Below are 72089 nucleotides of genomic sequence, written 5' to 3'. Positions count from 1 at the left end.
CGCAGTTGCATTTGAGCTATTCCGTTTGGTTTACTGGTTTTGATGCGGGTATCAGTATTTACTATACATGTATATATTTGCCACTTAATCACAAACATTTAGCTGCATAGATTTATTAATAAATGTTGCCGGCACACCCACTCCCGCCCTTCAATTGGTGGCACAATTAATGCTTGGTTAGTTGGCTAATGTGGCACACACAGTATGTGCTGCACGCTCAGCGCTGCTTGTGCCCATGGGGTGCGGCAAAATAGCATTTTAGATATTTCACACCAACTGTGACAGTGGCAATTAACAGTTCATGCAACACTGAGTGGCGTTGAGTTTTGGAGTGGAATGGGTATGGGTATAAAAATTATTGCTGCGAAATAATTTTGTTCAATAAATTAATGTCTCGCTTGACATTCACATAATGTTTTTTTTTTATGATAAAATCAGCTGAAATTTATCCTTTGAATGCATAAATACCTTTGTGCGTGTATGTGTGTGTAAGTATGTGATTTTTGGCAAACAAAGTGGCATGATATTTAAACATAAATCAGTGTAATCTCGTGTTAACAATCTATAAATACAAATATAAATGTCATAGACATGAATTCATTAAAAAGGCTGCGATAAAATCAAAGCGTGGAGTTTTGTTTAAAAAAATAGTTATTTCTCTCCTTATTGATTTCAATAAAAAAAAACTTACAATTTGTTCAGATTTATTGTAGCAATAAATATGATATATCTGGGAACACCTTTCAGTTGGGGGTTGGGACAGCTGCAATAATTGCTATTTAATTAAAATAAGTTTGAAAATTAAAAACGGATTAAGTTAATTAAATTCTTATCATTCTATAAATAATTTTTTTAAATAGCAAATATAAAGTAACACAGAAAGAGCTACTCTATATTAAAAATTATTATTTCTATTTTTAATTCATTGGCAAATTTATCTCGCAGATACTTGTGTTCTAAGGAGAGTCGTCTACCTTCGCGCTCCTGGAGGCTAATTTTCGTCAATAAATTGCAAAAAAAAATTCACGATAGTAGCATTTTTTTATATTCCATTAATTAGTTTATAAACTTGAATATGAAGAAACTCTTACCTTGAAACATCCTTGAATATAACACTGCCGACATTTTTGCAATAGACTTAAGCCTGTGCATCAGTAAGAACTTCAAGTTTTCGAATATTTTTCATAATTTTATGAGAAGGCATTATAACTGCCGGTGGACCCATGCCCCTTTCGGAGTTTGACTAGCAAACAATTCAGCAAACATCGGAATGGAGGGGAAGTAACGAACCGGAACCAAAAACCAGGCCAAGCCGCTCAAAAATCAAGGTGATGCTCATGGTTTTTTCGATGTTCATGGTTTGGTGTATCATGAATTTGTTCTGGAGGGACAGACGGTCAAGGTGTTCAATTTTATCGAAAACCGTCGGAATAGTGGAATAACAATTCATAGATTTTACACGTTGACGGAATTTGAAGCCAAAAATGCAAAGTATACCATTGATCAAGCAAAGTATTCACCAGATTTGGCTCCATGGAACTCGTTTTCAGGCGATCGAAGACATGAGATAAAATTCTCTTAAGGAGATGAAAGTCCTCTCAGAAAGTACTTAAGAAATGAGTTTCGAGGGCAGGAAACGTTGTCGTAAGTGCATTATATTTGGTGGGGATTACTTCGAAGGGACAAAATAAATATTGATGAATATTTAAATATTTAGACGACCCCCTTAAACTTTTGTTTCTGATAATGTTGATTGGTCCTCTAACAATGTATCAAGTGTAGGTGCAAATAATTACATTAGCGCAAATATATCTTTTATACAGATATCGGTTTTATGAACTTTTCCAGGGCGAATATTAAGGGGATGATTGGAACTGAATCTTCTATCAGGGACTTTGAAACAACTCTTGTTTCAGACTGTCAGACCACTGTACTACTTTCACGGATGCATCGATGCTTAAGGGAAAGCTTGAAGGGTGAGTCTTCTGTCGGCGGATCTCAATTAACTCTTGTCTTCAGACTTTCAGAATACTGTAGTATCTGCTGTTAAGGTAACAGCAGATGTACTTCCACGAAGTTGTTCTTCTTATTTTCGGGAGGTATTCATTCACTCCAATAGCTGCTATACAGGTCTCGAGCTCACTAACTATTTAAGGAGTACAATTACTAACCTATCCATAGCAACAGGCTACTGCCAAAAAAAATTTGTGTAGATTCCTCCCCACATTGTATTTATTTTCAAAATTGGAACTCACTATACCACTTGTACATTTTTTTTAGACATAGCCTCATCACCAAAGGCTTTCGTATCCGCAGCAGAACCGTAAACAAAATTTAATGCAAGTTCTTTGCTCAACAAATTTCGACATCGCAAAAAGCGAAAAACTCACTTTTAGCACCTCACAAAACGACACGTATCTCAACCACTAATGAATATTTTACCATGAAATTTGACATATGTAAATGTGACTAACAGTACTACCAACCTAACCTAAAAAAAATAATTCTCCAAATTTTTCGACGCGCACAGTTTAAATTCAAATGTCACCTTATTTTTTAGGCACAGTTTGATAATTTATATTAAATCCCAACTGTATTCACATAAGTGGCTGTTAAGCGCACATAAAACTTTGCTCTCATCCATATTTCACTTAAATATTAAATTCCGCAACATATTCCACCACTTCCACTTTGCATGCACACCTCTCTATAAAAAGCAATTTCCAGAGCGTGGCAAAATTTCACCACAAATAGCCTAAACCACAAAGGTGAGTGAGTAAGTGCAACAAAGCAAAAAACAAAACGCAAAAACAGGCAAATCCATATCTGTAAAATAATAAAAAATTCAATTTTTCACTAACAATAGTGTTGCCAAGATTTTTACCTTTTTTTTATATAAAAAATGGATGTGCAACAACAAACTGCGCTTGAGCTGGATTGTTTGAAAACCATTTGTGGCGCTAGTTGTGTGGCAGCAAGCCAAAAACTACGCACGCACGTACAAACACGCAAACAGCGTTGAAAATGCAAACGCCAAATGAAAAATTCAGCTGCAAAAAAGGCAGAGGCGACCAAGTTTGTCAAAAAGGTTTGCAAAGTTCACAGCGAGCCAACATCACTCATTACCAGCCACAATAAGAGCCAACATGGGAGCAGCGACTAAAGTGACAGCAGTAACAACACTAACAAAATAGCCGTTACTAAAGGCTAAACTAAAAACAAAAAAAGTTATTGTAACAAATAGCTGTGCATATATTTTACACAGAGAGGGAAAAATATCACAATATTTTTGGTTTCATATATTTACAGTGGTGGGCGCAAATATTGGTTATTATGTTTTAAATTGGTGGAAAAAAAGGCGGAGGTAGAAAAGCTATAATTTTCCAATAATCACGATTCTAAAACGAAAGATTCAAAGAAATAATGTGTCGAATTTACTCGTGACTAAAAATTTTCAATTTCAGCCGGGATAACCCTACTGGGAAAGTTGCCCTCAAATAAAATCTAGACGTAACGTTCGCATCTTTGTTGTTGGCGATTTGCTGCCAATAGTTGGCTAAAAGTACAGTTTTCCCGGCATTAGATTACTTCAAAGTTTTCATACCTTGATCAGGGTTAAAGAGTTTGCTACGAAGCCGAGTCGATTTTGTCATGTCCGACCTTCATTTTTTGAGCTATCGACCTGAAATATTGCATACGTCGTTTTCTCTCCGACAAAATGCTCACTTAGCAGAATCGCTAATATTGGACCACTATAACATAATACTATCATACAATTTGACTGAAAACAATCTGGATACAGATATTTTATAAATTTTATGAAGATATTATTGTTTTGGTGCAACCAAAGTTAACTTTTTTCTTCTTTTTTCACAACACAGTCGCTTAGAGACAATTAAAGGATTTCAATAATATTTCCCAAACAATATTTTTAATCGTTGCGATTTTTTGCTACGTACGGTACTTTTTTTTGTTTGCGACTATTAATTTTTTCCTATGCATGTCAATTTTCTCTGCTAAACGCTTGTTCATCAACATTTGGCACCGGCAGAAATACTTCTCAGATCCCAAGCGTGTACGAACAATTGCGCAATATTTTTTCAGGACATACTTGTATTTATGTATATATGATGGTGCATATGAGCGCTGAATGTGGCAGACACTTCAATTGAGCAAGTCGCAAATAAAAGAGCGAAAAAAGCAAAGAAATTCTAATATAAACTGGGTGCATTGCGGGTATTGTTCCTTTGGAGGTGTTGTCTTTGCCCACAAAGTTCGATTTTTTCCTGAAACCATCTGCATGTGTATGTATAGTCTATGTTGTTGCTGCTGTACTTTCTGTTTTTGATAGCGTTGTGATGCTCCTCTGAGCTTGTGTGTTTGGATGTGTTCATTTGGCAGCCTCTCATACAGTGAGTGAGGCACGAGACAATCAACTTCGGACATGATCGTTTGTATTTTTTATTTTTTTTTTTCGTGAAATTGAAGCAAATAAGGTTGCATGTTGGTGCCGTGATGCACGTAGTGATGGCAGCAAACGGCTTGTGTGGCAGTGAAAAAATGTAATATACCGCATGTCGCCAGCAAAAACACTGCAGCGTAACAGTAACAAACAAGTGTTATGAACAAAAACAACAACAACAACAAATCGAAGAACTAGTTCCTTAGTTCTGGAGAAATCGCTCGAAATCTTGCACCCATCCTTTTCTCCATAAGGAGCTTTTGATTTGTGGGAACCGCCGATATTAGAATACTACAGCGTATAGCTACCATACAAACTGACCGATCGGAATTAAGTGCTTGAAAGGAAACTTTTTCATTTGACTAGGTATCTTCAAGCGCTTTTGCAGAGATAATTACTTGAAACATATCTGATTACTGTGGTTTATAACTGTCATAAAAACCGACCGAATCGAATCTAGTTCTTGTTTGGAAGACTTTTTTATCTTCACGAAATTTGACATGAATTATTATCCAAGGCAAAGCTATAATTTCCAAATATTCCATCAGTGTTAAAATTTTTGGTTTATCTTCGAAAAACTGCGAATAGTAATTTTCACAGGCTTCTCTTGAATCCAACTTTACTCCATTAAGGTAGTTCTGCGTTGGCTGAAGCAAATAATATCCGATGGCTAAAGGTCAAGGCTATATGGTGGATATATCAAAACTTCCCAGCCAAGCTCTCCCAAATATGTGCGGTCTAGCAATGTCTTGATGAAAGACGAAGCCCTTTCTGTTGATCAGTTCTTTGCTTGCTTCAATCTTAGCAGTTGTTGATAATAAAATGTAGAATTAATCCATCGAGCAGGAGGGAGCAACTCATAGTGGATGATTCCTGTCCAATCCTATTAAATACTAAGCATAACTTTTCGAGGCGTCAATCCTGGCTTTGCAACCAATTTGTTGCACTTCACCATTCTTGAGCCATGATTTTTTGTCGCATATTATTGTCATATTTGATTCACTTTTCGTCTCCTGTTACCATTCGCTTTAGAAATGGTTCGATTTCATTTCGTTTCAGTAAAGAATCGCAGATGTTTTTTCGAGCCATTAAATTTTTCATATGGTACCCAAACATCGAGCTTCTTTTTATAGGCAGCGATTTTTAAATGGTTCGAAACCGTTTGAAGATAAATTTTATGTTCCTTAGCGATGGTCAATCTTTTTCATAATTTCATCGACTTTTTCAACGATAGATCGATCAGAGCGAGGTGCATCTTTCACATCGAAATTTTCAGAACGGAATCGAGCGAACCATTGTTGTGCTACACGAACTGATACAGCATCGTCTTCGTAAACTTCACAAATTTCATTGGTGGCTTGAGTGACATTCTTTCCTTTTTTATACAAAAATTTCAAAATATAGCGAATTCCTTCATTATTTTCACTCATTTTTGAACAGCTGCAACTTTGTTTTCAACTTCCCCGAATTTAATTTTTTTTTTTTTTTTTTGGTTAAATGAAGGTTAAAATCTCACCTTTCCAACGCACAAGGTTACACAATGTGTTTGGTATCACTGGAAATATACGACGAAAGACAAAAAGACTTTTTCGACTACCCAATACATGCATCCAAAATTAAAATTTTTCTTGTTTTTATTTAGAAGTTATTTGTAGCCCAATGTATCCGCCAACAACAATTTTATCACTGCAGAATTCAAATAAACCATTCCTACAGAAATCAAGGCTATATTGCACCAGAAGCTCAAAAAGTAATGGTGTCACCCTGTACTTGCTAATATATGTTTACACAAACAACTGGAGCTAATAGACAGTTTTGCGTTTCACAACGCTATCAGTCGATTTGGGATTTCTTTCATTCTTTTCCACTACCTTTCATCAACGGCAACTTTATTGCCACTGCTTGCTTTATACTTCACTATTGGCGATTGAAATAATGACAACAAATATCGATTGCACTTCACTGCGCGTTTTCTGGCGCTGTTGTAGTTGTTATTGTTGTTGTTCAGAAATGGTTGTTTGGTTATTGCCGTAACTGCCGCTAAAAAATGCATATTTGCGTGCTTGCTGTGCTGTGTTCTTATAAAGTTTCTTTGCAACCAAAGCTAGTTGCACGCAGGCAGTAATCACAGCAGCAGATGCGTTCTGTTGCTATTGTTGCCATGTTGTCTTTTTTTTTTTAATAAACGTTCGTCTGTCTTTGTGTCTGTCTGCTTTGTTTGACATTTGATATGCCACACAATTGTAATGTTGCATCAATTTAAGTTCGTTTTTTGCACAGCCACGACCACATGACTTTGCAGCTTTACTTGTGTCGCTGCTTGTAAGCGCACACACACACACACACATACTATCTAACTACCGCGAGGAGATGGTTTCTGCAACATTTTATGTGCAGTACTTCTTATCATTTGTCGCCGTCCGTTTTCATATGTGGCATAAGCACACACACACATGCACACAAATGCTGTTGACTGCGCTCAGCTCCATAAGCAACGCCGACAGTTAGCTGGAAATCCTCGTATAAATGTGTTAGGAAGTCAACAACGTCTGTGGCAGCTGCAGTGGCGTTGTGGCAGCAATAAGTGGTTGTTTACGTTGCCAAATGCCAACACACAAATCGCAAATTCAATTCATTTTTTATATTTCACAGATATTTATACACAAGCATATCCAAACACATAACACCGCATTATCCAACATATACATATGCATGAGTGTCCAACTTTTTCACTATTTTTTTATTTTTATTTTATGTTTTTTTTTTTTTTGTTATATATGTATATGTTTTTCAATATTTCTCGCTCGTTTTTTGTTTTTTTTTTTTCATATGTTTACCACTCTTGTGTCACGATTATTTTTCACAACAGTGTGTGTCAGTTCATATTTGTACACCCATCAGTCTGCTGGTGCTTGTGTGTGTGCGAGTGGACAGCAGCATGTCTTCGTATTTGTATTGTGGCAAGGTTTCAAATTATTTCGCTAAGTAGCAGGAAATATGAGCAATTCTTTTGTATGAATGAATGCCAGCGCAACCGGAAAACGCTGCAGCAGATCCACATACTCACTATAATATATATGTATGTGCGTTGGTATGTACTTTTATCAATGGTCAAGAAATGAAGTGATTCCTGTGTGCCATGTGAGGTTTCAATTTGTGCTTAAAGGAGTGTTCAACATTTCTGGCTATTCACATTCGTGGGTCAAATTGTCCTTTGCTCGATTTTAGAAGCTTGAAGCATTTAACGAATTTTTGGTGTAATTATGAAAGTATTATTAGTAGGTTTACATTCTCTTTTAATATGAAATTTTAAGTATATTGTTTATGCGGTTCAACAATTTTTTCTCATATAAAAAATTAAATATTTTATTAAAATTTGACTGAATAATAAAAAAATATGTTCGGAGATTTTTTGCAGAATAATCCATGCAGATTTCTTGAAGACAACTCGTCAAATGAAAAAATTGTCTATGCAAGAACTAGATTATAGTTCAGTATGTATGGTTGCTATATGTTATAGTGATTCGAAAACCTTAGGCAATAATACCTACATACCAAATTTCTTGAATATATCTCGTCAAGTCAAAAAACTTTCCACATAAGCACTCGATTCCTATCAATTAGTTGGTATAGCAGCTATGTGCTATAGTGGTTGAATATCGGCAAACACAACAAATTATCAACTTCTTGCGAAAAATATAGCGTGTACAACTTTCAGATCGATATCTAAAGAATTTTGTTTTATCTCTTCGATCGACTGAAAACGGTCTCCACGGAGTGGAAATTTCAGTTCAGGGAACAAAAAAAATCACATGGAGAAAAATCTGGGGTATACAGTGCTTGATTGATGGTATTCATTGCATTTGTGGCTTTAAATTTGAACTCCGTTGTAATCTTTTTGAAAAAAAAAAAATTCAGCTTTATCTGGACGAGTCGAGCAAGAGCGCGTTTCATACACAAAATATCCACCAAAATCATTCGAGCGGACTCGCGAGAGATATCTAATCCATTTGCGATCTCCATAGCACTTCCCTGATGAATTTCAAATACTATATCTTCACTTTTCACAGTTTTATCAGTTGAAGAGGTCGAAGTTAGTCCAGAATAAGTCATGTCTTTAATGATCTCTCGACCGTCTTTGTAGGCTTTGTACCACTCGTAGGCTTGTATTTTTGAAAAAAAAAAACTGAATCACGGTAACATCTTTGCAACATTCTAAATGGTTCCGCGCATGAAATTTGGTTAGAAATACAAAATTTTAGACAAATTCTTTGTACGATATTTTTATCCGTTGAAAAAATCGCAACGCACTACTGAGGTGCAGCGATTTAAGCAGCTGCTGTAAACAAACTGGTTGACAGATCGCGTTATATATTTGGCACAACATTAAAGACAGTCCTATGAACTTAGCAAAATGCATTTTTTTGTCTTTCATATAATGAACAATTAAATATTTGAACTATATTTTATTAAAGACGAAAATATAAAAATAAAAAAAATATAAAATCATTCAAAATATGAACTTTTCACATTTCAGGCTGTCCTCAAGAAAACACGCATCACTTGCAAGTGTCATGGTGTCTCTGGTTCATGCAGTTTGATCACTTGTTGGCAGCAGCTCTCATCAATCAGAGAAATCGGTATGTTTTTTAGGTGTAACTAGTTTAAGTCACATTGAGATAAATATGGCGTATATTTATGTATTTAAAATATTTTAGAAAAACGCTGTTGAATGGCAAATTAATATTACCTAAACTTAACTAAATGTTAGGAATCTTCAAAAGCTATTAGCGAAAATAAAAATCATTCTGTAATTGTATACTAGCTCCGATATCAAATTTCTTACCTGATGCCCCCACAAATTGACACGAAGCAGAGAGTACTGATAATTATTTACTTAAATAATCTCTCAACGTCTTTCCCCTTTTAATTAACATTCTCTAACATTATGTTGTTCATGCTGTACAGTTATGTTAATAACATAAACGCACTGCACTTCTTATTAATTCTCCCTGGTTCAGAACTTTGCTGTAAAAACCGCTTTATCGACTGATTTAGCAGATGACTAGATGGCGCACAGCATCGCTGGCAGAAGTGAAGTTCATATCCAAATAACATATACAGTAAACACTTGATATATCTATATATATACAAATAAACTTGTCAAAACTTACCAAAAAAAAAAAAAAATAATAATATGAAATATCTACTTCTTTTTTATAAATAATAAATATTTTTACTTATACTATACATATCACTCGGCAATTTTACTATTACCACGTTTACCACTTTCTTTTTTCTACAGGCGACTATTTGCGTGAAAAATACGAAGAGGCTACGGTAGTGAAATTGAATAAACGTGGTCGTTTACAAGTCAAAGACACGCAGTATAAAATGCCAACGTCGCACGATTTGGTGTATCTGGATGAGAGCCCAGATTGGTGTCGCAATAGTCGGCAGTTGCAGTGGCCAGGTGAGTGGAATGGAAATTAAATCAGCTTGCAGATATGTAGATAACTTAAAATTTAGTTGAAAAAACTGATTTAAATTAGGATTCGAATTTAAGTCACTACGTGAATCCCGATTCACAATTGAAGAAAACCAATTTCGAGATCCCGAAAATTTTCAAATAAAAAGATATGATTGCCCTATAAATTAATAAGTTTTATTTTGTTGCGCTGCTAAATTCAATTCGAATCATATTCTTACATTTAGGAAATTACGGCATTTTTTGAGTGCTTTTGGGATTTGGGGATTGGCAAAAAAAAACATTTCATACGGAGAATAGATTAATAAAAAGTAACTCGAATCGCATTGTTATATTAGGTTGTCAAAAAGTCTTGCGGCATTTTCGCTAGTTGGCGCATAGTTCTAGTTTTATTCGGGTCATGCTATACCTTTTTGGAAAGCTCATTTCACGCTAACACGTATTTGATTGATTGTCGTTTCTTTTAAGTCGTTCGTGAATTATAGCGTCGCAAACATGGAGCAATAAAGAAAAAATACGACATATTTTACAGTACTACTATGATGAAGGCAAAAATGCATCTCAAGCCGCCAATAAAATTTGTGCAGTTTATGGACCCGATACAGTTTCCATTTCCACCGCACAACGATGGTTTCAACGTTTTCGTTCTGGTGTAGAGGTGGTCGCGGATGCGCCACGCTCCGTAAGGCCTGTCGTCGAAAATTGCGATAAAATCGCTGAATTGGTCGAAAGAGACCGACATAGTAGCAGCCGTAGCATCGGCATGAGTCATCAAAAAAAAAAGTATGAACAATTGAAAATTCACTAAAAATACCGCAAGACTTTTTTGACAAACTAATATTTAAATGCTTTCAAGGATTTCGGGATTTATGAGCAACCAATTCGGGATTCCGAAAAATTTGAAACTTTGAAATATGATTACCAATTTGTTGCACTTATAAAAAATATCGAATCAAATTCTGTTAAGCAGAAATTACTTGTTTACCTTTAAGCGTATGATTTTTCTATAGTGTTTTCTTTCTTCCGCCTCCACAAAATTATTGGTGAATTTACTATAACAATTTTCCACTTACAGGCACACATGGTCGCGTATGCAATAAAACATCCTCCGGCTTGGATGGTTGCGGCATCTTATGTTGCGGTCGAGGCTACAACACCAAAAACATTGTGGTGCGAGAACGCTGCAATTGCAAATTCCACTGGTGCTGCCAGGTCAAATGTGATGTCTGTGTGAAAGTGCTCGAAGAACACACCTGTAAATAAGTAAATAATTATAAAAAAAACAAACATACAAAAATAAATAACTAAAAAAGAAATGATAAAATGACACTACTCAACAACACATGACGGCGCAAGGAGGCGATAAACACGATAAAAAATAGTAAATAAAACTAAAAATATACGAAATTATAACACAGAATAAAAAGCGAACATCCTCCAAAACAGTTGCTTTGCCCCCGCTCCGATAATCCCTTCGTTTGACTGCTGCATTACAGATATGCGTGTTAGACTGCGCAGACGGACATACATATGAGTATAGAAAGTTAAGCAGTATGTATGTATGTATGCAACTGCTATACATAAAATATGCGCCTAACGGCATGTGAAACAATTAACTGTAAATTAAAACAGCTAAGTAACTGCACAAATGAAATGATATGAGACTCAAAATAAAAACGCTGAGTTGTCAAGCACACACATACATATACTAATACAAAGAATTGTATATGCAAATGCAATTAGTTCTTAAGTCTGATTAAATGTATGTAATTCAATGTTATGTGCGATGATGTGCTGAAATTTGATACCCTCCGTGTAATTGTATGTGTGTATATTTAGTAGTAGGCGCGCAGACAGCTCCCCTCAAGCAACACATTTGTATGTAGAAAGCAAATTCCATAAATATAAGCAGCATTTATTTGATTTAACTGAAAAAAAATCAATTAATTACTATATAAGCAGTTGAAGTTACTGTAATGAATTTTCAATTACCATCCGCTAAATTTAGAGTTATAAAATGTATGTAGTTCCACATTGTAATCTATAAGGTAAGTGCGTGCGTGTGTGTATGTAAAATATATGTAGCTAAGTGAAGTGTGCGTTTAGTTTTCCACCGCGGTACTAACACTTTCCTTACGCACTGTATTTCTGTAGTCGGCTTAATTAATTCGTAGATTTACACATTAAAATATTTATAAACAAATAAATAAGCCTAACTGCGCATAACCTGCAACTCTAGTTTAGTATGAAGCCTACTTTAACTAACGTAATTTTAGTTGTAAACATCACTTATTTAAAGTAAAGTTGTATGAAGCAGATCTGAGCATATGTTGGAAGCTTCTGATATGAGAATAATAATATGAGGAATGCCAGATATCTTTTTTATACATACATATGTATGCGAAAACTTTCTTTTTTGGGACTTATGAGATTTTTGCAGACGACATTTTGACATAAAGTGAAAACCGCGTTTGATCATATTATATATTTGTAACTGTATTGTCTTTTGAAAACAGAGAAACTGTGTCAAAAAGTTGTAAAATTTGCAATGAAGTCTAATGAAAAGGTAGGGGGTTTTGACCTTAAAAATTTATGTCGAACCTAAAAACATTTGAGGCGATTATTTATACATTAAAAAATTGGCAACTATATAAAGTTAGCAACATAATTTCCTGTACCTCCCATTGAATCTTAAGACTTCTTTCGATAATTATTTTGATATTTTTTATTTTTTCTGCTAAAAAAACCGTGTTAGCATTACATGAATTTTCCATTCCCAAATTCAGTCCGAAGCAGTGGCATTTCTCGATATATGGTTACCTCTTATAGACCTTCCAATCTTGACTTAATCCATGTTGAAATTGACGCTTATTGGAGTTGAAAGACCTTCCGCGATACGTTTAAACAAACGGTTTCGCAGCTTAAACTGTATTAGTAGCAGACTCCATCGAAGTCTCTGGACATTACTGTTGGTTCACCTCTTCTGATCCTGATAACATAAGCTTACCGACTCAAGTGAGCTTACCTTTGACTTATGTGAGAGTTGATTGTATTGAATGGCGACAAAATGGTACTGCTTAGTGCTTATTGGCGGCTAAATGACTTGCACTATCCGCAACTCGTCCGATTGCCTACAGTTCGGCACTCTTAGATCCGCGACCAGATTATTTTCACAACCATACCAAGATAAAGTTATGAACTACAATAAAACTGTAGGCAATAGAAATAATTTTAAAATCATATTTGCTGTTTTGATTTTACATTCTAAAAGATGGACAACTCCGTCCTGCTTTTTCACCCAAGTGGGTCAATATATGAATAAAATTTCGAAAGCTGTTGCCTACATCTAGCCGTTCAAAGTGTTTGTAACATTTACCAAGAGAAGTAGACTCTGTCAAGAACTCTGTGGCTCTGACAAATCTAACTCAAGTCTATGGCTTTATTTTTTGAAAATGTCTAAGTTTGACCGAAATGCTGTTTCCAGCAGCGTTTTCGCAAAAAAATGGTTCAATACCTGGCCCCCCACGATTTGCTTTAAACTTTCCAATCTTTTCTCATGCTGTAGCTTAGATTTTCTACATGGCCGTTGCTTCATCGGTAAAGGTAATATTTTGAGATACCCTACCATAATCAAGTGAATAGCAATATCTTTCACTTCCCAGAGATATCACACTTAGTTGTCTCTTAAATGTTTATGAGAGTAAAGCTTTACTTGAACCACCCTGTAGATTAAACACATATATGATTTCTTATTCAAATAATTATTAATTTAATAATTTTAAACTTTGTCAACCATTTTATTTGAGCGCTGTACGCATTCACAATTACGAGTAAATTATAATATTTGTACATATGTCTGTGTGAGGTAAAAACAAAATAGTTATCGCATTAAATAAAAAAATATATATATATATAAAAATATTTGCGAGTAGCAAATTCTAAAATTATTAGAGAAGGTGTGCTTAAAATTAGTAGTTACATAGAAACTTAGAGGATGCAGTGCTGAGCTCTTAGGCAGCAGAGAGCCAAACTCAAATTAAAGACTTCTGCGGATCAAAGTCACACATATGTATGTATGTAAGTATTCGTGCACAAAGAATATAAATACTTGAAAGTAAAAACTAAAATAGTGATTAAATAGTAAAAACAATATATATGTTTGTATATGACACTCATTGCATTTTGAATATGTGAAATATTTGAAATTATAAATATGAAATATTCGCCACGCAACAAAGTGAAAAGCATATTGTATGTATGTATTGTAATTTATGAAACGCATACTAAGAGTAAACGAAATACATATACAACTAAAATTAAAATGAAAATAACACAGTGTAAAAAAGTTAATATATAAGTTTTAGCGATTACAAGAAATGCGATAGTAATATATTCAACTAATATAGACGGCGCAAAACACACATGATTGAAAATGATCAGAAAGAAACAACAGATAAAACGTATTAAATGATGAAAAAACAAAATGTTGAAAAAATTGTGTGTTTGATTTCTAAAATGATTTCAATAAGGGAAGGAAAATCACGTTCGAATAAGTTTGGATTTTAGTTTGGCTTAGTGACCTATTGTCAGGCGCTGGTTTCGAAGTCAATTACGAATATTTGAATCTCGTAACTAATGTTCCATAGGGTCTGGATAATTATTGATAGACCCATCCCGAATTACTTATACCTTTTATATGTATCAGCTCATCATGAAAATGGCACTGAAGTTCAATGGGTTAATAAAGCGATATTTGACCTTAAAAAAATGATTGATACCAAAATTTATTTAATTAAGTTGAATCAAGTAACATGAAATAATACATTGAACTGCTAAAAATGGATAGAAAGATATGTTAAAAAGTTAAAAAATTTATTTCGGGGAAGTTTAAAAAAAGTTAAGCTGTTCAAACATTAGTGAATATAATGAAGAAATTCGTTATATTTTGAAATTTTTGTAAAATAAAGAGAAAAATGCCACGCAAGCAATCAATGAAATTAGTGAAGTTTACGGAGACAATGGCGTATCAGTTACTGTAGCACAACAATGGTTCGCTCGCTACCGTTCTGGAAATTTCGATGTGAAAGACGCACCTCGCTCTGATCGATCTATCGTTAAAAAGTCGATAAAACTATGGAAATGTATTGACCAGGACCATCACATAGGCAGCCATGACATCGCTAAGGAACTTAATATGCATCATCTAACGGCTTAAGCCAAAAAAAAGAAAAAAAAAACAACCCTCTGTGTTTACGTACCACATGAATTGTCTGTGAAAAATTTAATAGACCAAATTATGGTTCAAGCGTGGTGAAGCTCAACAAATGGTCGCCAAGCCAGTATTGATGCCTTGAAACTAAGTTTTTGGTGGGACTGGAAAGGAATCATCCACTATTAGCTGCCTGGCCGAACGGTTGAACAACTGACGAGACTGGACCAAGCAATCGAAAAAAACGGCCAGAATTAATCAACAGAAAAGGCTTCGTCTTCCATCAGGATACCGCTCCACACACATATCTTTGATAACTCGGCAAAATTTGGGAGAAATTGGCTGGGAAGTTTTGATGCATCTACCATATATTCCTGACCTTGCACCATCGGACTTGTTTCGGTCAATACAGAACTCCTTTAATGGAGTAAAGTTGGCTCCAGGAGAAGAGAGAGAAACTAGAAAAGTTTTAAACTGATGGACTATTGTCTTTAGCGGAAAAATGGCAAAAAGGGTGACCAAAATTATACATATTTGGGTCATTAAAGTTCATTATAAATATGCAAAAATAAGTTGAAGTTTGATTAGAAATACGAAAAGACTTTTCCGACTACCCTATACTTTCCTTTGTGGCAAGCGATCGTTTTGACTTTCGGAAAAGTCTTGCATTAAATTAGTTTAGGCGGTCTGATAACTCCGAACCTTAAGTGTATATGAATTATGATATTTTTAACATAGTTATTTCAGGGAGAGCATCAATAATCTGTTCAGCTATGCTCCAAGATAAAGCCTGAATTATCTACAGTGCTGCCTGTAATTACAATTTTACAACCGGTTACCTCAAGTAATTATTTTATACAACCGCAATAGCCTGTTTATTATACAGCACTGATATCAAGCATTATCAGTTCGATAAATAGCGCAAGGAGTGTAGCCAATTTTTTCTAGACTATAAAATGCATAGAATAGAACAAAGTGGAATTTAGAATGAATACAATTTTCTGATTCGTAAGAATGGAGTTGCTGGAGTTAGGTATCTCACATAGTCCCTTGGCAGTTATATCATGACTTTTTCAAATATAAAAAGTACCTTTTACCAAAGAAGCCTTGCCTTTGTAGACAGGTGATATTGGTTTTATAAGGTTTCATCTATTTTAAAAATGTTTGATCATAGTTAAGTTGTCAAGAATTATGGAAAAGATTAAAGGTTCTGATAGTTAAAGTTCTAGAATAAAGAATAAAAAAATTATTTAGCTGTCTGCTCTAAAATATATCACACTATTTGCTTTTCACTAAATTTAATTTCGGTACCAAAATACCTGTTACTACACTAACCCACTCACACGAGCACATACTACTAAACAAGTGTCACGTTCATTTTATTAGTTGCTGTAATCGGTAAGCTTATCAGTTGGATTTGCTCCCGAAAAGCCATACTCATTCATTGGTTATCATTTATCTTCAGTATTATAGCTTTTATTAATATTTTTTGTCAATGCACAGCTAGGCTTTTCTCACGCCGCAATGTGGATCTATTTGATGCATGTTGGGGAAAAAATTTTATAAAATAATTTATTTCAAAATGCAGATTGCAGTTGTCCAGCACTTACAAGGCAACGCTTAAAAATTTAGTGGCCTTACAGCATGAAACACTGAAGAGGTGTCGACAGTGAGAGAAACGGAGTCAACTCTTTACCCTGATCTATTGTACATATATAATATTATTTTGTTCGGGGAATTGAAAATACAAATATTGCCTACTTTTAGGGGAACAAAATGAATATTTGTTCAGCGAAGCGAAGTGAACCGGATATGATAATTCTTATATGGGTAATCATATATTAAAACAATATTGCCTTCAATTAGCCGTAATATTAAAAACGGTACTAACAAGCATTTAAGCCAAGTCACAAACCATGAATCCTTAAAACTATGCGGGTTTGTAATACGGCTGCTTAATGGCTATTATACTCACGCTAGTTGGTACACATGTGCATGAATTCGATGTAGAAGCTTGTATTTAAATTTTTCCATAGCGATCCAGACTTTCGGAAGCTTAAGCAGCTGCAGATGCTCCTGAAGGCATGCTTCGCATAACATTACGAATATGCATAGATTATGTATATAAAAATATTGCTTACTAACCATTGAAATTGTTGCACTGTGCACAGATAAACCAGTCTGTGGCATGGGATTTCAGGTCCTTATACGCTGCTCACATGTCACTCATACGCTCAGTAGTACTTTGGCGCTTGGCAGGCTGAGTTGCACGCCGCTAAGCAGAACGCGCGGAAAATACACTAAATCCGATGGTGCAAAAAACCAATAATAAACGGGTATGTTAGTTGGTATCATAAAAAAGCATACTTGCATATATATGAGTCCACCGTATCTGTGCGTGTGTAGATGAGTGCGCCGAATTGACTTTAATCCATCACTTCCTATTCTTTAGGATTACTTGTATTTGTGTCAATGGCCAACCAGCGGCAAGCCAGTGTAATTAAATTCGCTCACATACATTACCACATTGTGAAATACTGTTATCATAAACGAGTTCATAGAAAGTACGAAAAAATAATTATTAGTGATTATTTTGACACATTTTTGCAATATTCTGGCAGAGACACCTGTGTACGCTGTGACTGTGTGAAATTTTACTCTCCGTTTGAAATGTCTGCAGTTTTTGTATGCTACTTAAAAATATTAACTCTTCTTGTGCTCTTGTGTGAAAGTTGTGCAGCTGTGGATGTGAGCCGACAACGCAATGTAACGGAAGCGGCAAACAGCTGGCAGTATTTGTTTAAACAAGGAGAATCGGCATTGAAATTTTTGTGAGTATACCAATTAATGTTGCAAATGTGCGACATGGAAATTAAATATTTGTAACTTCCAGAAGGTATGTGAAGAGTAAGTGAATATTTATGCTTTCCTCTAATTATGTATTTTATGGTCATGTATCAAAGATATTTACTAACTGACATTTATTTCGATTTACTAACTATTGTGGCAGGTTACAAAGTTAATCAGATCGTAAAAAATGTGTACATTTATTACCAAGTACATTAGTTTGGCACAAAATATTTTTTTTTTTTAATCTAATTTCTCCTCAAATGGTCGCTAGCCTTGGTATAGTATCCGCTAGTAAATTGCATTAGGCATGGCTAGCGTCTACTGATTATGGCAGCTAAGTAGTCGTCTTTTTTTCGTTTGTAGAAGATTATTATGTCTTTTTTAAATAACAATACTATGAGTCTGATCGTTTCAATTTTTGATTGTCAAATATAAGATGTTTAAAAATAAAATATTTGAAAATAGAACCTAAAAAAGTGGAATTTCTGAAATCATTTGATTTTTTCCAAACATATTTTTAGAACTTCTTTAACGGCTCAGTAGGGTCATCTGGCCTTTGTTTTTTTTTTTTTTTGTTTTTGTTTTTTGTTTTTTCATAGACATTTTTATTCTACAATAGAAGGTTTTTCACAAATCACGGGGTATATCGTGGAGTGTATGAAAATATTTTTCGGAATTTTTTGATGACATGTGTTGGAGTAATGGCTGGGGAGATGAAATGCCACTGGCGGATACGATTTCTCATATTTGAATCATCTGAAACATAAGAACCCAATTCATTCTTAAGAAGTACGTTTTTGTAAGTTGCCGGTCCTACTAAAATCATGAAAAAGTGTTGATAAATAAAAAAAATAATTAATACAGAAGAACGTAAATAGAAAAAAAATTTTGTTTTTTTTTTTTTTTTGGAAAAAATATTACCATATAGACTCCTTCAATTTCAAATGAAATACTCCATTCTCACGATTCAAAAGCAAAATGGTTTTGAGTCCATTAAAGACGTAGGTTACCTTTTCTATTTTGAAATTTGGCAATTCTAATGCTGCGAGCTGGCAACCAACAACTTTATCGTAAGGTTGACAGTTTGGGCGCTATTTGTGTTGTTTACAGTAACTTCAAATATTCTTCCAGACAAAATAAAATGTAGTTAATTCGCAAATATTTTTCTGCGATTATTTTTTATAACTTTCGATGTGGAATAACTCATCAAGAGTACATGAATACAGATAATTTAATTTTTGACAATGAAGCTCCATCAAGGGAAAGTGTTTATTGTTGGTATGGTGAATTCAAACGAGATCCTAGATCACTCCTACTTTACTCCTACAAGTTGTCCAAATTAGTTTTTGTTCCTGAAACTATTGATGTTGTGTGCAAACTAATATTGCAATATCATTATATGATCCATGATGAGACTAAATCAACTATATATATATTTTTTTTTTTTTTTTTTTTTTGTTAGTTTTTTTTTTTTTTTTTTTTATTTTTTTTTGTTAGGAAAGCTGAACATGTCGCAACGTACCACTAGAATAACACAGAACACTAAATTCTGTGAGTGGTATAAAATAATCTTTTGCCAGTTGTCTTTCAAGAAATCAGCAAAACCAACTTTCGAAGACAGATCACTTATAACCAAGACAATGTGGTTTCTTACGTATCGACTGAGCCAATTACATTTTTGGGCAAAATCGAAGTTTTGGGTTTGATGAGTCATAGGATCACTTGGCACCGAAGGACGTTTTTATTTCCATTCGCAAAAGATAAACTAATAGGTCAACGTTTTTCGACACCTGAAAAGGCGATTTATACATTCAGATCGCATGTTTTCAAGATACCTCAATCAACGTGGTAAAATTCCTTCGAAAATATCTTATATAAAATATAATAGTTCTTAATCCAGAACGATTTGAAAAACAATAAATCGATTTCCGACGATTAATATTTAATTTTGTTCCGTCTGTTCGTGAAAATGCCATTACAGGATTCATCTTCAACTAAATAGTGTGTAGGATATTTTCTTCTGATTTACATTATCATTATCGCACAAATACATATTACGATTAACGTTTGTTTTTGGAAACAACAGTGGATAATGCGACGTAACATGTCTAACGATAATTTTATCTGTTACCGTAAATGATAAACTTTTCCCTTAAATTATGGTATTTGCTCTAATCAAATATAAAATTGTGTTCTGCTTTAGATTTCATGTCCGTTACATTACTAGTTTGTTGTACTTTTCCACGCGTGCAAATTAGTCGTGAAGTAAATTATTTATTAAATTATTATTCATTTAATTATAGGTCGAAAAAGTATTTTCGTATTTTGTTGGAAAGGTGAGATTTTAAGCTTCGTTTACAAAAAAAATTAAATTCGGTGAAAACAGTTATACCTGTTCAAACATGAGTGAAAATAATAAAGGAATTCGCTATATTTTGAAATATTTGTATAAAAAAGGGAAGAATGCCACGCATGTCACCAATGAAATTTGTGAGGCCCACGAAGACAATGCTGTATCAGTTCGTGTAGCACAACCATGGTTTGCTTCCATTCTGAAAATTTCGAAATTTCGATTTACACTGGTAAAATAATGTCTCTAGCGGGAAAAGGGCAAAAAGTGGTCGACCAAGATGTAACATATTTCTTTATTCATATACGAAAAAACTTTTTCGACTACCCAATATTAATATTATAGTAGGGGAGCCCAAGAGGGGATTTTTGCAGTTACTAAAGCGTGTCAGAAAATTTTATGTAGCACTACCAAATATGAGCCCTTAAGATGGAGGCGTGCGTTGGGAAGAGTTCGTCAGATTAGAGAAAAAAATCGATCCATGGGGAAACTCGAGCGCATTAGATTAAGAGATGGTAAATTACATACATAAATAGGAGTGTAGTAGAGACTTGACACTTTTGTTTATTTCTCGCTCTCTCGCACCGTCACCATACTAGCGTCTGCCGCTATAATGCCATCTGAGCTGATCACCATAGCCTGGTTGTTGTTAGCAGACGATTGACACTTTTGTTTGTTTGTGATGTTTTCTATTCCTCCCTTTCTATTTCGCGCTTGATTATTTTTATGTGACTGTTGTTCGTTTCCTTTTTTAGATTTCTGTGGAAGGCTTATAGGAAAACTATAAGTATATTTAAATCCTTAAAGCATTGAACAGCACATTCAGGGAGCGCTTCCTTGAACTGCAACAGACCAACCACATTCCTAATATTGTGCTCCTTCTTTAGGTCCTTTAAGCTAGCTAGAGAACTCATTATGCTAGACATACTATACTATATATACATACTAACTTTTACATTTTTTCGATTTATAGAAAAAACTATGTCAATGTCACCATCACCGGAAGCGTACCTGAATGCATGGAGTATCAATGTAAAGTATTTTGCGGGAATACTCGTGCGGACCAACTGAATAAAAGCATCGAAATTGCTTTGTTAGTTAATGTGCGTAGCAGTGAAATTAATTAAAACATAAATATATAGTTTAAAATTAATAAATATTAAATTTTTCAGAGCACCAATTGTTCAGCCATACAAGAGCTGCACCTTTATAATGTGGAATTTCCGCAACAAAGAATTTCATTTGGATTTCTTGGTGAATATTTCAATAAGGTGCGTATGCTCTACATTGGCTCATCCAATGTCACCGCCATTGATGCGGGCGCTTTCAAAAAAGGCATCTTCAGGAAGATTCAGTTGGAGAATTTAGAATTGGAGGAATTAAACAAGACAATTTTCAAGAATACTACTAAAATTTTCACGATACTTTCCATCATACAGCGAAATAAGCCAATAGAATTAGTTTGCGATGATTTTCTGGGTTATATCAAATACCAAATAAAAAACTTTACACTGCAAGGCAACATCAAGCACATAACTAATACGACAGCATCGAGTAGTTTGCTCAATAGCTTGAGATATCTGGATTTGAGTTATAACAACTTTACCAATACATTTACCGAAGAGACGTTCGAAAAGTTGTGGGTCGTAGAATATTTGGACTTATCACACTCGAATATACAATACCTACCCGATTATGTGTTTTCCAAAATCACCGACACACTGTTATACCTCAATTTGTCCCATAATCAGCTGACCACAATAAATCATTTGATTTTCGGCAGACATGCAATTTATGATGATTTAATTATCGATTTGAATTATAACCCCTGGAATTGTACGTGCGACTTGCGCACGGAAATGAATTCAATACTGATCTTTCAAAGCAATCCTCCGACATGTCACGAGCCCATCGAATTAGAAATGGTATCGGTATTGGATGAGCGTATATGTCACAGCGAATTGAATATAACTGCAAATTCGACAACACTAAAACCGATCACTACAATAGCAGATTACGGCAACGAGTACATTACGACCCCAACGCGAGAGACTTTATCAACGATTACAACTAAGCAAACTTCAACGATAATTACTACTGTTGGTGATGGCGATGACGACATAATATTAGTACGTTGCCTGGTACCTGGTTTTGCGACCATGGTGACCTGGCACAGCGTTATGTGGCCCGAAACACAGATTCATCTGACAGAACTGCCGAACTTGCGTGTTGAAGTGCTTTTAGAAATAACCGATTCGAAAAAATTATATGGTTTGATTTGGTTTAGTAGCGTTGTGGATGATTACTATAGCATGACAGTTAACTACAATCAATATGGGCTGGGTTGTGTTGGACCCATCAGCTATACAACAATTGTGGCCAATCTGTTACCAAATACTGCCTACACATTTTGTTTGATGCCCAACGATGATTTAAAAATTTCTCCATATCACTGTGATTCACTACACATGAATTCTAATCTTCAAGTAGTCTATAATACATGGTTGTCGCGTGACATGCGGTTCACGGGCATATCGTTGACCGTACTTGGTGTGTTACTTACTTGCCTCTTGGGCATTGCCAGCGTATACATGCTACTAAAACATAAGCCAACACTGTTGAAGGGTAGTAAACGTGTGAAAACCACAAGCGCCAACTCAATGGATATAGTCATCTTTCCAAAGCAGCACTCATTGGAGAATTTGAAGCTCAAGGAACAGACATTGGCGCAGCGCACTTCTCACAGGTGTGTATTGAAATTTTATAAGCAAACGCCTTCCTTCTGCGCAATGAAAGTATATATGTGCAGAGTTTTTCCGAAAAGTAATAGGACTGAGTCGCTTTAAAAACTGTATAAAATGAATCGATAAAAATTAAAACTTTCATAAGAGGCTCCTTCTGCGTCGATGCAACGCTGCCAAGTCAATTTTCAAACATTGAAGGCGTCAAAATTTGGGAGCCGAGGTGCATGCTCCCCTCTGTCGTCTCAAAATGCTTGCCTTTCGTCGGTCTTTTTAGGCAAGGAAACAAAAAGAAATTCGGGAGGGCCCCATCTGGCCTATAGGCCCAGCGGCTGCGGAAGCATTGGGAAGTCTTGGTTATAAAGCACTTCAAAGAAAAGGCGGTGTGAGCCGGGGTGATTTCGTGGAGCATCTTTCAATCGGTTGCAATCTCCTGGCGGACCCGACTGACCCTTCGTTTCAGTGTCTTGAGCACTTTCACATAAATCTTGGCGTCGCCGGTTTGTTCAGGAAGAACAAATTCATGATGGACGATGCCTTTGATGTCAATAAAAACAATGAAAATCGCTTTCACTTCGCTCATGTTTCCCTTTTTTTTGGGCGAGGAGACGCCTGCGTGTGCCGATCGGAAGATTGCCCCTTTTGTCTCGGAATCATACTCAAGTATTCACGTTATTCGAAAATTTGGGGTCACTTTCAAACATGTTCAAATTTTCTTATCACACTTCCACTCACCGCAACCTCTGTTTTAACGAAACACGTCTCGCAAAAATGTTTCTGCTGACTATCCAGGTGCTCAGAAGCAACCCTTTGATGTATTCCCGTATTCCCCTTAATGAGCTTTTCAAGCTCTGTTGCAGTTATTTTGAAGCGTATTCAGTCTCGATTCTATGTATACGTTTTTACTATATTTTCAAATACTCTTTACATACTCATACTTCCGAATCATTTTTCAGCGCCTACGACACTTCCAATAATAGTCCTATCTCCAACAATCACATAATACGTCGTGATTCCGTTGTTAGTGTTGAGAGTAATCAAAGTTATATGAATGCTAACTTATACGAAGTAATACCGGCTTATCTTCGTATACAAGATGCCGCTTCCGATTATGAGAAGAAGTCACTTGAATTGGAATCTATTGACAGTTACATGTCAACCTTGGCACCCAAATACGAATGCACTTCAGTCAGTTATGCAGAAGTTTTGCCCCGAAACAAACGTGCTTCAAATGATCCACTGCCAGCTTTACCAACAGCACGGACGTCTAGTACAACTACTCTTGCGCTGGTGCCTCCTGCGTCGATGCCAATATAACTGTGACGGAAGCGAATGAGAATGCAGAGAGCTGAGATAATAAAATGTAGGGAGCGTGGCGATGTTCACAAATATGAGAACTCGAACAATATCACTAAATTAAAACTGTATACGTGTAGAGTATGTAAATCTATGTATTCTGTTAACGATGTAATAAAGAAGGGAGGACTGAGAAAAGAACTGTTATCTCATTTATGAAACGTCGTTGGAACTGTAGCTCTCTCAGTTTGCAAAATCTCTAGAATAAATATTTGTCCACCACTAAAAACGTAGCCGAAGTCAGCTTCATGTCCATTTAAACTGGACGCTCAAAACCGGAAAACAAAACTTCGAAGCTCCGAGAACTTCCGAAGTTTTCGTGTCAAATTTTGTTCAGCAATTAGGCTCAATGGGTATATAAACAAGCAAAATTGCCGCAAAAAAAAAAAAAAAAAAAAACAAACACCGGTTTACTGTGGCTTCTTGGACGGTGGAATCATCGGTCCATATTTCTATAATTTCACGGTTTTGGTCGGTCGATTGGTTACCAAAATCATGTGATATCACACCGTTAGACTTGTTCCTGCGCGGATATGTAAAGCCTAAAATCTATACGGACAATTCCGCTTCAATTCAATCCTTGTAGCGACACAATACTTGTGTCATACGGCAGTTACCAGTCGAAATGCCCAAACGAGTCATCGAAAATTTAACTCAATGAATGAACAATCTGAGAAGTAGGTCAACATTTGATAAAAATAATCTTCGAAAAATAAATGCTAAAGCAGGTTTTTTCGAATGATGATAAATATTACCCAATAGATTTGAAGCTTATGTATTTTTTCTTTAAAAAATGTAACGAACCTCGAACTGGATCACTCTTACGTTCGATTCCGGAAGCACTGAGCAACAATTATTTATTTTATTATGTAATAATGCTTTGACCGTATTTATTATTGTATTTATTTCTATTTTATTCGCTATGATTTCACATAATGGTCTAATAAAATAAAATCAAATATTGATATACAATACTTATTGCCTCTGCAATGAATCAAAGTCCAGAGACCCTTTGATGTGCGGTACCAAAAACTAAAATATAATGTTCCAAAATTCCAAAAAGTAAATCTKAATCAATTCAGAAATAAAATAAAAAATGTTAAAATTAATCATTTTGGAAAGGGTTAACGGAAATCACTCGAACTACCGCTAATACACGAATATTGTGCTTACTCATTTCCACATAAAGAAGTCACCATCGTGCGTTACACGATCACATCCATCGGCAAGCAGTTGGCTTTATCAAATCAAATAATCATTAATTTATTAGTGCACCGATAAGCAAATCGAATTTAATTGTTTACTAAATAAATTAAGCATGAAAAATCGTTCATAGAGAGATATGCAAAATGCGCTTGGAAATCGTATATGGAAAATCAGTTTATTGAGAGTTGTTGAAGGCGCAAAAGTGGACAGAAAATCACGGCAATCGAGGCGAAACGGTCTTTATACCTACATAAATATAGATATAAATGAGTTTGCGCGTGTGGAAATAGTATTACTAAAATTGTTTTGATTATGATAAAATGTTTAAATCGAAATCATTTCGTATTAATCATGAAATAGACAAAAAGCCGAAAGTACATGACCATTGCTATGAGTCCAAACGAATACGGTAAGATTCTTACTGATTTTAATTTTATATAAAATTGCTTACTAGTATCCTTGTTCACTTCTCAGCTGGATGAAATTTTTGATTATACCATTAATCATCGCTTTCTCATTGCTTTTGGTGCTGAGTAATGTGAATTTCTCGGGCGAGTCATATGAGCACACTGTGACACCTTCCGGTGGAAGCCATACAAGGGAAACAGAAACGCCAACGAAGGAAGTAGTAACCGTATCTAACATCAACCAAGGTATAGCAATGGAGGAAGCTGCACTTGATAATATAAAACTTTATGACGAAGAGGAGAAAAGGAGTGGCGCAGTGGACGTAGCAGTGCAGTACATGAGTGGCGTTCAGCGGCAGCCACATAAGTAAATTAGTTATTAAAAAGAGAAACTTAATTTAAATTGATTAATTAAGGAAGCATTGCTAGAAATTTTAGGTCTATCATTAGACCAAAAATAATTGAGTCGGATGAAAGAGTGACTGCAGGGTCAAAACTCTAGAAAAAACAGAGTCTAAAAGAATATTTTTTCTAAAGAAGATAATTTTTTGTTGGTCAACGTCAAAAAATCAAAAGCTAGTTCTACACAACTTAGTTTCAAAAATGTATACCTTGTTTCTTTTATTGTTTTGCTTTAGGGGCTTCCAATGTACAGACAACAACACGTGTAAGACAGTCATTTGTGTGGGTGGACCCATATATGTTCTCCAAGTTGAACTCGAGTACATTTTGAATTGGTGCGTTAATAAATATTTTGACATCATCATAGAGAATTGCACATTCAACCAAAATACTATTAGCCGATCCACATTCTCAGGTAGTTTCAAGATGTCCACTTTAACAATACGATATTGCACACTCGATACGATCGTCGATAATGCTTTTAACTACCAAACGCTGAATAAATTGACGAGTTTAACATTTGTTGATGTGCAATTGAAATCTTTGAACGCGCAAACGTTTCTTGGATTGGAAACTGTGGAAAATTTCCAACTGTTCAATGTGCTCAAGCAGGTAACTCTGCCTTTGAACGCTAGTAATTTCTTGCAACCAATGGCTACGAGTCTCAGCAATTTAGTGTTGCAACAAACAGAGAAATCATGTTGTTCCAATGCCTGTCTCTTATACACATCTAGATGTGTATAAGAGACAGGACTTGAGCGGCACGAAGTTTAACGACACCCTTAACGGTAATACATTCGCTAAATTATTAGCTGTGCAAGAACTTCGGCTGGCCAATTGCAGTTTGAGCAGAATCGCCGAAAACGTATTCACTGGCATTATGTCCACACTTAAATCGCTCGATTTGCGATATAATCGTTTGCAGACGCTGGACGGTAAGTTCCTATGTGCTGCTATTTCCAAAGGAATCATCATGGAATTGGGGTGGAATATGTGGAGATGCGATTGTGACAATATGGAAACAATTGAGTACATGAAGCAAATAGAAAATAATTCCGCGGCCAATACCGTATGTGCAACACCAACAGATTTAGCAGGCACACAAGTTAGTTCGTCGCAAATAAGCTGTTACAGTGAGAAATTCATATATGAGATGATAATGCATAAATAACAAAATACCTTTTCAGTCACGACCGTACCTACAACAATCTTAACAACCACAGCAGCCACTACAACTACAACTACAACACCAACCACAACTATTACGGTTGAAACCACATTAGCAACAAAAGAGACTAGTGCAGACACTATACCAACATCTTCCACAATTGCAATCGACAGCACAAGTTTAATGGCTTCAGACTCTACCACAAATATTGCGCCGACAACCGTAGATGATAAAACTGAGGAAATTGCAGAATCGAGTCCAGAAACTCTACCAACAACTTATACAACTATCATCGACAACTCAACCTTAATGACGTCAGCTACAACGGAAGGAACAGATGTAAGTGAAAGCACTGGTAAGTATCTTAGAAATTTCTGAAACTATAACTATCCACATCAAAGAAATGAAATGGATTCAGAGATTCGGACAGTTTTGCTAGCGTATCACTATTTTGTGATTATTATAAGCATCTGTTACCATGCAAAGATCCGATGTGTTTTGGGAAAGTCAGAAAAAATATCTTTCTAATATTAGAATATCCTCTTGCCTAAAAGAAATGAAATCTGGGCAATACTTCTCCTATCCCCATCTTTTGTACCTAATTAATCGATTTTCAAGCATCCTTACAGCTTATATATTGTTTAGTCTGTTAGTTTTCTTAATTTGCAAATTGCATAAGAATAATTATTCGGTTATATCCGATATGAGCTCCTCCTTACTTGTTACAATTACCTTTTTCCGACAGTCTTGGCCATAATATTTTCAAGTTCGTCATCATATCAGAACACAGAGCTCTTATTTGGAGATGGTGAACTGGAATTCAGAAAATAGAACGAACTTGACATGAAATTATTAAAGAGCGAAAAAAGAGTTTGCCCGCAATATGATGCCAAATTTGGTTTAATCAGACATTTGGTTTAATTAGGCACTGCTTACGCTGTTATAGCCGAGTTTGCAACAGCGCACCAGTCGTTCTTACTTTTCACTGTTCGGCGCCAATTGGAGACTCCAAGTGTAACCAGGTTCTATTCAACATAGGTCTTCCTCTTCACCTGTTTGCTCTGGCGGGTACAACGTGGAATACTCTCAGAGCTGAAGTGTTTTCATCTATTCGGATGATATGACCTAGCCAGTGAAGCCGCTGTCTCTTATTTCGATTAACTATGGCAATGTCGTCGTATACCTCGTAGAGCACATCGTTCCATTTACTGCGGTATTCACCATTGCCAACACGCAAAAGACCATAAGTCACGCCTCATACCATACCATAGCAGTACAGGTGATTATGGGTGACTTGTAGAGTTTTGCCTACTCAGTCCGAAGAACTTAGCACGTGTTGCACCCTTATAGAAGATTGTACATTCTCTATTTAGTTCGAGATGAACTATTTTCTCCAGGAGTAGATTAAAGAAGTCGCAAACTGATAAGGCCCAATCAAATTGTTGACCGTGGGCTATAACCTTTATCATAGACAAAACGTTATAAGCTTTATTGAGCAGACTAATCCCATGGTAGTTACCGCAGATTGTGATGTTTCCCTTTTTGTGGATTGGGAAGATCACACACTGGTGGCACCAGGTCTTTTGGCCCAAATCCAAAGTGAAAACGATTCTCATTGTCTTTTTTGACATCAACAAGACTCAAACCATGGGTCACTCGGGTTCGACAAGACATCGCAGCCGATTTGGAAGTCGCATCACGATAGTGCGTCGACTTGCACCGCCTTTGTAACCTCCCTACAGCCCAGATGTGACCCCCTGGACTTTGTTTTGTTTCCTTGCCCAAAAAGGCCGATGATAGGGGATCCAGGCAGTGTGCACCTCACGGCTATACCGGAAAATGCCTTCCGTGACACCTTCAATGCTTGGAAATCGCGCTGGCAGCGTTGCATCGACGCAGAAGGAGTCTATTTCTAAAGTTTTTAAAGAATTGGTTCAATAAATTTTTTTAAATCGACTCGGTCCTATTACTATCCGGACAAACCCTGTACAACTTGGCTTTCGACGTCTACAACAGGGTACAATACAGAAACTACAAGATTTACCACAACTATCCTTCTTAGTACATTATCTTATAGCGCAGACACTTTTCACTTCATTACCCTATCTCAAGAAATAGTGTTGCGCACATTATTGAAACAACTTCTGGAGCAACCCAACAAGTCTGAAAACCGCGACTTTCTTTTGTTCAGGGGCGGTCCTAACGGTAGCTAAGACATCGCTAGAATTGTGTTGACAAAGAATAAGCAGCATTTTCAAAATATCTTTTTCGGAAAGTTCGCAAATATGGCTGAAATTGCGTTTAAGAAAGTTACTAGTGTGGTCTCTTAAACAGACTTTATTAAACCTACAAGAAAAAATTCGGACTTGATATAAATAAGTAGTAAGCTGTATTGTAGTTTATTAGAGAAGAGTATAGATTTCTTTAAAGGTTAACAATTTTTCAGATAAAACTTTGGTCTCAACAATAGTTACAACGATTTCTCCAACAAAACCCAAATATACTACTATCAGTACATCTGCAGGAACAACTAGCGAGACTGTCACACCACCTTCATCACCAATGACGTCCACGACTGAAGACAACTCATCTAAGGAAACATCCAAACCCATATCGACAACAACAACGCCACAACTAACCGACACAACAAACGACAATACAACCTTAACTTTTTTTACGGGAACAATAACAATACCAATAGCAACTGATGATACTACGGAAGGAACAACAAAGGGAACTGTTAACCCCGAAAATACAACGGAAATTGTTATCAGTAAGTACAAATCTTGGATGGTTTTAGAGACCTGTTAATTCTTATTTCGAAATGTATGTATTTCAATTAATCCATTGTATGAAAAACTCACTTCTAATCTCACGGTTTTCACACGTTTTTACCTATTTCAATCGCAAAGATACGACCCTGACCTGGAGCACCTTCGTTCCCACGACGATTATACCATCAACAAATTCTTGCTTTGGAAATAAAGCGCCAAAGTATTTACCTTGCAGCGATATCGTAGCCTTTAAGCTATGTGACTATGACGTCACTTTCAATGTGGCCCCCATATCATCGCGAAGTGTGCAATTGCAAATCGGTGGCGGTGCGAATGATTTACACATAATCTACTTTCGAGTGACGGACAACAGTATAAGTGAGGATGTGGAGATCGAGAATAATATCGAAATCGTTATAAATAACTTAGTGCCGAATGGAAGTTATACCTTCTGTCTCATACCGAAGAATAAAATGAGTACCTCACCATTTAATTGCCGTTCAGCGCACTTGCCGCAACTTGAAGCATGGTTGGAGTATAACGCTGTTGCGCTTTTTTGCACGATCGCCATACTCGTAACTGTTGTTTGCGCAGTTATGGGGGTGACAGGAGTATATTTTCTACTGCGTTGGCGGCCAACTTTCTTGTATGGCAATAAACGTTTGCATCGTATTGCTTCGACCACGCACGAAGTGCTACTACTACCGAAACCGATTCGCACATCTGTAGACTCGAAAACATACGCACTCAGTGAACTCTCCAAAATGCATTCATCGGTCAGCGATTCATTGACACCGGAGAATTACTTAAATATTAATTCGTATGATTATATGCAGTACGTCAAAGATATCGAGTTGAAGAAACAACGAAGAGTGGCACATATTTCCACGAATCAGCCTCCGATACATCGAGCCCCTGCATTGCCACCAAATGTTGTTGGCGCTGCAACGAATAGCTACACCAGTGGTTATATACCAATTCGACATCCCTCACAGCTATCGGCAGTAGTAATGAAAGACGCGCAACAGCAGCAGAGGGGTGTACGTAGGGGTGCACCGACGAATTTACCGCCAGAGCCAGTGGATGTCGTGGAGAACGAATATGAAAGCTTGGATTATTATCAGGAAATTTATTAAATGATTTAATGAAATTTTAGAAATATTTTAGTCTTCGATTGTTAATTGAGATTATATAATAATAAAGATAATACATAATATAATATAATTGTAAAGTCAAGAAGAAGCTGCGGGGCATACCTCTCTTCATTTAATCACGGTCTGGCTATTTGGTGTTCGTTTTTGCTTTCAAGCAGTTTGTAGTGCGAAATAAACAATTAATTGAGTCTCAATTTCAACTTAATTGTCATTAAATTTACCAAAAATTTCTTAAGTAGTAAAGAAAAACTATTAATATAGTATATATATAATATATATTAATGAAAACTTAAAATAAACAAGTTAAAATTGAATAATCTTTGTTTTTAATACTAAATATACCAGCATTACATTTGCTTCCTAAACTCATGAGATATGCGAATTACCATGAAATTAAACGCCTTTCGTTTCGAAAAAAAATAAAATTCCTTCTTTGCCTACGGGCTCACTGAATTCTATTTATCAGGCAATTGTCAGCTATAATTCAAACAATAGTCACTTGATTAGTACGCAGATAAGCAAATCATTATTAATTGTTCATCAAATAAATTAAATATGGAAAATTGTTGGTACTTGTGATATGGAAATTGAATATTGAAAATCAGTTTGTTAGGAGTGGTTGAAAGGATATAGTCAAGTGAAAATCTAAGCGGAACTGAAAATCGAAACCCAAAGATAAATTAAAAAGTACGACTATTTAATTTTTATAAATATTCACGGTTACTTATACCCTTTTTAGTTCATAGCTGAATGAGAGTTTTAATTATGCCACTACTAATCGCTTTCTCATTGCTTTTGCTGTTGAATAATGTGAGCCTTTCGTTTGAGTCATATGAGTTGACACCTTCAGACGAAGTCATTGCAGTTGCAGCACCAAGCCAAATAAAGAACGTAATCTCTAACGCTAGCACCGACGGCGGTATTCTGTTGCAGATGTATGGACTTAAGAGTTTGTTTCAGTAGGGCACTTGAACAAGGTTCAGCCAGTAGCAACGACAAAGTAAGGAAGCATTTGCAGACTCAGCCGATTAATCAACTCAAAATTAGTTAGTTTTTTTTTTTTTTTTTAAGAATTTTCATTACGAAAATTTCATACAATTTCCAGAATACTGTTTACACCAACTATTAAGAGTTAGTAATTTACTTTTTAACTGGCTGAGGGTAGTTTTATATCTCCACTAAATAAATGATATAACGGTAAATTTATAGAATTTACTTTTAAAAAATTTATCGTCTGTTTGGTAAAGTCATTTGGTCTTGTTTAAAACTTGAAAACTGAGCTGGTAAAAAATATCTACGATAACTAAAATTCAAGCCGGACCCACTCTACGCTTGAACGGATAATGCTAATAAAAACATTTAGAAGTGACATTAACGGACTATAGTTTCGTTTTGCATGTCCAGTTCTAATCAACCTTCACATTCATATTGCTACAAAAGTGGTTGAATTAGATCCAACATATGGATAGACTAATTAGTTTAGAGAAATTTGACGTACTAGAAACTTCATATCACAATTCTAATAAATTTCGTTAAAATACTGTTGCTTTCATAGTTATATAGTAGTTCGTTTTCCTCAATACTACTACATTATGTACATATATTTTTTAGGGTTTTTGCTTGTACAGACAATAACTCGTGTCAGAACATAAAATGCTCGGGAGGTCCGATATATACACTCCAAGTTGAATTCGAGTACATTTGGAATTGGTGCGGTAATAAATATTTTGACGTCATCATAGAGGATTGCACATTCAACCAAAATACTATTAGCCGATCCACATTCTCAGGGAGTTTCAAGTTGTCCACGTTAACAATACGAAATTGCCAGCTCGATACGATCGCCGATAATGCTTTTAACTACAAAACGCTGAATAAATTGACGAATTTAACATTTGTGGATGTGCAATTGAAATCTTTGAACGCGCAAACGTTTCTTGGTTTGGAAGCTGTGGAAAATTTCCAACTGTTCAATGCGCTCAAGCAGGTAACTCTGCCTTTGAACGCTAGTAATTTCTTGCAACCAATGGCTACGAGTCTAAGCAATTTAGTGTTGCTACAAACAGAGGAATCATGTTGTTCCAATGCCATCTATGATCCCACTGAGTGGTTGGGTGGTAACAGCGCCACCGTCTAYAGTAAACTAACGTATGTCGACTTGAGCGGCACGAAGTTTAACGACACACTTAACGGTAATACATTCGCAAAATTATCAGCAGTGCAAGAACTTCGGCTGGTCAATTGCAGTTTGAGCAGAATCGCCGAAAACGTATTCACTGGCATTTTGTCGACACTTAAATCGCTCGATTTGCGATATAATCGTTTGCAGACGCTGGACGGTGAGTTCCTAGGCGCTGCTATTTCCAAAGGAATCATCATGGAATTGGGGTGGAATATGTGGAGATGCGATTGTGACAATATGGAAACAATTGAGTACATGAAGCAAATAGAAAATAATTCCGCGGCCAATACCGTATGTGCAACACCAACACATTTAGCAGGCACACAAATCCGTTTTGCGCAGCTAAGGTGCCATGGTGAGAAATCTATACAATATACAAGAGTAAGTAAATAGCTTTTATTACAAAATATCAACTTATCACGACTTTATCGATTTTTTCAGACACAACCACGCTTACAACCATTATGACGAACTTAACTACTATAGGAGTCACTACAACTATAGCTATGGAAACGAAAACAACAATGGTCACAACCACAGATTATACCACAAGGGAACCGACAAAACCTATCAGTAAAGCAACTTCAACTTCAATTTCTTCTACAAATACAATCACTGCCTCAACTTTGCCGATATCAACCGCTGATATAACATCGACTACTGCAAGTGATAAGACTGAAGACAACACAGACTCTACTACAATTATAAGTGCCGATACTACTACTACGACTTCATCGTCTATCACAAGTATTGTGCCGACAACTTTAGATGAAAGTATTGAGGTAACCACAGAGTCTAACTCAAAAACTTCATCAACGTCTTCTACAACTGCAAACGACAACTCAACCTTTCCGACTTCAGCCTCTGGCACAAGTATATCGCCGACAACTACTGTTGATAGGACTGAGAAAACGACAGAGTCTAACTCAGAAACTCCATCATCGCCTTTTACAAATATAAGTGCCGATACAACTACTATGACTTCATCCTCTATCACAATTATTGTGCCGACAACTTTAGATGATAGCACTGAGGTAACCACAGAGTCTAACTCAAAAACTTCATCAACGTCTTCTACAACTGCAAACGACAACTCAAACTTTCCGACTTCATCCTCTGCCACAAGTATAACGTCGACAACTACTGTTGATAGGACTGAGGAAACGACAGAGTCTAACTCAGAAATTCCACCAACATCTTCTACGACTCCAAACAACGACACAACAGTATCGACTACATCTTCTGACACAAGTAAAATGCCGACCACTTCGGATTCCACTATTATAAACACAACACAGTCTAATTCAGAAAATCCATCAAAATCTTCTACAACTACAAACCACAACCCCATCTCGTCGACTTCATCCTTTGCCACAAGTATAACGCCGACAACTAATGATGATAGGACTGAGGAAACAACAGAGTCTAACGCAGAAACTTCGGAAACAACTTCTGCAATCACAATCAACCAACCAACCTTGTCGACCTCTTCGTCAACCGCAATTATGACGCTAGCAACACCACATGATAAAGTTGAGGAAACAACTGTATCTGCTTCCTCGGGTGCAGCAAGCATTCACCGATGGTAACATTATAACTCGAAGTAAAATTTGTAGTTTAAAAGTTTAAAATGTGTTCTTGTTAAACGATGTTGTCTCAATCTTTCCAAATGCATATTATTCGCATTGACTTGGTAAAAAAAAAAAAATATATATGTATATATACAATGAAACTCCATAAAATATACTGGAAATATATAAACCTATTGTTTTCTGTTAATGCAACATATTAAGGGTAAGAAAGAATTAAATTCATGTAGATGTATTAGATTTTCTGAGAAATTTCGAATTTGTTCACATGGATAGGAATGAATCGTCTCAGATGCAGAGTATACGTAGGATTGCAGAGGCAAGATTATCTCTAGATCCAGTGGATGTCATGGAAAGTAAATGCGAAAGTTTGGCTTATACAGAAAATAGCGACAAACAGTCAAAATATAGCTATCTTTAGAAGCTACAACCCAATGACTGGGGCATGTCTCTTTTCGTTTAATAACCAGTGCTATTAAGTTGTTTTCATAAAATAATGTTGTGCAATAAAATACAACTGTAGATATTATTGAACTTTGAGGAATAAACTTAAGCACGATTCCTTTTTAGGTTAGTTTATGTCAGAAACAATGAGTGTATTATATTATATTAAATTATTTAACTTGCAGATCTGCAAATTTCAGTCATTCTGGGGATGGCAACTATGTACTGGGTTTGTCCGGAAAGTAATAGGATTGAATCTATATAAAAAATTTCATTAAACCAATCCTTACAATTCTTTTTAAGTTTTCAAACTAGGCTCCATTTGCGTCGATGAAGCGTAATTTCCACCATTGAAGGAGTCGCGAAAGGCATTCTTCGGAATAGCTGAGGTGTTCTGTCGTCTCAAAATGCTTGCCTTTCATCGGCCTTTTCGTTGCGTTGGGATGCCGATCCAATCAGCTGCGATGTCTTGAGTTGGCCCTTCACTTGAGGCTCTTGACGACGTTCTGCGTAAAACTTTCCGTTGAAGGTTTGTCCATGAGGGAGAAATTCATGGTGGATGATGTCTTTGATGTCAAAAAAGACAATGAGCATCGTTCAGTTGCTAGGTTAGAAATACAAAAAATTCCTTTGTCCAACCTGTTGTAGGGTTGGACCGGCTGAGTTAATAAGCTTTAGAAACGACTAGCTGCTAATTTTTTCTTTCAAAAATCTAACCTAACTTATCTATTTAGGCTTTAGGCCAACCTAGTCCCTGAATGCCCTTATTAAAGTTTCAATTATTTGAATAATTAAGTGATCTTAATTGCTATGGTATTTATTATAGCTTTACAAGTAGAAAAAGAAAGCATTACATTGGAAGATTTCAAATAAATTTGATATGAAAACACTAAGACTCAATAGAAAGGCTAAGACTGAAATGAGGTCGAAGTAGTTAGTCTGGAATTGTAAAAAGATGAAGACACTAAACGATATCATTGACCTTCCGAAACGAACCATCAGCTGTTTGAGACGTTTCGCGGCTCCTAACGTTTCAATCGCAGTAAATTTTTCAGCAAAAGTGTAAAAATGTAAGGAATTTTTATCGAACATAGAGAAGAAGTAGCATGGGACTCACTTGATTGAATTTCGTCTCATTTGGAAACACAATAGTACTTGCATTCTTCAATTGATGCAATTTTCAATGGAATTAGTATAAATCTTGTTAGAGAAGAATGCTTGGTTGTGCGATATGTTAATTAGCCTGCATTATCATGAAATTAACGGACTTCCTGTTCGTGATTCCTGCCCTCGGTGATTTTAGAAATTATATAATTTTCTTCATTGCCTACTGGTTCACTGAGTGCCACTTATCAGCCAATTGCCGGCTTTAAATCAAGCAATAGCCATTTTGTTAGCACGCAGATAAGCAATTCATTATTAACTTTGTAACAAATAAATTAAATATGGAAAACTGTTGGTATTTGCGATTAGAAATGGAATATGAAAAATCAGTTTGTAGGGAGTGGTTAAATGAATAACTGTGAACTAAAAATTACGGCAATCAAAACAAAAGGATATATCCGAATTCAAGTTTGTATAAAGAGTGTAAAAATAATCCTTAAAACGGATCCCTTCGCATAAATAACTACATAGATAATAAAACGAAAATAAGATTTTCGTTGATTTGTAAACTGTATAAATTTCTCAACTTGCCTTTTAATCCCTTTATTCAATTCTCAGCTTGATGAAAGTTTCCATTATGCCACTACGCATTGCTTTCCCATTCCTCTTGGTGTTGAGTATTTCGAAGTATTTGGTTGAATCGTATGATTTGGTCTCGGCAGCTTCAGATGGGGGCGATGCAATTACAGCACAAGGTCCAATGAGGAACGTAATCACTATCGCTAGCATTAACTACGGCGTACCGATGAAGCAAGATTTAATTCATAGCGGTGAAAGTAGGGGCGAAGAAAAGGAAGATGTGGTGGATGTTACTACGCAGTACTGGAACGATGCTCAGGCAATGGCGGCGACCACGTAAGCAAAAACAGAATCACGCAATTTCACGGTTTTAGACCAATAGTTTCATAGGGAAAGTTATTCAGAATGAACCGTAGAATATTTCGCCAGTTCCGAGCTTTCTTCGCGTTTATTTACCAAAAAATGTGACATCCACATTACAGGATTATGTCTTCCAAACAATTAAATATTTCCTTTTATTTAGGAATTCCTATTGCACAGACAAAAACACGTGTAAGACAGTAATTTGTGTTGGTGGACTCATCTACGATCTCCAAGTTGAATTCGATTACATTTTGAATTGGTGCGGTAATAAATATTTTGACGTCATCATAGAGAATTGCACATTCAACCAAAATACTATTAGCMGATCCACATTCTCAGGGAGTTTCAAGTTGTCCACGTTAACAATACGAAATTGCCAGCTCGATACGATCGCCGATAATGCTTTTAACTACAAAACGCTGAATAAATTGACGAATTTAACATTTGTGGATGTGCAATTGAAATCTTTGAACGCGCAAACGTTTCTTGGTTTGGAAGCTGTGGAAAATTTCCAACTGTTCAATGCGCTCAAGCAGGTAACTCTGCCTTTGAACGCTAGTAATTTCTTGCAACCAATGGCTACGAGTCTCAGCAATTTAGTGTTGCAACAAACAGAGAAATCATGTTGTTCCAATGCCATCTATGATCCCACTGAGTGGTTGGGACGTAACAGCGCCACCGTCTACAATAAACTAACGTATGTCGACTTGAGCGGCACGAAGTTTAACGACACCCTTAACGGTAATACATTCGCAAAACTATCAGCAGTGCAAGAACTTCGGCTGGCCAATTGCAGTTTGAGCAGAATCGCCGAAAACGGGTTCCTGTCTCTTATACACATCTAGATGTGTATAAGAGACAGGCCAATACCGTATGTGCAACACCAACAGATTTAGCAGGCACACAAATCCGTTTTGCGCAGCTAAGGTGCCATGGTGAGAAATCTATACAATATACAAGAGTAACTAAWTAGCTTTTATTACAAAATATCAACTTATCACGACTTTATCGATTTTTTCAGACACAACCACGCTTACAACCATTATGACGAACTTAACTACTATAGGAGTCACTACAACTATAGCTATGGAAACGAAAACAACAATGGTCACAACCACAGATTACACCACAAGGGAACCGACAGGACCTATAAGTCAAGAAAATTCAATTTCTTCCACAAATACAATCGCTAACTCAACGTCTTCTACAACTATAAGCGCCGATTCAACCTTTCCGACTTCAAGCTCTATCACAAGTATATCACCGACAACTACTGTTGATAGAACTGAGGAAACCACAGAGTCTAACGCAGAAGCTCCATCAACATTTTCCATGACTACGAACAAAAACGCAATGTCGACTTCATCCTCTGGCACAAGTATAACGCCGACCACTTTAGATTCCAGTATCATTAACGCAACATGGTCTCATTCACAAACTTCGTCAACGATTTCTACAACTACAAACGATAACTCAACCCTCCCGACCTTGTCGACTTCATCGTCAACCACAATTATGATGCCAACAACTTCAGATGATAAGGCTGAGGAAACAACTGTACCGACTTCTTCGGGTGCTGCAAGTATTCATCGATGGTAAGAAGATAACTCGTAGCACTTAGCTTGAATGTTCTATTTTTAAACGAGTTTTCCCAAAACGCTATTTACCATACTTTACTCCCTCATATGAGTCGACTTGATCTATTCTAAAAAAATGTTTACATACGTTAAAAGAAATAAATATATATGCATTATTCAAGTCTGTTTTTTCTTCCTGGAATGGAAAATATTACGGAGTAAAGAGTTCAGGTGGAACTCTATATTAGATCCCTTTCCATAATTTTCTTAAGTCAATATGCAAAAAGTCGTCTTTGTACGTCTGATTTTAGAATGTGGTGACGTTGACTGTTCAAAACGATCTATTCACTCGACTAGGCCTTACCTCTACAGTGTAGTTAGCCCATGTAGTGGCCCATTAATGGTCCATTAGAGAGCTCAAAGCAAACGGAATTGTTTGTTTTGACAAATAATCGGGTGTATATTGTACTGTTCGAGCGGTAGTTGAAATAAATTGTAAAAAGCTGTAATAATAGAAATACCATTTCTGATATGCTTTAAATATAGGTAGGTCTTTCAAAAGTTGAAGTTTATATTTATTATACATTAAACATTTTAATCCATAATAAGCTAAATAGCAAGTTGTGATCGATTTAGAGCTCTAATCTGTTTATATTATATAACGAAATTGGTTTGTTCGCTATATATACATATATAGATGGTCAGGATGAAAGCATTAATTGATTCTGCGTGTGCCTGTCTGTAAATCCGTCCGTCTGTTCATGGAACCAAAAACCTTGAATACGCTCTACACACACAAAAATTTGTAGGAAGTTTTCACTTCCTGAAATAAGTCGTACTCTAGCACTTATATGGTTTTTGACTCACAGGATCCTACTTAAAGTCGGTTTTGATGCAAATTCGAGAAAAATCCTTTACTATTTTGAACAGATATAATGAGTAACTATTGTATATATCTGAGAGTACACAATATGCAAATTAAATATATTCTTTATATGGTTATCAGTTCGATATGAAGGAAAGATAACAAAGCACTGATAAAAAAAAGCACTTGATTATTAAATGCCGAAAGTAAATATTAATATATGTATGACGGGTATATCAGCTCCTGCGAGATAATCAAATAATCGTGTGTACACAATATTTAATATCACCGATTTTCTAGTGTTAGTTCAGTATTAAATAGTTACGCGACCGGGCAATGTCATCAGCCGAAAACAAAGACGCACCTGTTAAACCTAAACTTGCCACACAAGCTAGGAATGTGCATAAAGGTGGCAAAGAAGAGAAACCGAAAAAATGGTAGACATTGAGTATTGAATATATTTATGACTAACACACTCATAATTTTCTGAAATTTCTCATAACAGCTGCTGGAAAGCATACTTTCTGAGCGATATCTGCATACAGGTCACCGCCTGGTTGCTCCTCACCGCCGGCTTGTGCATTATAGCGTGCACCATTTATGTGGGTATTCTGATGGAAAATAATCGCGGTAAATGTGCGGATTTCAATCAAACTCATGAATTTGATTACGTAACGGAGCATACTGGCGCGTATGAGGAGCCAACGACAGAGAATTTGAACAAAAGCGTCAGGTAGGCTTTAAGCAAATTTCTCTTACTTATACTTATACAAAGCGAAATAAAGATTTTGTACTTTTACATTAAAAAAGTAATCAATAAACTAATAAAAAATAAATATCTCAGGTCTCTTGCTCTACCGATTTTGGATGTTGCGGAAGACAGAAACGGATGTAGAGTAATTAATTGCAAGGTCTCTTGTATGGACGCGTTTTATTTCTATGAAATGCTTTATAAGGCTACCACGGTAAGATTTAGTGATAAAATATATCTAAGTTAAAAAATAATCATAATTTTTTAAACATTAAAATGGTTAATTTTCAATGTACTCAAAGCTAAAAAGCTTGTCGCTTTGATATATAATATCCCCTATAGTTATAGCTCTGATAACATAAGAGGATGTAAAATGATATTGGTTATGTTCGTTCAGTTTACTTGGCAGCTATATGTTATAGCAGTCTGATCGGAACAATTTATTGGCAGATTACACAGTTACTTTGCGCAATAATTCATTCCAATTTTTTTTTTTTTTTTTAATATCTCATTAAGTAAAGAATTGTTCCACAAATTGAATTCTATATATATTGATCCGATATTATCTATTCCGACAAATAAGCAACTTCTTGGATAGGAAAAGAACGTGTGCAAAATTTCAGATCGATATATGGGAAACTTCTTCATGGTATAAAAAAAGTGTGATTATTATTTGTTATCGATAATACTATGTTGATTGTGGTGCCAATTCACGGTTTCGTCTAACGATCGATATAGGATGAAAGATAATCCAGCTACACTCTGTGGTCAAAGCAAACTAGGCAAAAGCTGCATAACTGATTTTGTATTAGATAAATGAAATGCTAAATTTACCAGTATTCATAGCATTTTGGAAAAAAAAAATATTCGAAAAAATTAACTAAAAATAATAAATCGCTATAGAGGAAGCGAGAATGTATTAGTACATATTAGTTTTGGTAAAATGCTTCGAAAGATCATCACATCTCTACATCATCCTTAAGAAATATTTTTCTTTAAATCAAATAATCAACTCGAGCATAGCAAATGTATAGTAAATCTTTATTTATTGTTAGCCGAACATTTTATACTCTTGCAACGTGCAGCAATTAAAGCTGACGAAAGACCATCAGGTGCATATGGTTTATAAAGATCTCCGTATTTCAATAGCATAACTGACAGATCGACCGATATTTTTGATGATTTAGTAGTTTTTAACAAAACCTACGCCCCGGCTCACACCGCCTTTCAACTACCTAACAAAAGCCGGCATCCAAATGCTGTGTGAGGCTAACTCTTAGCCATCATACTACACTGGATCATATTAGAGTGCTTAGAAATGTACATAACATAACCCAACTTTTCCCAAATTAAAAAAAAAAAAAACAAAAAAATAAAAAAATCAATTGGTTCGTTGAAGTTGCGAAGAAATATTCAAATTTCATTACCAATTATGCTTCATTATTTACACATTTGAAATAATTTTCAGTTTTTGGTATTTCAGCATTCTTTCCAAATTCGAAATATATAATCGCTTAACACAAATTACTGACCTAATGCTTTCTTTATTCGCTCAAAGGCTGCCACTTGCACCACTTTCGACGCGGTACTAATCAGAGAGCAGAGTTTTGTAAATGGTGTTTTAGACAATTTCTGGATTGATTGCAACCGGCCCATCTACGAGCTAGTAATTAGTGAGAGCAATGTTACATGTATTAAAAGTGGCGCCTTCAATTCACCGCTCTTCGTGGATACATATCTCTTGACGTTAAGTGGCCTACAATTGACTAAAGTTGGTAGTGGTACCTTGCTAGGTTTGCGTTCGCTGCGTTACCTAATCATTGACACACCACTTACCGACATAAATCGCGCTTTCTTCCAGCCAGTTCAATCGACACTGATGCACTTGCGCATGAATTGCGGTTTGACCATATTACCGAACGCCATATTCGGTGTGAGTACGTTGGAGAAATTAGAATATGCTGACCTAAGCAAAAATTTCTTTTACGGCCCACTAACACGACAAATGTTTCGAGCCACGCCCAATTTGCGCTATCTACACATGACACAATCGAGAGTCACTGCTATCGAAGCGGATGCATTTGACGATCTGAGTGGGGAGCTGGAAGTGCTTGATCTATCGGAAAATTTAATCAAAACTATTTCAAGCACTGTGCTAAAACCGTTATTGTTGGGTTCGAAGCGTACGCTGATCAGTTTGGCGCACAACAAGTGGAATTGTGTGTGTGAATTGCTGGAATTAGCTAAACTCTATCGAAAATACCGTAAGTCATTTTTAAGCAGCATCTTTTGTCAATCTCCTGAGCTTCAACATGGTAAGCCGTTGAATGAATTGATTTCCAAAGATGGTAATTGTATGTTGAAGAATATCAGCGAGACTTACGAATCGCTAGTCACCACAATTCATAATAGGGTAACTAGCACTCGCACTAAAACAACTAGACCAAGTGCAACAACTAATAGGACAATATCTACGACTACAATGCACCAAACAACACACACAACGATTAGCCCAACAACCACACAAAAACACTCTACATCTACTGTCAAATGCAACACCACAATCGCAACGTCAAACGTGAGTAACAACGCAATAGAAAGTGATGGCTCCAGCAGTCGGTCTAGTGCAGAGGATTTAAATACAATACAATTGCGTTGCTTGCACATTTTGAGAAGTGGGAACCAAAGAGAAGTGGTATCTAATACAGCGGTTTCCAAGCGCTCAAAAGCAGCTTTTGCGTCGGATTCTAAAAGCTTGTCTGAACTTAACCAAACAGAAACAAGCGAAGACATCGTCGAAAATTCCGTCGAGCTGGAGCAAAGCCTAACGGTAGCACCAACTGTCACGCAGTACTTAAGCAAAACTACTTCAGAAGTCGTCGGGATTACGAATATAACGAAGTTACGGAGCAAACGAGAATATCACAATCCATCGATGGCCTATTATAAATTTGAGGTTCCAACATATAATTTCAAGTTGACTTTGTTGGCGAATAATTCAGTGCAAGTGCTGATAAACGATTACACAGGACAACCGAAAATCAATATGATATGGTTTAGCCGCCAGAATGAAGTGGCTAGTATTGAGAATGACGATGAAGCAGCACAAAATATCGACTATCATTGTGAGATGTATCAAAGACCATATTTATTGGTTAGCAAACTTAGTGAGAACACCACTTATACATTTTGCATGTTAGAAATACCGCAAACAACGATTTCGCCATTCAATTGTCTGCCATTGTATGTGCCGAGTTCGATAATGGAACCAGATAATACCTGGATTACGCAGGAGGATAAACAATTCACTTTGGGCATGTTGTCATTGATTTTCACACTTTCGGCATTGTTTGGTGGAATCATTGCCTATTTCGGTATCAAAACATATCCGGAACTGTTGGAGGGATCGAAGAATGTTTTGGTTGTAAAGCGTTCAGAACAAGAGTCCGAATATTTGCAAAGTATGGGTTCCATTAAAAAGGAACCGCTTAGTAGACGATCAACAACAAAGTAAGTATGATATATTTGCGCAATATTGCCACTTTTGTACCCAGAAATAGAAGATGGTAGATGGAAGAGGGAACTTTAACGAATATAACCCATGAATTTAGAAAAAATAAAACAAAATTATAAACATATATCTCTTTTCATATTCCATCTATTTATATTATTTAATCGCAAATACTTTATCTGCAATATTATGGTTTGCAGGCATATACTAGCAGCTTCGGAAATGCCACCGTTGTCCTTGCCACCACCACCGCCATTCAGCGTATCGAATTACAATTTGGAGCGTTTATCGAGCATCAAATCGTCTTCTACATTATTTGAGAGTTCATTCTGTCCGCCGCCATTTTCCGTTCTGGACGATCAATATGAGTTGCCCAAGCAATATAGTCGAAATGTCGAAGAGGAGCGTTGCGTGCCCAATCCATATGCCATGAGCCCGTGTTCGCCACCACCCTTACCAAAGCGGAATCCGAGCATTACTTCGTCCATTGCGACAAATCGTTTCGCCAAAATTAAGTAATTGCAGGCATTTCAGAAAAGGGTTTTGAAATTAAACAGTAACTTAAAATGGTTATAATGTGAAAATTGGAATCAAGAAAATCAATTAAATTGTAATCTATATAAATATAATATGTGTACGTATCTCTAACAATTTCTAAAAAAATATAACAGCGACAAATATAATTCATACAATGTTTCTCTAAATATTTTATGTGAATAAATTTCGTAATTATTCCGAGCACCATCAACCAAGGGACTATCATACCATATACAGGGCTTAATAGGACTGAGTCGATTTAAAAGTAATTATTGAATCAATCGTTACAATCCTTTGAAAACATTCAAAATAGTCTCCTTCTGCGTCGATGCACGCAGCCAGCGCGATTTCCAAGCATTAAAGGTGTCACGGAAGGCATTCTCTGGTATAGCCTTGTGAGCCGAGGAACATGCTGCTTGTCATGCTCGGTCGTCTTAAAATGCTTACCTTTCATCGGCCTTTCAGGCAAGGAAACAAAAAATGTTTGATGGGGCCACATCTGGATGTAGGGTGGCTTTAATTCCAAATGCCAGTATTAACATTCTCAAGCCTAAATACATATTGTCGAATGCGTCGAACGAAAGCGGAACTGAATACTGAGTCCTACGCAAAGCCCTAGTTTCAAGATAAGATTTCATTATACAATCCATTCAACTGTCTCAATTTTTACTGGCAATGAGAAATTCTTTTCCATGAAACTTTAGTTTATAAAATATATAAAACTCATAGAAAGTGAACATTTTCAATATTTTTGAATACTTCAAACAGATTTTTACTTTCAGACACACATACATACAAAGACATATTTTTTCTACACATTTTAATTAAGAAACTAGGACGAAATGGTACGAAGCTTAACACAAAAAACTGTAATATTTACCTTACTTATAAAAACCACGAAATTATCTTTCTCAACCAGGCAACGGAGGATTCAATCGACGTATTCTCTGACAGTTGGATTCAAATCGGTGCATTAATGCCGGCGACAAGCCATACTCAGCGGAAAATGCGCATACAGCCCATGAAAAGACCTCATCTGAAACAACGTTCGGTAGCATCGAAAACCATGGTAAAAACAGCTATTAAAACACTAACGCGTAATCCACGAGTTGGCGTCTCGTTTATGGCAATCAAAAAATTTATTGAACAAAACTATTCCTTTACGGATACGAGCAAGCGATTTTACTTCGTCAAGCGTTACATTAGGAACTCGCTCGAGAAGGGTGAACTTATACGTACGAAGGGCTTTGGCGTGAGGGGTTCATTTCGTTTACCATTCAAAAAGCATGTTCTTAAAAAGAAACCGATCAAAAGGAAGCCAAATATCAATAAACAAAAACGTAAAGTCAGGAAGGCAAATATCAAAAAACGAAAACATAAAGTCAGAAACGCAAAACCTATTCAAAGAAAAGTTAGAAAACCAATGAAGGAGGTGACAAAATTGAATAATAGATCACGTGACGGACAATTGAGCGACGAAAACGCCATTGATGCAACTGCTTGTATCACCGAGGACCCGAAGCAAGAAATGAGCAATGTTGTGAGAAATCTGAATGACGTTTGAAAAGCAACACATGGCCAAACTGATGGTATACTCAAGGCATAAAACACGGCGATTAAAAAAAAAAAAAAACAAAAACAATATATATTTTTTATAAAAATAAACCACATTTCCTACCGCATTCGTGTAAATTTTTATGAATCTTGTTACAGAATCTGGCCTCTCTTTTTTTTGGAAGACAGCTATGGGTTTGTAGACAATGATCTGATATCGATCTTTTCGGTAAACGTGTAGCTTCATTGAAGGAAAGAATGTGCTCAATTTCTGACCAATATTTCGAAAACTGGGAATAGTGCATAATGATACATGGACATGGCTAAATTGACTCAGATCGTCGCGCAATTTTTTACGTTTTTTTTTTTATTTGTTGTGCATGTTTTCAGAAGAACTTTGTAACCTTCCTGAAAGTATCATACTTACTGATAGCATCGAACTCACTTTCTTAGAACATATACTTTTAGCCAATATTTTCTTTTTTGGACAAATGTAGTTCTGTGGCGAATGTGTGTTGCATAAAGAAATTCATGTTTGCTGGGTTACGGACGATAAGAACAAGTGTCTTATGTATTTAGATATTTATGTATGTATATATATTGATGTTTTGGTTGTTGGCACAGTCTGTCGCTTCAGCTATTTGCGGCTGTAGCTCGGCAATAATCTAAGAGAAACGCGCCTGTGAATATTCTATTTTTATTACATACTCATACATACAAACACACATAAATCTGCTTCGAAATCGACTAGATTATTGCCACAAGTACTCATTCACTTAAAAGTACATGAACGTAAAAACTCTCATGCTAATATACATACCATGTCTTTGGTATATATACTTATACAATATAACAGATATATACATTCATAAAATTTATTTATTTCATCTATCAATGAGTCGCGTGAATTTCATCGCGTGCCACAAGTACTTATGCATATGATTACTTTTACTTATTTGAGGCGTCTTTGTTCCTCATATAGCACTCATATAGGTAAGTCTTCCGCTGAATAAGTGAGAAGTATTTTCATGTTTGACAGAAAATTGCTGAAATTGTTTCCATGCAATTCCATTCCATTCTCAGGTGTTGGAGTGAGTACTATATACTTGAAAAGATTTATCTAAATTTTATTGCTTTATTGTGTGTTTTTGTTGTTCGATAAAGAGAGTGTCTTGTGGACATAATAAGAATCGTTTTTCAAAACAAAACTAGAAGGTTCATTGGATTATCGTTGCTATTTCTATTAAGCATGTTTTTGACACATATACTTAACGTTCTTCCACCTTTTTAACTTAGTTAAACCTTCCAAAAAGTATTAAGCTATTATCCAAATTTAATTATATTGCATAGTTGTGCTTTGTACACTTCAAAGTTCCGTTGTGAAATAATCATAATAACCACTTTTTAATTATAATTTACACATTCGTTTACACAATCTTCGCGTAAATCATATGTGTGACCACCGATAACATTACAACCACTCTCTTGCCACTCCTCACACGCATTTTGATCGGCATTGTAGTAGAAACCACTGATGAGCATATCGCAAAGACCTTGACCTTGTGGATGGGGTTGTAAGCAGTTTGCTGAATATATGATAATACAATAACAGTAAATGTTTTTATAAGATTACCAAAAAACCAACCTGGTCTTTCGGTCGCACTGCAACTGCTGAGAGCGCAAATAATCATTATTATTAATAAGTTCACTTTTGTCATAGTTACTGGAAATATAGTGAAACGTTTTTTATATTAAAGTAACTACTTTTCGGTTTTTAGTTATAGTTTTAAAATTTCCAGCATTAATGCTACTATTCCGACCACCTGTAGCGCTTATTTTCAACTGAGGCAAGCGTAATCGCTACTCGACCGTGAAAGTGAAAATAATTAAAAGATATTTGATATTTGTTTATAAAAATTATCAACTGTTGGCGAGGCTTTTGATAAAACAATAATACAGCACTGATAAAACAACAGACACACATGTGGTTACACGTTCCGGTTAATTAACCGTGTCTGTTTTTATACAACGCATCATATCTTTTTCATACCAGAGCAAATAAACACATGAATACAAGTGAGGTCAGACTGAACGAAATAAACCGTAAATGAGATGCTTTTGGAGGTGGATTACAGTATAATTGATATGTGGATATTTTGGTGATATATGTGCGAATTTCATCCACTTATGGATTTTGATAAAACAATTTAACTTCACTCGGCTGCCAAATCTTCCTATAGAAATATGTTGGAAAGAGATTCAAGATGAAGGTTTAGAACTTGGCCGAAATCATCGGTGCTTTTAATTTGAGAAAAAGTGAAATATGTCACTAGAAACACCAATAATAACAACTTTTCTGGCTGCAAACACTTCGAAGATGTGAAAACCCGAGTTTCACAGGGGGTTTTTGCCCTTAACAATTATATTTTGGTGGATTCGACAGCATTCCAAATAAAATGTAACAAATTAGATAAAGCAAATACAGCTAATGTTTCCACTCACATCATTATAAATTCCAGATTGCAAGCAGCAAAGCTATCAAAATTAAGCTTAACTTTCTAAAAGAAGTATGCGACTCTGCAGCTATACTGCTCCAGAGCAGAACACTACTTTCTTAATTTCTTTTTAAAATTTATAAAAAATATGTTTACTTCTAACTTATGCTGTTTGATTTACGACTAGTTTCAAGTAAATTTAGTTCGCTGCACGTTAGTGACTTTCATAGAATTTCGAAAATTCCGTCAACGTTTTGATTAATCGCCGCAGAGTGTTTGCGAATTCGAATACATAACGGTGAAGTGGTCAAAAGTTTATTTTCAAAATGGCGTTGCGCTAGCACAAATGAGACAATCCAGCAAAATAGTAGAATGATAAAGTAAATTAAAATTAAAAAAAAAATAAAAAACACTTATATAGGAGCAGAATATATTGACGTATGAAAATGCTTAAACGTTTAGAATAACAAATTGGCAAGTCAGCACGTTTTGCAAATAGTTCTATCAGCATAGAGACACTGTGATATTCTTGTGTCTACATTAGTTTAAGAGTAGTTCAGAAAGTAGTCACGGGAGACAAAGAACTATTTTTACACTGAACAGGGTATATTAAGTCCGCCACGAAGTTTGTAAACCAAATGGAAACCTCGGAAATCTTATAAAATATGCATATAAATTGTAGAGCGTGACCAGCTGAATCACTTTAAGTGAGTGTTTTGTGGGATTAGAAAGGAATCATCCAGCATGAGCTGCTCTAGTCTCGTCGACGAATGATTTCACATTTTACTGTCAACAACTGATGAGATTAAAGCAAGCAATCGGAAAAACGTCCAGAACTGTTTAACAGAAACGGTATCGTCTTCCATCAGGACAACGCTAGACATATTTGGTGACTCGGCAAAACCGGGGCGAACTTGGCTGGGTAGTTTTGAAGCATCGACCATATAGGCCTGACCTTACACCATCGGAATAGCATTTGTTTCGAGCAATGCAGAACTCAGAAGTCCCAGAAAATTTTTACACTGATGGAATAATGTCTCTAGCGGAAAAATGGGAAAAAGTGGTCGCCTAAAATGGTACATATGTATTTGGTTCATTAAAGTTCATTATAAATAAAAATAAAAAAAATAATTTGAAGTTTGGTTAGAAATACGAATAGACTTTTTCGACTTATGGTTCCTCAACCAGTTGCTTCAAGAAAAATAAGTCTTAGAGCTTACTTACTATGTGATTGCTAAACTCAAACGCTGCGCACCTGACACGACATCTCTAGACTTAGCGCTTTTCACTTGTGTCTATGCTTGTATAAATTTCACTGACATAAATTAATATTTACGAAAATTGTTTAAATATTTTAAGTTTGATTTCAATGTCAGCACTTGACGAATTTACCAAAGTGCAGAATATTCTGTCATGCTATGCCTATATGTATGATTTTTTTTCGTTTTTGCAAATATAGTTGATTGCCTGCACAAATTTCTAGTAGCTTTCGCTTCATACTTTAGGCAGTAAAGCAAACCCACACAACATTATGCGACTACATAGAAATTTTAAATATTGTTCAAACACCAAACCAACTAATTTTGAAAATATTATAAAGGTTACCCATTGTTTTGTATGTGAAAGAAATTTTCGATTTTTCAAAATTCAAAATTAAATTTGCACTTGACCGATGGCAGAGGCAGAGATCGTTAACGAATGCCCAGTAACCCAGAGACCCAGAAATGCATAAAAACGAGGAATCAATATATTGCAAAATGCACATGCACATGCTAAAGCATTTATTGTTTCAGTTCGTTGGTCTGGCTAATTTTAAAACAAAACTGGTTGTATGTTTGTATGTACTGTTGATCTGCTGTGTACATTGCACTTTTGGCAGCAGAAGCCCTCTAATTTGCAACGCAGTCTTATCTGCGCTATGCTCAGACGATCTAGTAGTTTATATGTACTTATATACTAGTCTAAGTACATGACAGTTGTTTCTTGTTTTCTAGCTGTTGTTCAGAGTTTGTAGTCTTTTTCAAAATACCTTCACATTGTTTAAGACATTTCTTGCGTTTTGCTATTGTTTTGTTAAACGCGTTCTTGGCAATGCCTACGAGTTAAAATAAAACTGAAAATGAGATGAAGAAGAAGAGAGATTTTTGTTTGCAACCACATTGTAAATTTTTCCTTTGTTTCTAATAAATTTTGTTAAGAGAGCTTTCAAGATTCCATATTATTGGTCAAACGTACTATGATTGACGCAAAGTTCTCTCGATAAGAAAAAAAAAACCAATTAGGTTGTAGTAGCGCTAATTCTTCATAGAAAACATAAGCTCTGTACTCTGGGCTATATTTTTCTTCATTCCACGATTTTAATCATTTATAACATGTTTAGATAACACAAGTAGCTCACAAACACAAAAGCTCGAGGCCTTAGCGTTCGCTTTCAATATGAATTAATAATTTAATTCACCTTGTGATACAATTTTTTTGAGTCCTCGCCGCCACTTCCAATTCACATTTCCAACAACTCATCTAGCACCAAAAACCTAAAATCTTTCGGATTACAAGATAAGGGGTATTCTACTTGTACTTTTCATTCATTCGGGTTTCTTTTCTCTTTTCCCGTGCTCGTACAGTTCGTGTAATTGTTTGCCGGCGGGAATCGTCACCCACTAAATCAACAGCATTTTCGCATGTGTGGGTGCTGAAATATATTTAAAATTTTTCATCTTTCAAATGACGGAAATGTGCAATAAATAAACGCTTGTCAAGCGATTATAACAAAAATGCTTCGTCACAGATTTTCACACAGCTAATGGAGCTATGGTAATACTAAGCATAAAATATGATACATATAAATTAATTTATTATTGTGGAATGACAAAGCCCATAAGAACTACTTACAACAATAATAATCGCATTTGTGTGATAGTTAAGATTAAAGGGATATAAATTGTCATGTTGTGCTTTTAGAATTATTACTGCATCTGCCACAAGTGATATGTATGAATGTAATAGTCGCATGTGTCAATTGGTTGAAAAGTTTGGCAGAATTTAATTCAATTCTGCTATTAGAGGACTAGCTTTGGATTTGCTAACTATTAAAATACTCTTAGACTTCTACTTGTAAAACCAGAATAGTGGAGTAAAAGAATTTTCGCTGCAGAGTCAAAGCGTTCGGGCCAGTCAACTCCACCACGTTAAACCTTAATGATGTCTTACTCGAAACCGTATTTTTCAAATCGAACGATGCCGAGACTATCGCACGTATTCTTTTGAATTTCGACAGTAACTTCCACTAATTACATTTTTTGTTATAATATTATTGCCATTAAAACATATATATATACTACCCATTTTGTCGTTCACAATTCAAACTGTTTTACATATTGTCCTAAATTTTACTAGAAATTCTTAATGAACTAAAAATTCACTTTTCATTATTTTACATATAGCACGAGTTCTCAGAATCAGCGCCAGCCGTTGCGGTAATCTTAAGAAAGTTTATACCAAATAATGACTGAGTAGGAACGTTTAGTACAAAAAAAAAAAATCTAAAACTAATTTTAAACAATATATATATGTGTTCTGAATCTGAAGTAGAGAAGTTCTATTCCTGTTTTATAAGAGCCAGAATAAATGATCAAAGTTAGGTCTTTTTAATCTGTAGTATTAAATATTCTTTGAGCATGAAAGGTTCACAGTCCATACTTAAGTTGTGCCCAAATATAATCTTAGCTAAGCATTATTGCGAACTGAGTAGTCGTTTGCGTTTCACAGTCAGTGCTTAGTTTCTATAAAACTTTATTATGATGTATGGCAACGTAATGTCATCCATAAAAATATGTTTGAAATATTTAAATTATTACAGACAATACATAAATATGCGAGGAAAGTCATATCGAAAATGAATGAAAACCACAAAAGAACCCCGAATTTCAACGAAAGCGAATCGGAGCACCTATTAGAACTGATAGAAATCTCAATCCGATTCTATATTTTTTCACAAGAAAAGCAATTTCTTATTTCTTATTATTTTTCTTCTGACAAATAATTGAAAATTTAAAACAAAAATCAGCTGTTAAGCAATGCTTAAGTATCCTATTTTCAGTAATTAAGCATAACTTAAGTATGAACTGTAATATTATTTTCCTGTTCTATCTTAAGCAGTGGACTGTGAAACTAAGGTTTTGACAGCGCAGCTTTTACTCGTTTGTTTTCTTCAAAATTAAGGATTGTCTGCCTACCACTGCGGTTAGCTCATGACTTCATAAACTATAGTATAATTTTTTTCTGCTCGCAAGAGAGAGCTCTCTAATCTCACTTTCGTCAGATTTTAAGCGAGTCGCCAGACCGTTGTTGCCTCGCTCTATAACAGGGGATATATGGACACTACGTGACCTGCAGTGGTTCCAGCCAACAACCAGAACTTGGGCGACTATGCAATCTTTTTGACCCAGAGTGAACACTTAGCAATCCTCTGTACTACATACACTTAGCAAAGTCAATCTCGCTCAATTCCACTCCAAACTCTCAGACCGTGATTTAAATATCTCGGGGGACATGCCTTCTGGCGAAATGGATGAAATTGATAATCAAACGCTTACGCTTCATTTAATCAAAAAACATTAAATGCGAGGAAGTTGAAAAAAAGTTACAGCTATTAAAAAATTATTGAAAATAATGAAAAAATTCACTAAGTGTTGAAATTTTTTTATAAAAAAGGAAAGAATACCGCGCAAGCCACCAATGACATTTTTGAAGTTTACGGACACGATGCTGTATCAATTCGTGTAGCACAACAATAGTTGGTCACTTCCGTTCTGGAAATTTCGATGTGAACGATGCACCTGTCTGCGAAAAATTTAATGAACCGAATTAACATCTGCGATTCTTTGCTGAAACAAAATGAAATGGAACCATTTCTTAAACGGAATTGTAACCGGAGACGAAAGTGGAACAAATACGACAATAATGTGCGAAAAAGATCATGGCCTAAGCGTGGTGAAGCTCAACAAATGTTCGCAAAGCTGGGATTGATGCCTCGAAAGGTTATGCTAAGTGTTCGGTGGTATTAGAAAGGAATCATCCACTATGAGCTGGTTTAGAATGGTCGAACGATTGATTCTACATCAATACAACAACTGATGAGATTGTAGCAAGTAATCCAAAAAAAAAAAAGGGAGGAACTGATCATCAGGAAATGCTTCGTCTTCCATCAGGGCAACGCTAGACCACTCACATTTTTGTTGACTCGGCAAAAATTAGAACAGTTTGGCTGGGAAGTTTTGACACATCCACCGTATAGCTCTAACTTTACACCATCGTACTACAATTTGTTTTGGTCAATGCAGAACTCCTTTAATTTAGTAAAGTGGGCTTCAAGAGATGCCTGCGAAAATTACTTTTCGCTGTTTTTCGTCGAGAAACCAGAATAATGTCTCTAGCAGAAAAATAGCAAAAAGAGATCAACCGAAATGGTATATACATATTTGGTTAATTCAAGTTCATTATAAATGTAAAACAATTACTTGAAGTTTGATTAGAAATACGAAAAGACTTTTTTCGACTACCCAATATTAACTGGAATTTCACATGTTAAAGCAAATAAAAATACGTAAAATTGAAAAGAAAATTACCGAAGTATGTGTTCAAAGTGATTACTTTCGATCAGCATAACAGTTTATGAGCATCGATTTGTAGCATAACTAAAGATATAAGTATACATATGTAAATAAGGTATATGTAACGTCGGAAACAGAACTCACTACGAATCTGCATGGAAGAGCCCAGAAAAGCCGGTAAAAAAAACGGCGTCGCTGGAAGATCGCAAGTGGTTACCAGAATTAGAGTTAAGAAAAAGCTTCGATTTAGTAAATTTATACGAGGGAGATTTTTCTGACAAAATATCATGAATACGCGAAAAAATTAAAATATTTTCATAAAAATAAAAAAGTTACCTTACTTATTGAACACTACTAATAGTTCAGAATCAAACCTATATTTATTTTATGATCAAGGCATAGTTTCGACTTTATTTACTAATCTTGTTAGAACACTTGTATCCCACTGAAATCATACCATCACATATTTTCTACTTATCGACCTATTTAAATAGGATATAATACCTATAATACATAAGATGTCAGAATATGTTTGACCTAGTTTTATGAAATAAATCATAGCAGATGTTAGATTGCTTAATAATTGGGCAATTTTTAAAAATTTCGAAGATATGAGTACTAAAATTTATAATTATATGTTTCAGCACCTATGTAAGTATTTAACTTATTCATAGATACATACTCGTAGGCATTTACTCGTGTATGTTATATTTTACTTTCCTCCATAAACATGCAAATAAATATGTATGTATATTTAGGTATACAGTCAAGTACCAATAATGAATTATATTACAGTTATATACATGTTATATCTATTTTTCTTACATACAAATTTGTTGTTGTATTTTGAGGTTTCTAGCTTCCGTTAAATATTTTTATTGCTGTTGTAAACACTTTGGGTTTATATTTTTTGCTTTTTTTCGAAATATTTATATCGCCAAATTATTAGTGTTGTTACTGTTGTTATTGTCGGAGCTTAGCCCAGATGAACGATATTTTAATGAGATTTATAGTAGATTTCCAAAAGAAAACATTTCAAATGTCAGACGCGGCAATCCGATCAGCGGCGGGCAGTGCCATCGGCCACCAGGCAGCAGGCCAGCAGGCAACCTGGCAGCATGGCAAAAAACCATGCACACACATGAACTCATATGCATATGGAGACGAAGGGGGCATTAGTGACTGTCGGTCTAAACATGAATTTAGTGGGTGAATTTGTTGTTGTCGGCTTTTCTTAAACAAATATGTACATATGTATATATGACACATGTGTATGCATGTATTTGTATGCGCCTAACTGTGCTTTGACGTGGACAATTGTCTCAATGCCTCCATCGTCCAGTTCAGTTTTGTCACTGAGTCAAAACGGGAAGAATTCAAATTCATTCACGCCAAACACCGAGCGTCCATCACACGCGCCATTGCTCCTGTCGCTGACTCAAGTGAAAGACAAATCCAACGTCGCTTCAGAAGATTCATTGCGATTTATACTAAATAAATACTACTTACCGTTAGTACTTGTATAAGCGAGGGCGTTGGCGCATTTCATTCCTTGCATTTACGCGTTTTTCGTTTCCAGTTTACGTGCGCGTGTGTGTGTTCATTGCATTTGATAGCTAATTAGTGCCTGACAAGTGCATTTCAAGTGTAACGCTTTATTTCGTTTATAGAAGAGAAAGAAGAAAAACAAAACCAACACAATGGGCAACTCAACAATGGTAAAGATTAATAGATGTACATATGTATAAAGTTATATAATATTTTAGAAATTTAATAAATGATCTTCGAAGAGAAATTTGTAACGGCAAAATATTTCTTTAGTTTAGCGCTGGTTGCAGACGAGTATTTGCTCATATTGCTATTATTTACTTAGTAGAAAGTCATTTATTGTAGACCTACGGGTCCCTGGGAGAGCATTAATTCCTTAAAAAGTTAATTTTTAGCCAAATCTCTTCCATATCAATAATTTTTATTAATATCACATGAATTCAATTATTTAGTTGATGAAATTACAAATATATTTTTGAAACTTGCCAATTGCTAAATGATAAAAAAAAATCCAGGCAGCTCCTCAGAACTAATGATTTTTTCTGGTCCACAGGATTTAGTTAAAGTGCCGTAAAAGTTTTGGAAGCAGCTGAAAATGTACTATTTATCCTAATCAAGAACTTTACTCACTTTGTTGGAAGTGTATGCACGAGTATGCGTCTAATTTACTTTAGTTTTAAGTTTCACTACGAGCCGAAGGTCCTGGCAGCCAGTGCTCCTTTTTCTCGTGTAAATAAAATAATTGTATTTTTTTTTTTCACATTTATAAATAAATAAAATAAGTTTCACTAAAACTGAAATCAAACTACATTGAAGTCCTCTCACTTTCTATTATGAGGAAAAAATAGTGAAACTGTGTTCATAATTTTAAAAATTTTAAATTTTTTTTTATTCTTCAAAATCTATGTCGTCAATTTCGAAGCAATCTTCTTTGCCCGCATTACAATTGTATCAAAATTTTTTCCAATCCTCGAAACAGTTTTTAAAGTCAATGTCCGGAATAGCATTCAAGGTGCGTAGCGATTCAGGTTTCATGTGATCAATTGACTCAAACCGGTTTCTCCGGAGCGGTCGTTTGAGTTTGCTGAATAGTCAGAAGTCACACGAAGCTTAATCAGGGAATACGATCGGAAATCTGAGTGAACCACTCCTCGATAGTCCAACAAAACTGTCAATATGAATTGCTTTGACATAGTTTTTTCAGCTTCGGCTCACCTTCGCCACGACCTTCGGCCGATTGATCGTCTGTTTCTGGATCGTAAGCATAGATTCAAGACTCATCGCCAGGAATAATACGCATTGTTTCACAGACATTAACATGATGATGTTTTTATGATTGAGTGATTTTAGGTCCAATCATGCTCTCACTTCTCTTAGGCGAAAATTATCTTTCAAATAGGGTTTCACTGATCTTTCTGATATTTCTACCTTTCCAGTAAGTTCTCTGACTATTAATCGTCGATACTCAAGCACAAATTCTGATATTTTACAGACGTGTTGATCATCAGTTGATGTTGGCAGCCGTCCTGCACATGGTTCGTCGCCAACGAACCTCTTTGAATAATTTTTACCAATAAAATTACTTGCTTGCTACAAACAATTATCATCGAAAGCCCTTTTGTGAATACCTTCACTCATCGTAAAATTCGCTGAATGTACTTTGTGTGCTTCAGAAAGATTATTTTGATGTGATATTTGACACAGATTAAAAAGCTTTAATATATTTTGCCCTCAGTAGTATATAGCACCTTGAAAGCAAAATTCTTACCATTTGTGCTGTTTCTCAAGTCTAACAGGTAACTTAGTTCGGTTTCTAAAAATATCATGCTTAATAATAATAGACATTAAGTACAAAGGCGAATGAAATAAAAGGTGAATCCATACGTGGAAGCGTGCATGGTATTATCCGCTGATGATATCGGAAAAAGTTTCCAGTAAGGAGGGAAAAACTACATCATGATTCTTGTTGTTTTGAGTTGTTATCGTCTGCTAAAGCGCAACTTTCAAAAGATCAGTCCGACGGTTCTACTTGATGTGGCTTCAAATCCAAAGAATTTCTGCTGATTATAGTGTAGGTAAAAACTTACTACTAAAAATTTTATAATTGTTAGGGACTAATTGAAAATCTAAAAGCACTTCCATAAGTAAGTTGAGAAAACTAATTTAAATAGAACCTGAGTCAATAAGTAACAGTTTAGCAAAAACTATTTAGTTTCAGTTTTGAAATCGTAAATGGTCTACATAAATGATGCCTTTATTTCTAATGAGTATAAAAACGGTAAATTGAAAGATGTTGATCTCTATCGACTATAGTAAAATAGTAGAGTATTTATGTCATGCAGTTTTTTATGAAACGGTCAGGCAATGGTTTCAAAAGATAGAAAGCTAAAAAAAAAACAAAAAATTAAACAAAACTGAACGCCCGAAATTAATTAAATTTCTTGTAATTTTCAACTTTAGAATTTTACGAGAGACATACACTGAACTGAAGTGAGTGCACAAAACAAATAACATAAAGTGGTTCTTCTCCAGGCTTGTCAAAAGTAAATGGATTGACTCAATTAAACTCAAAATTCGGAGCAATGTAAATGTGCTCACCCTTCAATAATGCAAATGAATCGTTCAAGAGAAGTGTATAGAAAAAAGTAAACAGACAAAAATTTATATTCGGCTGAAATAAGAGAGAAAAATGATTAAGAAGTATGTTTTTTTGAGAAATACGCAGTTGTGTGCACACGCAGTTTTTGTGTTTCTCAAAAAAGATACTTCTTAATAATTTTTCTCTCTTATTTCAGCCGAATATAAATTTTTGTCTGTTTTACTTTTTTCTATACACTTTTCTTGCCATCAAAATACCTGTTGATTCCAATTTGGGAACTTTATTGGCAAATTCATACAAATACTATATTACACATTTTCTTTATATCAGCGGTGGCAGACGTGGTTGAATATGTACGAATAAACACTCTGGTAGGCATACAAGATAAAATATTTGTATATACATAGATGTTGCTGTCGTAATATAGTTGTAGCATTTTCCAAGGTTCGAGGCCATGTGGTGAAGGGTGCCTTAGACACTTTATAAGTGTTTTCCGCAGAAAGCAGCAATAATTCAATTCAAAATGCAATTTTGTCGGCCGTCAGTAAATATGCAAACAAGATATTCTCACAAWATWCRTACTTTTTTTTWTTTTTTTTTTTTTTTTTTTWTTTTTTYKTWTTTWKTTTTTTTTTWTTTTTTTTTTTTTTTTTTGTGTGTGTGTAAAGACAATTTTCACAAAGACCGCATGCAGCTGTTAAACACCTCAATCGTGGGACCATTAAGAGCAGCTACAAAGTGCACGCATTTTATTTTACTTTATTTAATTTTTTTAATTTTTATATATGTAGATGTAATGTAGGTATGTGTGTGTATGTCGTATGCGTGCTTGTTTGCAATTTCACAGGTAAATGTATTTAAATGCTTTTGTCGGCAAACCACAGCAAAGAACAAGAAACAACTATAAATTGCGACACAACTTAAAAATATCATAAATATATATGACGAATTTTAAAAATAAACACTTTGAAAAGATTAATTAATTTAAAAAAATATATTTTCAATGCAATTTTCAATATGCTAAAGACACCTCCCATTGTCCACAAAATGCAAGCAGCGTCGCTAATGTGCGGTAAAAATGCAATGTGGCGTGCATTAGGATGCAAATCCACACATACACATAACTATACAAATTTACATGCGCAAAATGCTTAGAAATTTAAGAAAGCATTGTAAGTACACATGTTCGCCAAAAATCATGCTGTAGAAAATATTTTCTAAAATCCTAGCCAAGAAAGCTAAATTTGCATCTTATAAATGCAAGTATATACAACCAAAACACATACATATATGCATATGAATATGCATATAAACATATAAACCTTAAGGAAATGGCATGTTGCAACAATTTTCGTCATATGCTGCATTCGACACCAAGCGCACCCCAACACTTGCTGGGCTCAAGTGGGTGCATGCATTTATGTATTTTTAATTCATACATATGCATATATGTATATTTATATTCGTAGATATGTATATGCACACATCAGTGCATGTGGCACGACGCGTCAACTCACTGGTGCGGCAATAAATTTCTAAATATTGCCATTACATATTAGGTGGGCATTGCTAGGGCAACAAAAAGCGCTTACTCTGCGGCGCGCGTTGAATGAGCAGAGGAAATCTGCATACATGTGTATAATTCGTTTTGACATTTACATGGCGCAAATAAATGCGGCTCGAGGCGATTCCGAAGGCGCGAATGATGCGTCGAATTGGCGAAAATTCAGACGGAAGATCTATTGGTGAGTGAAAAAAGAAAATGCTTTTACCCAACGCGTGATTTATTGGATATTGCCGAAGTTTGTGATGAGCTGCCACTTCAATTGCGGTTGAAAGTATTCGTGTTGTACGAATAATTAATAATTTTTATAGAATGAAAGCGCCTCCTCACAGATATAAGATTTCTGAGGTAAACTTAGCAAGCCCAGGGCCCTTTTTTTGGTTTAAAAAGAAAAAATGTGACTATGACGCAACATTTTTTGCTATAAATATCGAGGTACATGTAACAGGCCATTTTTTGGTAGTGAATTTACTATTTTAATTCCTTTTTTTCTCAGCTGCTATTAGATAATCAATATGGTAGCTCCACTGTCACTCTCCAGAACGAGGATCGACTTTCTGTAATAATAGCAACCTATAAAATGAATAATACATACAGCTACAGAATAAATTCTTCTTTTAAGCTTAAATTCGTCCAGATGTTCTCAAGATCAACTTTTTGCAATGATTTCCTTCGTATCTTCTATTTATTTAATGCACCACTCAGTTAACGGATAGCGAGCCTCAACGGAGAATATGCTTTTCTTAAAAAAAATTATTACGGTGGTCCAATGGCTTCATTTTTTGACAAATTTAAGCGGCTGCTGGCCCAAACTTTTTCACAAAATTCCTCATGTTGTGGCATGAAACAGTGCCAATTCTTAAGAACGTCTTGGAATCGACACTTGTCTGAACAGCAGCAATATTTTCATTCGAAATACAATGAAAAAGCACATACCATCACATACATATGAAAAATGTCCAAAACGACACTTAAAACTCATATCATCCATATTTGAAAGCTGGGTTTAAGGACTAAATAATTCTAAAAGTCATTTCATTCACAAAATTAATAAACCTCAAATACCTTGCTGGGTATAAAATTTCCGAAAAATGTCATTATTTGGCACAAAAGAAATTCTGAGTGCCACTCATATGTGGCAGAGCTGTCTGCTATACCCTGAAATATGCATTCCTTCGCCGATACATTTCAAAAATATACATATGTATACAAGTATACTGCGCGCCCTCTGAGAGTGCGTTGACAGCGTCCATTGCAGCCGCTGCCCTATTGCAACTGCTAATGTGCCATTTACCGCGGTTTGGCCTGCTCAGTCGTAATCGTTGTCGTCGTCGTCGTGGTCGTGGTGTCGTCCTCACACATTTCGCTCCCAGCCGCCAATCGCCAGCCTTTAGCCTGGCCCATGGCGGGCGAGGTTGTGCGGCATTAGGCTGGGCCAAGCGGTCATTAATCGCAAATTATTAACGTTATTATGTATTGCGTCTTCCAACGTAACGGCCGGAGGCGGTGTGTTTTTGGCGTTCAGGTGTAAGCGCGTTGGCGGCAGCAACAACTACCAACACCACCACTAACTGCGGTTCTATAAAGCAGCTATATATTAATTTTGCAACAGCTACAACAACTACTTCAATCGCTCTTCTGCTGTTGCTGCTACTTGGTGTGCCTTCCACACCAACAACATCAATTTGCATAGCATTTAGCGATTTAGCGTTTAGTTGGTTCCAAAGAAAGCGCCGCAAATAACACCCAACCACAGACGCCCAACGATCGGTGCGCCGCATTGCTAAACGTACGCGCATCCAACGCAAACACGCTCCGCGCCACAATACTATAAGTTTGCAATCACAATTTATTGCATTGTCCTTAGCAAGTTGTCACTGTCGTAGTCGTTGTTGTGTGTCTTGTCGTGCCGTGTCGTGTTGCCACGCCTTGTGTCGTCTCGTGTTATCCTTATTGGTGAATTATCTACGACTTCACACGCTTGATTTTTATTTAACTGGAAAGACAGCAACACAATGGTGAGTATCCTGGCGGGATATAGCGAAATATTGCGACGATCAATATAAACAAGTGACAAAATATTGAAAAATATCACATCTATAAGGCGACTAATAAAAACTTACATAATAACATACCAAAATTAATTTGTATTTTCAATGAAATCCTTCTACGATTTGGAAAAATTTCAAATGAAAATCGTCTCAGTAAACTATTAAATTTCGTTAATGGCCAATTGCTAATTTTGTGAATTAATTGTCAGTAATAATCATTATATTTTAAAACTTAAGTACTCATCCTATTTTGAGAATTTGTTTTGGTGGGAAATTTTTTGAAAAATTATTTTTTATGGGCTGTTGTATGCAAATTTGCAAAGTTTTGCGGTTCAAATTGTACGATAGAATAGGAGGTAGAAAAAAAAAAAGAAATAAGAATATATTGGGTAGTCACAAAAGTCTTTTCGTATTTCTAATGAAACGTCAACTAATTTTTTTATATTTATAATAATAAATAAATAAACAAATATGTACCAGTTCGGTCGACCACTGGAGTGTAAATATAAATTTCGAAATTTCCAGAACGGAAGCGAGCGAACCACTATTGTGCAAGCCGAACTGATACAGCATCATCTCCGTAAACTTCACAAATTTCATTGGTGACTTGCGAGATATACTACTGCAACGACATCTATTGACAAAATACGGACAGATTTTTTCGACTACCCAATATTTAATATTGCGTTTTACTTAGTTTCGACTACTTGTATGGAGATGACGAAAGTTATAATATTATTTCATATTCTTGGAAGGAAAACTGAATAAAATTGCACTGAAAAAGTAAAAACTAAATATAAAATCTTAACTACAGTTTGAGAACAAGTTTTAAGTATATCCAATATCCTATCAAAAATATTTATATATCGTTACTTCACTTTTTTATCGATACATTTCGACAGCGGTGACATCTAACGATTTAGATTTTTGAGGGCGAGTCAAGCTAAGGTCTTCATGTATCTCAGAATTGTTCTGGGATCTATATCCTCAGAGGATTTCCACGAGGCTGACTGCAAACACTTTAAATATCATGAAGGCCTTATACTATGTGAGATGATTAAAGTGATAATGCGGACTTAATTGTAAAGAAATACTAATTTGAAAATAAAAAAAAAAAAATATTACACAATTTGTTTTTAGGTTTTGCGAAAAGACTTGTTGCTATATGTTTTAAATTAAAAAAACCCAATATTCCAAAGAAATTTCAAGGTGCTATTTTTTATTCGTGTAAAGAGGAAAGAGGGAACATTTGTCTAAAAGTTTAAGTCAAGAATAAGAAAAATATTTACTTCGGTTTCACCAATAAATATACCTATGAAACCTAAGCTACCACGTTGTTCAATAAGTTTTGTTCGTTTGTCGGGTTCCTTACCCATAATTTTATGATTCGAAATACACTTTATATAGTATATATATATATTAGTATAATCTCCCTGAACAATATAACACAATCGATCCAACCAACCTATAATCTGTGGATACCATCACTGAAGTGAGAATCCGGAAGGTCTGCAAAATGCCCTTCAACAGCCGTTTTGACCTCTTCGTTTGATGAAAAACGCTTGCCACGCATACATTTTTTTAAACAAATTGAAGTCGCTGGTGGCTAAATTTGGTGAATACGGTGGATGCTCCAACAATTCGAACTTTAAATCTTGGATTTTAGTAATTGTCAAAATGCTCTTATGACACGGTGCATTGTTCTGATGAAAAAGGAATTTTTTCTTCTGCAAACCGGATTTTTTCACGAATTTGTTACAAATGGTTGCAATAATATTCACAATTAATTACAAGGTCCTGAATCAAAACAAGAGGCAATACTTGTTTTACTAGTTTTACTAGTTTAGCCTCTTGTTTTGATTCAGGAACTTGGTGTAAGAACCAATTCTCATCCATAGTGATGAAGCCACTCATAAAATCCACTTCATCCATTTTAAAATGCTCCAAATGTTGCTGAGAAAGTCGCATTTGAATGTGTTTTTGTTCCATTGTTAGCGAATGCGGTTCACTTAAAATGTAGCTCACTCTACCTAGTGAGATGTGTAGAGCCTCTACTAAATCTTTCTGAGTCAATCTTCTAAAACCATATTCTGCAGTTTGGCCATGTTTTCCGGTGTAGATGCGATTTTTGGACCTCCTACACGTGGATCGTCGTCGAGGCTTGTACGACCACGTTTAAATTCAGCAATCAAAATATAGATTTATACATATTTTATTTATTATTTAAGCAACTGTTTTTTCCATCTAATTGCCATAGTTAGTTCTAAAATTAATAAAATATTTTTCTTTTAATTTTAGGATGAACTCTCCAAAGACCAAATCGAGCGTAAGTATCGCCATTGTATCGCTGCAAAGCCCATACATACACCTACTTTACACCCCACTCATACGCCTCTGCGTTAATTCACAACTTAAGGCATTTCAAAACATCAACACCTGTTCAAAACAGTGTAGTAATTTCAAAAGACACAACATAATTTCAAATGCCCACATATCGTATGGCCCCGACTCTTTTGTTTGTCGAACATTTTTATATTGTGCTGGTGCGCTGGCGCCGCGCTGTTGAATCGCGATAATGGCAAACAAGTAGCGCATAATCTTAAAGCGGCTGACAAAACTGCCAACACACGCGATCATTGCAATACCCAATATTTCCGCCTAGTTTGCACGAGGTGGGTTGGCAGTAAACAATCACCGGCACCGCATGACGTTTGCCACATGCCACAAAATGTGTCAGTAAACGCCTACGCACGTGATTAGAAAAATTTTATGATGAAAGCTCCACCGAAAGTGCTCTCTCACAAAGGCATAAGCAAGCCAATATTGGAAAGGAACACATTAATGTATTTGTACTCTGTTTATTGCTGACTGCATGCTGCGTTTGCTTGGAAGAAAAACAAATTTACTTCAAATACTAGCCGTTTTCGAGAAGTAGTTCGGCTTTTGATATGCTTAACTAGTTGCTAATGCAATGGGTGCACTATTTGTTTAGGCATTGCGTGTCTGGCGGTTTTCATTTGCATATATTAATACATAAAAGTATACATAGATACCCTAAAAGCCAGCAAAAGTGTACTTTCAAATTTATGTCATAGCATTAAACTTTCAATTCTCGCCACAAAAAATCAATGAGACAGCATTATTTAGCTAATGTTCAGGGCCTTCGGCGACACTTAAACTGTTACCTAGCTAGTCTCGTGTGCATAAGTTATCAAGGCTGTATTTCTGAAATTAATACTCGGATCAACTTGAAAATTTAGGACCCCCTTAACAGAACTGTCAAAACAGCTGTCAGAATCAAAGTATATGTCTGTCATATATTTTTGAGAAAAAATATTCTTTCCGTGAGGCTTACCCAAAATTTATAATTTTACTACCTAACCATCTACAGCGCGGCGCATATCTTCGTATATTTCCAAAATCGACAGAGACTGTTTAGGCGCTCCAACAATGATAAAAAATTGCTCACTGGTGTTTCTTGATTCCCGAAGCCACATACATATACAATTATATAATGTCATAAATAGACAAATGTATGCAAAGCACCCATTAAGTAAGGGTCTTAAGACTTGAACTTAATTTCAAAACAAATCACATTTCATCTCTCAGTCCTTCCCCCGCAGTCCTGGCTTTCCTAAACTTTACTAAAACTACCTCCAATATCTTCCCACAGTCTTGCGTAATGCTTTCAACGCATTCGATGCCGAAAAGAATGGCTACATCAACACCACCATGGTGGGCACCATTCTAAGCATGTTGGGTCATCAATTGGACGATGCTATGTTGGCCGAAATTATCGCCGAAGTCGATGAGGATGGTTCGGGGCAAATTGAGTTCGAAGAATTCACCACATTGGCGGCGCGTTTCCTCGTTGAGGAGGACGCCGAAGCGATGCAAGCCGAACTGAAAGAGGCATTCCGTTTATACGATAAGGAGGGTAACGGTTACATCACCACCGGTGTGCTGCGCGAGATTCTGCGTGAATTGGACGATAAATTGACCAATGACGATTTGGACATGATGATTGAGGAAATCGATTCTGATGGCTCAGGAACGGTTGATTTCGATGGTGAGTTCAAAACCAAAACCAATGAAAATTTATAGTTTTTCCTTGCATAATTAGTAGAAAATTTATTAAAAATTTTAATTTCTTCTTTTGCTTAGAATTCATGGAGGTCATGACCGGCGAGTAAGCGGTAAATACTACGCAGGCGCTGCACCATTTATATGGCCGCAAATCTTTACCTACGGAATATGTAGTATTTTACAAAAACCAAAAATGCCAACAACAATGGAAAAACACTCACACACAAACACAGGCTCGTCAAACAGAATTATTTTTAAACTTTGTTATAATTTTTGTTAAAATATTTAAAACACATATATATATTTAAATCAACAAAAGAAAAGCAACCATTAAAAGTAAAGTCCATTAAGTTATTGTTAAATAAAAAAAGTACATATATATATAATACAACTTAACTGTTTTGCCCTTATGTTATAGAGAAAATTGTTAAATACATTAATGTTTTCGTCCCTTTTCGTGCAACTATCAAACCACTTTTGTATGTACACATTGCATACCAAGTCAAGGGCTTGTGACTCAACACCCAACACATAAGTCATGAACATAAATAAAAGTAACATGCATGCATTATAAATACAAACATTTTTATTGTTTTTATTTTACAAATTATCAAAAATTATTAAAAAATATTTTATCAACTGCGTCTTACTGGGTTGTGCGTCATGCGATGTGCAACTATGACGCGGAGTAACAAGTTTCTAAACAATTATTGTTAAATATATTTATGATAAAAAATTATATATATACTATTCAAGTTAAAGTTAAATTAAATATAAATCCGATTTTTTGCAATGCTCGTCGTAATTGAACCAAACAAGAAAGAAAGTCTACTAAGTTTAAACTAAGTTTTACAACAACAACGCGTATATATATTTACGTATATGCATTTTAATACATACTTATACATTTACGTAGCCAAAAAAATATGTTTTTTTCAAGAAAGTCTCCAAATTTATTGTTAAATTATTTGTTTTTCTATTCAAATGTTAATGTTGTTATGTGAAAAAAATATTATCCATTGTTCAATTGTTCGTGAAAATTTATTATTATTATAATTATTATTATTCAAAATACTATCATATTACGCAATATGTATGTATATGCCAATACACTTAGAGGAAATATATACATATGAATGAAGTAAATACTCGTGTAAGTACACATTTACTACAACACACACACACTCCTAAATCGCAAGGATATGCCGTTATTGATACAAAGGTTTCCTATAAAAATACTTTTTTTGGTAATTTAAGCTATAAACTACACGTTCTTTAATGAAAACATACTTGACTCCACCAATTTCAAATAAAACCACAAAAACAAAGTCAACTTACAAAAATTAAATAGAAAATCAAGTAATTCAATTTCAACCTCGAATTATAACAACAAAAAAAAAACAAAAACACAACAATTGTTTTATAAACAAATGGCAACTAAACAAAATAAGCGCAGCTTATAAATAAAACAAGAAAACCAATGAACCATGAATGTCAACAGCAACAACGAGTTTTAGAACCACAAAACCAAAAAAAAAAAAAAAATAAAAACTAAATTCAAATTTACACAATGAAAAGAAAAAAACAAAAAACATTGAACCAGCAACGAAAAAAGTAATGAAAACTGTAAAATATGTATTCAATGGATGTTTTGGGAGTTCCGTCAAAAAAAAAAAAAAATAAAAAATAAAATAAGTAAATAAAAGCGATTTGAAATAAAATCTGGTAAAACTAAAATGTTATTGGTTTGTCAATAAGTTATTTGATTTTTGAAAACTGTTTGGGAAAAATGGATAACCATACGCATGCAGCTAAAATTCCAGATGTAGCTTTTACTTCCAATTTCTCCAACTTGTGTTAAAAGAAAAAGCTTTCATTTGACGAAAGCTTCAATAAGCGCAAATCACTTAGAAGCAGAGATATTTTGGTATTTTTGATCCTGAAATATTCGACTTCATCATCATTTCACAGGCATCGCACCCAAAATCTTACTATCGAAATAATTTTGGGAGAAAACAAAGAGTGTCTATAAGTATAAAAAATTTAATTGTGTGTTTATCACAAAAAAAAAAAATAATAATAATAATAATAATATTGAGAACATTTGTCCAGCTGGATTTTTAAAGCTGTTTAGAGTAAGGCTTTCTTCTCCCGACGAACAGGAAATCTGAGAACACAGCCTAAAGCGAAAAGCATTTCGTTTCAGATTACACCAGTCAGGCAAACAGTTCTTTTTAAGTCAAAGGCAAGACATTAAAGCGGTTTAAATACGGACAGACCTTCCCTACAATGTACCCATGAACAATGCGACGGTGGCCAAATCTCCATGAGATAAGTATGCGGTAGATTTTTTTATCCTATAAATAATTATATAGTACTTTGAGAAAATTGTAGTAACGGTAAAGCGTACTCTTTGGAATTACAAATTTAGACTTTCTTGAATTGAACAAAAATAACATAACAGCTTGACATAACTCCCGCGTGGTCTGTCAAAAAAAGGCTATTACAAAAGTACTTTTACTTAGATCACCCGTTTTAAGCAAACCACAACTGTCTCGTGAAGTTCAAGTAAGTCATAAGGAGCCATGATTAAGTTTTGACCACAATAGTTTCGTTGGTATGATCATTCAATCATTTGATTAATGTCAGAAAAACTGTACATAGCTTTATTATTAAACAAAAGAAGCTTTTTGGAACAATTAATACAAGAATGGCAATAATGATTGAAATTTTCAATACACTTATAATAAATTTCGATTGGAATAGCCCGGAGTGCCTTCAAATAACGAATTTTTGCTTCAATAGACTAAGTTTTTAGTTTCAAAACCGGAATATAATAATAGGAAGCCAAATCTGGCTAATATAGAACTAAGAGATGACTCTCGTTTCGTTATATTCATAAATCCACGTCTCGTCACCAGTCATGCGTTTCACAAATATATGGTACTCAGCTATTAATCAGGGATCTCTTTTATCAATTTACCAATGACACGCTTCATCCCTCCCTCCTTAAAATTCCACTAACGGTTCCGTATTAGAGTTTAGTAATGAGAAGAATCCGATACTGTACTACTTCTAATTTGAAATTAGAATATAAAAAACCTTAATAATCAATTTTTTTTTTTGCGCTTAAGTCAAATAGTATGCAGTAAAGGGGAATGTCTTCAAGAGTCTGAATAGGCTTGAATTTTAATAAGGTTGATGCAACATGTTGCCTACAGCTAGATGTCCGGCCATAACAACAAAGCAGTACGAAATGCTTGTAGTAATGTTCCCTGCAGCAGTGATTTACAAGCTTTCTGCTATATTAGCTGCAAATACCAAAAGGCATACTCACACTCACATACATACATACATATGGTGTATATATGAGGTATGTATCTCAATGTGCATATATGTATATGCAACAAATACATGACTACCAGCAACTTATGCGCAAAGAACGCAAGTGCATTTATTTGATTGCAGTGCGAGGAATATTTCTTGCGGCCATAATTCAGTGACGCGCGAGTGCAATGTTGCTTTTTGGTAGCGTTTTCTACAAAACGCTCTGTGACACACACATTTCTTCGATTTCCGCCGCTATTGCTGGGGGTTAATGTGAGGTACATACATTTGTAGTCTTCGCTTAACTGGCGTGGCAGCATCATACATTTTTTTATGAGTATTTTAATTTGGGCAATCGACATGACAAATTGCCGACGCTCACTTGGCGCTTTCAATAAGCCATGTTGGAAATTTTATAGGAGGAATATGAAAGTTTTTCGTATAATTGTTTAAATGTGAATATGTATATATGTATGCAAATATAATTTCCTTACTAAGGTAAATATTTATTTAACTTCATTTAATTGATTTTGGTATTGTTATGGAAATGAAGGATGCGCTTAAAGTGATATTGAACAGTCTTAAATCGAATAAAATATCTTCAAATCGCAAAAGTATTAATGATACATGAAGTTTCGTTATTAGAAACCTAGGCATAATCAACGTCTTTCAAATACTTTACGAAAGAACTCATAAACTAATTCGAGTAAAGTGATTGTTTCGGTGATCTCATTACCAATTGACCCCATAGTATATATAACTAAATGATCTGCTTGACGAGCTGAGTCGATTTAGCTATGACCGACTGCTGGTCCGTCTATGTTTAAAGTCTGACCCGATTTTGCCATATCCGTCTGTCTGTATAAACGAACTAGTCTAACACATTTGAGCTATCAATCTGAAAATTTTAATACGTTCTTTTCATCTCAAAAAATGTGTTCATTAGTCTTAAGCGCAGATATCGCACCACACATACATACAAGTAGTATATACTAGACATAGGTGTCAACCATGGAAAATAAGAGAAAAACGTAATTACTTGAAAATTAGAGTATAACGACTACAAAAATGTTGCAGAAGTGTTTTGGGGAGCCTAATGTATCACGAGCACAATGATTTTAGTGGAGGAAAGCATTCAGGACAGGCCGTGAAATCATCAAAAACTTATGCGAGTCGTGCATGCACCTCTTTTAATGATGACAACATCGAAACAGTTAAAGAAAAGTGTTGTAAATCTTCCCGTTGAAATCAGAGAGATAGCAGAGGATCTCAACATATATATCGGCTGTACTCAAGAAAAATAATGTATGTCACAGTAATCGAAATTTTTAAAATTAATAAAATTCATTAACGATAGGTATGCCTAAGTATTTAGACATCTTTGAGGACAATTAAAGAACTCTGAAGCCCCATAATTAAATTTAAAATTAGTATCAAAAATTGTTTCTTGTTAGTGGCCGGCCCATAGAAAGTGGCACCTGAATTTCTACCTTCAATAAAGTTATCATACGAAACTAATAGTCTGTTGTAGTTGGCCTAAACTCACGTGTTGAGAGAGTCTTTATGAGATTTCTATATCATTTTGACAAATTATTGCCTTAATTTAAGATAACGTATTCAAAATCTTGATATTTGTCATAAGATTCGATATTTAAGTTAAAGCCATGTACATACGAGTACTTATATGACACATTATTCACGGATAAAATAATATTGACGACGGTGAAGTATAAACGCCAAAACTTCTATATTCGTACTTTTCTGGCACACAATACGGATGATAAACAAACAACAAAACTTTCTTTTTAGTAAGACTATCAAAGTTGAAAGAGGTTTTCGGCAACGAAGAATACATATTTGTCTTTTATTCTTACAAAAGATAGTCAGTAGAAATTTTGCAAATTAAAATCTTATAATATTTCTTCGAAGAAGAATATCTTTGGCGTTCATGCTCAACCATTTCATTCTCCTGTCAGATTCTTTACGAATTTGTAAGTACCTTAAGTTCCATTAATATTATATGTATGTAACTCATTGCTTGCTCCATTCGCCGCTATGATGAATCGAATACAGCTCTCTGCAGATACACACGCTATCAAATTTAGTTCCTTTAATATTTGATTAACAGGCTTAAAATTTCTTTAATTACATATAGCATTGTCTTGTAGCACAACTCTTTTTATA

At 35.3% G+C, this 72089-nt stretch overlaps 9 protein-coding genes across 11 annotated transcripts in view; 8 read left to right on the top strand and 1 right to left on the bottom strand.

The window, feature by feature from the left end:
• The window catches only part of LOC108978284 (protein Wnt-5), a 154770-nt gene extending 141990 nt beyond the window's left edge, over positions 1-12780 (top strand). The window contains exons 7-9 of the mRNA XM_018948473.1: positions 9000-9102; positions 9768-9935; positions 11026-12780. Of these exons, the coding sequence (XP_018804018.1) occupies positions 9000-9102; positions 9768-9935; positions 11026-11213 (459 nt within the window). The 3' untranslated portion in view covers positions 11214-12780. The remainder of the gene's footprint in view (positions 1-8999; positions 9103-9767; positions 9936-11025) is intronic.
• An 8680-nt stretch (positions 12781-21460) lies between these two features.
• Positions 21461-24570, top strand: LOC108978210. Its single transcript, XM_018948365.1, has 3 exons — positions 21461-21472; positions 21532-23105; positions 24057-24570. Exons 1-3 carry the CDS (start codon positions 21461-21463, stop codon positions 24415-24417), a joined length of 1947 nt encoding a protein of 648 aa, XP_018803910.1. The 3' UTR covers positions 24418-24570.
• A 1412-nt stretch (positions 24571-25982) lies between these two features.
• Positions 25983-31549, top strand: LOC108978209. Its single transcript, XM_018948364.1, has 8 exons — positions 25983-26071; positions 26137-26436; positions 26708-26736; positions 26887-27105; positions 27206-27604; positions 27659-27994; positions 30086-30412; positions 30552-31549. The coding sequence occupies exons 1-8, from the start codon at positions 25983-25985 to the stop codon at positions 31547-31549; spliced, it is 2697 nt and encodes an 898-aa protein (XP_018803909.1).
• Positions 31550-32332: 783 nt separating this feature from the next.
• Positions 32333-35338, top strand: LOC108978207 (uncharacterized threonine-rich GPI-anchored glycoprotein PJ4664.02-like). Its single transcript, XM_018948363.1, has 3 exons — positions 32333-32502; positions 33179-34104; positions 34191-35338. The coding sequence occupies exons 1-3, from the start codon at positions 32333-32335 to the stop codon at positions 35336-35338; spliced, it is 2244 nt and encodes a 747-aa protein (XP_018803908.1).
• Positions 35339-37302: 1964 nt separating this feature from the next.
• LOC108978206 (cell wall protein DAN4-like) lies at positions 37303-39427 on the top strand. The gene is made up of 6 exons (XM_018948362.1): positions 37303-37354; positions 37505-37801; positions 37989-38092; positions 38168-38569; positions 38674-38763; positions 38850-39427. The coding sequence occupies exons 2-6, from the start codon at positions 37509-37511 to the stop codon at positions 39425-39427; spliced, it is 1467 nt and encodes a 488-aa protein (XP_018803907.1). The 5' UTR covers positions 37303-37354; positions 37505-37508.
• A 1179-nt stretch (positions 39428-40606) lies between these two features.
• LOC108978205 lies at positions 40607-45081 on the top strand. Its single transcript, XM_018948361.1, has 5 exons — positions 40607-40707; positions 40776-41003; positions 41115-41235; positions 42580-44531; positions 44733-45081. The coding sequence occupies exons 1-5, from the start codon at positions 40607-40609 to the stop codon at positions 45049-45051; spliced, it is 2721 nt and encodes a 906-aa protein (XP_018803906.1). The 3' UTR covers positions 45052-45081.
• Positions 45082-45806: 725 nt separating this feature from the next.
• On the top strand, positions 45807-46751 carry LOC108978326 (histone H1-like). The gene is made up of 2 exons (XM_018948550.1): positions 45807-45914; positions 45989-46751. The coding sequence occupies exons 1-2, from the start codon at positions 45912-45914 to the stop codon at positions 46631-46633; spliced, it is 648 nt and encodes a 215-aa protein (XP_018804095.1). The 5' UTR covers positions 45807-45911; the 3' UTR covers positions 46634-46751.
• A 978-nt stretch (positions 46752-47729) lies between these two features.
• On the bottom strand, positions 47730-50738 carry LOC108978327 (kunitz-type serine protease inhibitor nigrescinin-1-like). 2 transcript variants are annotated; one of them, XM_018948551.1, is made up of 3 exons: positions 50724-50738; positions 48269-48346; positions 47730-48209 (listed from the first exon to the last, which is right to left on the bottom strand). In XM_018948551.1, exons 1-3 carry the CDS (start codon positions 50725-50727, stop codon positions 48028-48030), a joined length of 264 nt encoding a protein of 87 aa, XP_018804096.1. In that variant the 5' UTR covers positions 50728-50738; the 3' UTR covers positions 47730-48027. The 2 variants fall into 2 exon arrangements, with proteins under 2 accessions (XP_018804096.1, XP_018804097.1); XM_018948552.1 differs by lacking the exon at positions 50724-50738 and adding an exon at positions 50343-50437.
• Positions 50739-56129: 5391 nt separating this feature from the next.
• On the top strand, positions 56130-67161 carry LOC108978312 (troponin C). 2 transcript variants are annotated; one of them, XM_018948526.1, is made up of 4 exons: positions 56130-56448; positions 64791-64818; positions 66166-66561; positions 66657-67161. In XM_018948526.1, the coding sequence occupies exons 1-4, from the start codon at positions 56431-56433 to the stop codon at positions 66683-66685; spliced, it is 471 nt and encodes a 156-aa protein (XP_018804071.1). In that variant the 5' UTR covers positions 56130-56430; the 3' UTR covers positions 66686-67161. The 2 variants fall into 2 exon arrangements, with proteins under 2 accessions (XP_018804071.1, XP_018804072.1); XM_018948527.1 differs by lacking the exon at positions 56130-56448 and adding an exon at positions 61753-62459.
• Positions 67162-72089: the final 4928 nt, after the last annotated feature.

This window comes from Bactrocera latifrons, unplaced genomic scaffold (assembly GCF_001853355.1).
Source record: "Bactrocera latifrons isolate USDA-ARS-PBARC rearing strain unplaced genomic scaffold, ASM185335v1 scaffold_12, whole genome shotgun sequence".
NCBI classification, from domain to species: Eukaryota; Metazoa; Arthropoda; class Insecta; order Diptera; family Tephritidae; genus Bactrocera; species Bactrocera latifrons.
This window is presented reverse-complemented; position numbering and strand designations above follow the sequence as displayed.

Coding starts and splice junctions, on each gene's coding strand:
- LOC108978206 (XM_018948362.1), top strand. CDS start 37,509: ATGAAAGTTTCCATTATGCCACTACGCATTGCTTTCCCATTCCTCTTG. Junction 37,802..37,988: donor CAGGCAATGGCGGCGACCAC/GTAAGCAAAAAC, acceptor CCTTTTATTTAG/GAATTCCTATTGCACAGACA. Junction 38,764..38,849: donor TGCGCAGCTAAGGTGCCATG/GTGAGAAATCTA, acceptor CGATTTTTTCAG/ACACAACCACGCTTACAACC.
- LOC108978205 (XM_018948361.1), top strand. CDS start 40,607: ATGTCATCAGCCGAAAACAAAGACGCACCTGTTAAACCTAAACTTGCC. Junction 40,708..40,775: donor GAAGAGAAACCGAAAAAATG/GTAGACATTGAG, acceptor TTCTCATAACAG/CTGCTGGAAAGCATACTTTC. Junction 44,532..44,732: donor AGTAGACGATCAACAACAAA/GTAAGTATGATA, acceptor TATGGTTTGCAG/GCATATACTAGCAGCTTCGG.
- LOC108978209 (XM_018948364.1), top strand. CDS start 25,983: ATGTTTAAATCGAAATCATTTCGTATTAATCATGAAATAGACAAAAAG. Junction 26,072..26,136: donor TATGAGTCCAAACGAATACG/GTAAGATTCTTA, acceptor TTCACTTCTCAG/CTGGATGAAATTTTTGATTA. Junction 27,106..27,205: donor AACTCTGCCTTTGAACGCTA/GTAATTTCTTGC, acceptor ATACACATCTAG/ATGTGTATAAGAGACAGGAC.
- LOC108978327 (XM_018948551.1), bottom strand. Junction 48,210..48,268: donor CAGTGCGACCGAAAGACCAG/GTTGGTTTTTTG, acceptor TCATATATTCAG/CAAACTGCTTACAACCCCAT.
- LOC108978210 (XM_018948365.1), top strand. Junction 23,106..24,056: donor GCGCAGCGCACTTCTCACAG/GTGTGTATTGAA, acceptor ATCATTTTTCAG/CGCCTACGACACTTCCAATA.
- LOC108978312 (XM_018948526.1), top strand. Junction 64,819..66,165: donor CTCCAAAGACCAAATCGAGC/GTAAGTATCGCC, acceptor ATCTTCCCACAG/TCTTGCGTAATGCTTTCAAC. Junction 66,562..66,656: donor AGGAACGGTTGATTTCGATG/GTGAGTTCAAAA, acceptor TCTTTTGCTTAG/AATTCATGGAGGTCATGACC.